At 36.4% G+C, this 72,089-nt stretch overlaps 3 long non-coding RNA genes across 3 annotated transcripts; 1 reads left to right on the plus strand and 2 right to left on the minus strand.

The window, feature by feature from the left end:
• Nucleotides 1-17,655: 17,655 nt before the first annotated feature.
• LOC141626448 (uncharacterized) lies at nucleotides 17,656-18,221 on the minus strand. The gene is made up of 3 exons (XR_012536029.1): nucleotides 18,068-18,221; nucleotides 17,836-17,955; nucleotides 17,656-17,730 (listed from the first exon to the last, which is right to left on the minus strand). It is a non-coding gene; the product is annotated as an uncharacterized LOC141626448 (long non-coding RNA).
• Nucleotides 18,222-18,812: 591 nt separating this feature from the next.
• On the plus strand, nucleotides 18,813-24,056 carry LOC141626449 (uncharacterized). The gene is made up of 3 exons (XR_012536030.1): nucleotides 18,813-18,901; nucleotides 19,485-19,568; nucleotides 23,973-24,056. It is a non-coding gene; the product is annotated as an uncharacterized LOC141626449 (long non-coding RNA).
• Nucleotides 24,057-45,445: 21,389 nt separating this feature from the next.
• LOC141626452 (uncharacterized) lies at nucleotides 45,446-46,453 on the minus strand. The gene is made up of 2 exons (XR_012536033.1): nucleotides 46,161-46,453; nucleotides 45,446-45,701 (listed from the first exon to the last, which is right to left on the minus strand). It is a non-coding gene; the product is annotated as an uncharacterized LOC141626452 (long non-coding RNA).
• Nucleotides 46,454-72,089: the final 25,636 nt, after the last annotated feature.

Consider the following 72,089-nt stretch of genomic DNA (forward strand, 5'->3'; position numbering starts at 1 on the left):
TCTCGCACTCCTAGACATCACACTACTACAAGCACGGCCATGACCTTTTAACAAAATCAACCACATCAAAGATCCATCCTTTATGCTACACCAACACTCTACTTCCAATTATACTACAACATGCACATCCATGAAACTCTCTTTTATCGCATCCTACTCCTCTTAAGACAAATGTTACGTCCTCATAACTCACTAATACTTGATCCTTAGACATATCTTCTCATTATCCTCATCACCACCACATATCAAAGATAACCTCCTATAACCTCATACCTATAACCATTCCTATTTCCAAGGCTCTCTTACTTAAACAGTTCTCATACCTCAATTCATTCTGCACTCCATCTAACCAATACCACAAAATCCTTAGCATAACCAACACTCCAACTCTTCCACATTACCGCAACACAACATACCTCTTTATATAAAACACCTATCACCAAAAGTCTAACTCACGATCCACACTTGTAACGTACAGTTACACCAGATCCTCAAATTATTTTCTTTCATTACTGCAAAACTCATACATAACTTAACATGACACTAATTCCCAACACTCTACACTTACTGTCTCAACAAAAGATTATAAACCACTTGCAGCTCTCAGATCAGTACAACACATGTTCCACTATTCACTTGCCATTAATATGTCTACCAATGCCTCATCTTAAAAGAAGATTAAATTTACTGTAACAACCTCTCACAACTGTGTCCCATCAATAGAATATCGCTATACCATGCCGGTAATAGAAACATATACAACTCTCTTCCATATAATACTCTACCCTCACACCCAAGCTGAAACTGGTAAGAAACATCAATAAACAAAACAACAATCTATATGTACAACCCAAAACTCATAGGAAGCAACATCAAACAAAACAACAATCTATGTATAACTGGTATGTACTTTCAAAACTCGAATCGTAATCATCCCGCCTACTCCACCACAACCGGTGACGGCATCACAACACCGCCTCCAACAGCAGCACTGCTGCGCGAAAATACCCGTATCACAACACGAAGTACCATGCCCGGATCACCACCCGAGGCACAACAACCACATCGATAGACATCGCCACTTACATTATTCTCATACACACTGACTCAGGACAACTTCTGGGACAAGAAAACTTACTCAAAACCACTTTACTAGATCACAACACAACATATTGTATGGAATAAATAGATAAGCACCTCATGAACATCATCCCTACCATTTCACGGAATACACATGTATTATCAATACACCTACAATTATAACTAGCCATGCTAGATCAATCAAATTATTAGCTTTTTGAATATCATTCAATTAGGTTACCGTACTCAACATATAGAACATTCAGATAACTTTATAACTATCACACCCTACCACTTCTCGTGAGGTCAGAACCTCACACAAATATTTATACACATCCTAGACCCGTAATCACATCCAACTAGTCAATCCTGATCACGTAAGTTACCACCTGGTAAAGGTTACCTCTCGCCAAAGCTTAACTCGTATGCCCCTCATAACACATTCTCCCATTCGCATAACCATCACCTCCTGCCAAACATAACCATACCATTAACACTTACCTACTAGCAACCGCCTCCTATAACCACATCTTATACTTCCTCACAACCATAAACATCAATCGGGTCTCTGCAAAACCAACCTCTTTAGAATGACCATCTTTCCTATTTATCACCACCCTTAACCACTAGCGGCAACACCTCAACACTACCACCTTTCGGACATCAAACCTCTTACACCCATCTCTAAACATTACGATTTCTTTCCTATCTTTGGCTAACATCCCAAATAACGAACATTAAACTCATCAACATAATTACCTCAACATTATTCGCAATACTATCTTAATTGTATTGTCATCCAACCCTCCACCAAATATCTCGTATCGTGCAAATACTCCACCAACTTCTTACTCCCTTAATTCCTCGAAACTCATGATTAATCATGTTGTCTTGAAACTCCTATATAACCATTAATTAACATCCTCACGATAATATCACACATCTCGATGATTCATTACTTCTTTATCACATAACTCCGGTCAACATTTTTCCCAGCTTACTTTTTACCCTTCTTTTCTCTTTACACTCAACAATACCAATTAATAGTTCAACTCCTTGTTACTTCTATCTACCTCTTTAGTGCCCCGGTTACCATCTCATTGCTCCAAAACTCGAATCCCATTATTTCATATCAGTATCATCTCACTCTTTCTTACCATGGATCTTCTCTTATCATGCTATCACTCACACTTATCACCAATCAGTCCAGACCATCTCATGCTATCACTCACACTCATCACCAATCATTTTTTTTTGAATTCCAAAACTCATTTCATACCGTTACTTGCCCAAGGAAATCACACATTAGTTTCACCTCTTGATACTACAAATTCCCAAACTCACTCACTATCTGTAAATCCACGTCGCGACATGTCTCCATTAAGTCCACTATATACCACTATTCTCAATCCCTCTAAAACGTCCTTTCATTGCATATATTCTTAACCAACACAATTCCTAACCATCTCCCTCCATAATTATTTACACATCTCAAGTTGCTACTATCCATATCCTTCCTTTCAATCTTTTCATTATCACATTCCTTAGACTCACATCATCCCTTGCCAACCTTCACTTACTTTTACATTACTCAACACACAATCATATCACTCATCTCATCTCACCAAAACATGCTCCATGCCTCAATAAGCCTTACCAATCTTCCTTTTCTTTCCCACTACCTATCACAACCACATATAACTCGTGTCCTCCCCACCGAACTTGTACTCACCACAGGTGCCACTCCTTACATCATAAGATTGGGTAACTTATGCACCAGGACCAACACATACGTAAAACAATGCATGAAGAAGCCAAAGAACACCTTTGAATTAAACATAATATGCAACGAAGTCAAAAGATAAGCATATGGCCCAAAACAGGGATCACTAGATCGAGTACAGGCCACTCGATTGAGTGAGTGACTTACTCGATCGAGTAGGTGAAGGTCAGAAGCACGTAAAACAAATTACTAGGGCTACTCGATCGAGTAAGGGTTACTCAATCGAGTAACAAGAGGTGCACTCGATCGAGTGAGGGCCACTCGATCGAGTACCCTAAGCATTTCTCAGGACTGTTCAATTTCGTAAAACGGTCATAACTCACTCGTTTCTTGGTCGTTTTGGGCGTGTGACCTATCGTTAGAATCGTAACAGAACAAGCTATCACCTCTAATTGGAATCACATTTAAAATCATTTATGCATCTCAAGTTATAACAGTTTAAAGACAACTTTGTTGTAATCAGACGACATAACTATTCGATTTTTACTACCAAACAACTTAAACAACAACAAGGTAAACAAAACAACTCAATACTCATAAAACCAGTATCCCTAACCATATGTTACTATTTACAAAGCCAAACAACAACTTCCATCATGCACATATATTATTCAACTTGTCAATCATGTATTACCTACATGCTTTTATTCTATAACTTTTCGTACAACAATGACATAATATATAACATCAAACTCTCATTCATGTGTTACTAACATATCAACATTACAACCAACAAAATCCACTTCAGTCATATAAACATGCTTAAATCATGAAATCATATTCTTATGCAACATTATCCATCATCTATCATACACTTTATCTAAAGTTTGCATATAGTATATACCTTTATTATATTACTTTACGGAAATAAAATCATGCAAAACCATATTACATGGCCTAATCTCATGTTACTAAAATTGCCACATTATAAATATTTCGTCCTGCAACATCATTATTCATCACATATTATCATATATGAACTACTTCTTTTTTCCACCACATCATTCATCATTCTCATATACTTTTCCAACAATTCCAAACAACATTGTAAACCAACTATCATGCAACATGCCTATTAACAACACTTTATCATTTACCACATTCCTCATTCCACCACAATCATTTTGCAACATTGTTATACAACACATCATTCAACATACGCAATAGATCATTAGCAAACACATAGTGGTCCCATGACACCCCATAGTGACCAGTTCAAAATTGTAGGGCGAGTTTGCGACTTTAGGACGTCTCCCAAGTCTTTGCATTAGCTCCTACAACTTCTACCCGGGTTCATTTTAGTTTGACTCCCTATGTTCATTAGGTTCATTGGTTACAGGTTTCAAGACCGTCTCTCTGATACCACTTTGTGACACCCCCATACTCCAAGTGCCTTACCAGGACCACTTAAGGTATGAGAACGTCACCATCTCGGTTACCCGGGGCAGTGATACTCAAATAGACAATAACAAAATGTATTTAAATGATAATAAAGTTTAAGTGATACAAGCCAAACTCCAAAACTGTTAAAGGGAAAAATACAAGGTTCTCAAAACTGTCAACTAATAAACAACTACAAAAAGTTCGACACAGCGGAAGACTTCCAAAACTGCTACGTGATGACTCATCCCAGCTATCCCATGCGCATCGTCTCATACCTGCTCAATAACTGATCACCAACCCCGAATGGATCACCACAGTTTTTAAAACATTTAAACGGGATCAGTACTAATTACATAAAACAAATACCATAAAGGAACAATATCACAAACAACACAAACAGCTCAACAAACCCTAGTCTCCATCTCAAATCTCCACACAACTGACTACACACTAAAGTATGTAGCCCTGCCAGAGTACCCATCGCAACAAGTACTCCACGCCGCCAGTGGGAGAACACAGCCGTACCCACCAAATCCCCGCTTATCTCCATCGAGCGATATACCAAAGTTTCCTTAAAGTGCACATCCCTCCTGTAGCGGGTTCCACAGGAGGCGAACCAAGGACGTGAAGTCACTCCCGCAAGTGACTCCACTCAGCCAGGGACGCGCCCCGAATATCACAGACAGTTATACAATCAACAATCAACAAGATAACCAACAACCGTCACAATCACCAGCAATATAATTAATCAACGATCACAATACAACCACCACACATATAATTCAACTAATACTGAGTAGGGAAAACCCTACCTGGAAAAGCAACCACCATAGACGATCTAGCAGCTAATCAGAATTCTCCTCTACGAATCCTCCTCTTATAACATGTATACATTCAATTACTACCACATACATACAAATCACCCAATTAGGGTTTTAAAGAAACTCAACCAAATGCTATAAAAATTATACAAGGAACTTACCCTTGACACGATGATCACAATAGCGTAAAGAACAAGATGATCCGACCCTCCTAGCCATGGGGATTTGCTAATGATGCGATGAATCAACTTACGTAACTTCTTTCTCTCAATTTAGGTTTTTAGAATGATAAAGAGGTTTAAGAAAAGTGACGAAACTCATTATATATTAATCTCGCATCATTAACAAAACCCTTCAAAACTCAGCCTGTAAACTCACTTACTCGATCGAGTAAGGCACTTACTCGATCGAATGCCCCCTACTTGATCGAGTACCCAACTTACTCGATCGAGTGCCCTACAGGCAGACTACTGTTTTTCGTCAAAAAATATTTACTTGACAGAGTAAGTCCCACTCGATACAGCACCCAAAGACATAGACAACCGTAGTGTTCCTCATTTCCCAACCACATATTTCTTTTTCCCCGCATCGTCAGACCCATATTTCAACTCTAAAGATTCCCAAATGACTTTTGCGGATTTATTAGGTGGAAAAAAAATCAAGCAGGGTATTAGTCATGTGGTTTAACAAATGACATTTAGCAGTTTTGTTGTCTTTCTCGAATTTTTTCACAACATCTTCATTAGACTTAAAAACGGTAGTAGCAGGAGGTGTTGTCTCAACATCAGTAGCAACAATAAGTTTTGGTGGATCATTAAACAAAACATAGTCGACATGTAACTGCTAAAAAAACATTAACAATTTCTGGGACCAGCTTTTGTAATTATTTCCATCTAACGGTTCGAGTTTAGACAGATCAGGAACAATTTTCGACAAGGCAGACATTGTTACAACAACAAATAGTTTTCAAATTGTTATCTCAGATAGTGCGGTAATAATGAAAGAAGAAGATCAGAAATAAGAACCGATTTGCAGCGACGAGGTATGAAGGCCTCTGCCTTAAAAACTGTTTCGGCTCGACCGTGGTGGTGATCAACAAGCGCCGGTAGTTACCCAAGATTTGACACTGCAGCACCCAGACTCGTCCACTAAAGGCTGGAAGCTTTGGAACGATTATAAGAACAGTACCCAGAAACGTTTTTAGAAGAGAAGGAACTATAATACCACGTTTTTCAAAGTCCTGTTACTCTGCCGAATAGGACTTCGTGTGTTTCTGGTCAGGCTACTGTCTAGGAATACTCGGCTGAGTATGGTAATACTCGACCGAGTAAAGGATACTCGGCCGAGTATTCTCAATACTCGACCGAGTATCCGGTCTGACGGGAATTATTTCCACTGTTTGATTAACGATGATTGGAGTTATAAACTACGATTAACAGTTTCACTTTTGACTTTTACCAAAACCTAAAACATTTACACGTACTCTAATCATCTCTAATCTCTCCCAAGATCGTTGATTGTTCATGAGTCATTGTTCTTTTCTCTCTTGCGTCGATTGCATCGGTAAGTCACTAGTCTTATACCTTTTGTCAGTTTTGTCTTTTAGGGTTTTACCCCTAGTATTGGAAATTGGGGAAAAGGATGTTTTGCATATTGTGATTGGATTATTGTGATTGTTGTTAGGTGGAGAATTTTTAGAAGAGCAATTCTAGCTTCCTTTGTTGACTCATAAGCGGATATGTGCTAAGGTAGGGTTTCCCTACTCAGTTGATTGCATAATTGATGTAAGATGTGATGTTGTGATTTAATTGATATGATAAGTATTGTTGTTAATTGTATTCTAGAGTATTGAAGTTGTGGTGGATTGACTATGATTGTTAGGTGCGTCCTCGGCTGAGTGGAGCCACATGCAGGAGTGGCTTCACGCCCTTGAATCGCCCCTTTTGGAACCCGCCACCAGAGGGGATGTACACATTAAGGAACATGGGTTGTTGCTCGATGCGATGAGTAGGGCTTAGGTGGGCAAGGCTGACGTCCCACAATGGCGGTGTGGATTATCTATCACGACAGTAATCTGGCAGGACTACACACTTAAGTGTGGTTAGTTATGTGACATGATTGGGAATGAAGAATAGTTCTTATCGATATTGTTGTATTTTGCTTATCTTAATTATGCAGTGAACTGACCCCATTGTTGTTTTGTAAATTTGTGGTGATCCATTCGGGGATGGTGAGCAGATTGTGATAGGTGATGGTTGTCTCTAGATACGGGGACGAGATGGGATGTCATCACTTCGAGTCTAACTTCCGCTGTTACGAGTTTAGCCTGTTTTAGTTTCAGTTGTATTGTGATTCATATACACTTTCGTTTGGTTTTGTTTTGAGACAATGTAATTGTTTAACCTTATACTTTAATAAATATTTTAGAATGGTTAGTTTTGATATACTAGCCTCGGGCAACCGAGATGGTAACAGTTTCTCATACTAGGGTGGTCCTTGGTAAGGCACCTTGGTATGTAGGGGTGTTACAAAGTGGTACCAGAGCGATGATTCTGGAACCTAAAACCAATGAACCTAATGAACATAGGGAATCTAAATAAAATGAACCCGGGTAGGAGTTGTTTGGAGCTACCGCAAAGACTTGGGAGACGTCCCGAAGTCGCATTGAAGCCCTTATAATTTCGAGCCGGTCAACATGGGGGGTGTCTTGGGAATCGTTGTGTGTTTGAAGTAATGTGTGTGGTATTAATAGTTATGATTCTTGTGAAGTTGTTAGGTGAAATGAGAAAGTGAATTGCGTATCTTGAACATGGTAGTACCTGAACATGATGTATGATTTATTACTTGGCTTTGGAAGGGTAGTAAAGTGTTGGGAGTATCGTATTGCATGTTTAAGTATATTTCCCGTAATAAGATAGCACATTTTTGGCATGACTTGGCCGAGCAGGACGGGTACTCGACCGAGTAGGGGATACTCGGCCGAGTAAGAAAGTACTCGACCGAGTGTTCCTTTGCGTGTATGAGGCAGTAGCTACTGGTTGTGATTACTCGGCGGACTAAGAGGGGTACTCCACCGAGTGAGGCATACTCGACCGAGTAACGTGTATACACGACCGAGTATGTTTTATGTGCTTTTGAGGTTAGCTACTGGAGTAGAATACTCGACCGAGTAGTCCTTACTCGACCGAGTGTTTCACAATACTCGGCCGAATTCTTCTTTGGTGGAGGCTTTTGTTTATTTTGAGCCGTAGACTATGTGCTTACGTTTCCTTGGTTATATCAGCTTAAAATGCCGCCAAAGAGGTCAGCATCTTACATTCAAGCTACCAAGATAACTGTGGATGAGATTGCCCGTATGATTGAGCAGCAAGATGAGCTCATGGAGGCACTCAAAAATGTGGGTAAGGGCGGTGAGAAACTGATGGACGCATCTAAACTAAGTACCACCATTTCTCGCTACCACCCCTCTACTTAGAGGGCACTGGTGAGAAAAGCTGCTCGATAATTGGCACCGCGAGATGGAGAGTCTTCTAGAGGTCGTGAAGTGTTCGGCGGAGATGGCGGTAGAACAGGTTGCATTCTACCTAAGGGGTGACGCTGGGGTCTGGTTGAAGAATGTGAAGGAGGATACTAGAGCATACTACAAAGACCAAGGATACGATGCTATGCCATGGGTAGGCTTCAAGAGCGCTATGAGGGAGCATTTTGTGCCGGAGCACATCCGTCACAAGCTGAGAGCTGAGTTCGATTCTTTCACCATGGCTGATGATATGACCGTCATGGAGTACTATCACTAGTTCCTAGAGTTATCACGCTACGCATAGGATATGAAATTAGGTCAACGAGGTTTAGCTCTTCGTTTTGAAAAGGGGTTGGCGCCGAAGATCATGGATAGACTACCAGCTGGGGTACTCACCGATCTGAAAGAGGTATATGCACGATCTGGGCATGCTGAGAGGTTAGTGAACTAGGCCAAGAGGCTAAGGAGAGGAATGCTAAGAAGCGAAAGGCGGAGAGTGAGAGTGGCAAACAGTCGGGCCACAAGAAGGGAAATCACGGCCAGGCTAGGGATTTTTCTGAAGTGTCTGGGTATGCAGGGGGATCTCGGGCTTAGGGAAGAGGAGGTGGTTGGAGTACTAGTGATAACTCCAACCTTACCTGCTTCAACTGTGGTGGAGTGGGTCATAAGAGGCATGAGTGCACCAGTGCCAGAGGAGGAGGAGGCTTTCCGGGGACTTATCAGAGAAATGTTTCTCAGGCTTCGAGCCAAAGCTTTGCTAGTAAAAGGCCATCTGGGTCGTGGGGTAATCATGGAGGGCAGAACAATAACAATGGCGGTTACAACCGCAACAATAGAGGGTCCTATCAGCGTCCGAACAACAGTGTGACGCAGAATTCAGCAGCCAAGCCGAGTACTTTGAATACCACGGTCCAGGGTGGAGGTCAGAAAAGGAGTGGGAAACTCATTATGATGGGCAAGCAGGAGGCACAGAACGATGATCATGTTGTTGCCGGTACCTTTATTGTTCATAATACGCCATCTTTTGTCCTATTTGATTCAGGGGCAACCCACTCTTTTGTGTCTAGGAGGCATGCCTTAGCAATGGGTTTGGGAGAATATGAACTTGTAAAAGATAATGTGTTTATACCTTATGGGGAGGCGGTATCTTGTTCTAAGTTTCATAGAGTTTCCTATGGATGGATTTAAGGTCATCGTCGGGATGGACTGGTTCGGCAAGTATGATGCTAGGATAGATTGCATACAAAAGAGAGTATCTATAAAGGGGCCTAAGGGAGTCAAGGTATCATATAGAGGGTTCGTAGTAAGACCAAAGTGTAAGTTTATCGCAGTAATGACTCTAAAGTCATGTTTAAGAAAGAAGTGTCCCTTGATTCTTTGCCAAGTGAGAGATATGCGTGTGGAGGAGCCGTCAGCGTCTGATATACCTGTGGTTGAGGTGTTTAGTGATGTTTTTCCAGATGAGATACCGGGGTTACCACCTAAGAGAGATATCGACTTCAATGTTGAGCTCAAACCAGGGACGGGACCTATATCTAAAGCACCGTACCGTATGGGGCCTAAAGAGCTCGAAGAGTTGAAGAAGCAGCTGAATGACCTGTTAGACAAAGGGTATATTCGGCCTAGTCTGTCACCGTGGGGAGCACTAGTGTTGTTGGTGAAAAAGAAAGACGAGAGTATGAGGCTATGCATCGACTATAGGGAGCTGAATCATGTCACGGTGAAGAACATGTATCCTTTGCCAAGGATTGATGATCTTTTTTACTAGCTGAGTGGCGCAGGGGTGTTTTCTAAGATTGATTTGAGGTTGGGTTATCATCAGTTGAAGATAGCAGATAAGGATATTCCCAAGACAGCTTTTCGGTCGCAATATGGTCACTATGAGTATGTAGTGATGCTTTTTAGGTTGACGAATTCACCAACAATTTTCATGGATCTTATGAAGCGTATCTTCAGCCCGTTCTTGGATAGATTTTTGGTCATCTTCATTGTTGATATCTTGGTCTACTCTAAGACAAAGGAAGAGCACGAGGAGCATCTAAGGTTAGTTCTGTAGACTTTGCGAGATAATCAGTTATATGCCAAGCTATCTAAGTGCGAGTTTTGGTTAGAGAAAGTGGCTTTTCTGGGTCATGTGATATCTAAGGAGGGTGTGTCGGTGGATCCTAGCAAGATTGAGGCAGTGACTAAGTGGGAATCACCGAAGAGTGTTGCTGAGATTCAAAGTTTCTTGGGTTTAGCTGGCTACTATAGAAGGTTCGTGAAAGACTTTTCTAAGGTCACGAGACCTATGACAACGTTGATGCGGAAAGAGACCAAATTTCGCTGAGATGAGAGTTGTGAGACGGCGTTCCAAACCTTAAAAGAGCATTTGACTACAGCTTCTATTCTAGCTCTATCTGAGGGAAGTGAGAACTTTGAAGTATATACCTATGCTTCAAAGAATGGTTTGGGTTGTGTTTTGATGGAGAATGGGAAAGTTATAGCTTATGCGTCGAGGCAGCTAAATTCGTATGAGGAGAACTATCGTACTCATGATTTGGAGCTGGGTGCAGTTGTTTTTGCTCTAAAGATTTAAAGGCACTATCTTTATGGGGCAACCTTTAAGGTTTTTTCAGATCATAAGAGTCTAAAGTATATTTACACACAGAAAGAGTTGAACATGCAACAAAGACGGTGGATGGAGTTGATTGGGGAGTATGACATAGAGATCATCTATCACGAGGGTAAGGCCAATGTCGTGGCAGATTCTTTGAGTAGGAAGAGTGTCCATTCGTTATGTACAGCTATGTCTTTGCTGAAGATGAGAGCTGAGATGTCCAAGATGGGGATTCATATGATTGGAAAAGGGGATGCCATCGGGGACTTGACTATCGAACCAGACTTGTATGATGATATAAAGAGGAAACAAGAGCTTGATCCCAAGATTCAAGAGTGGAAGTTAAGGGAAGAGAGTGGCACCGTTTCGAGGTTTTCTATACACACATATGGGAGTGTTCCTTTTGATGGGAGATGGTGTGTTCCTAGTGATGCGAATTTGAAAAGGCTAATCATGACAGAGGCTCATTGCACTCTTTATTCAGTTCACCCGGGGGTGACAAGCTTCATAAGGACTTAAAGAAAACGTTTTGGTGGCCTAATATGAAGAAGGATGTGGCCGAGTTCGTGGCTAAGTGTCTAACTTGCCTAAGAGTAAAGGGTGAGCAACGTAGACTACAAGGTAAGATTCAGTCACTTGAGGTGCCAGAGTGGAAATGGAAGTCGATCTCTATGGACTTTATCGTGGGGTTACTGAGGACTCAGAAAGGTAACAATATGATTTGGGTGATCATCGACCGTTTAACAAAGTCGGCCCACTTCATTCCGATGAAGGATACTTGGACCAAGATAAAGCTAGCTTTGGGTTATAGGAAGCATGTGGTTCGGTTACATGGTGTGCCAAAGGACATAGTGTCAGATCGAGATGCGAGGTTTATATCATGGTTTTGGCAAGAGTTGCAGGATTTGATGGGTACGACCTTGAAGATGAGTACAACTTTTCATCCTGCCACAGATGATCAGACTGAGAGAACTATCAAGACCTTGGAAGATATGTTGAGGGCTTGTGCCATGGATTTTGGTGGGAGTTGGGAAGATAGGCTGGAATTGATTGAGTTTTCATACAACAACAGCTATCACACCACCATTGGGATGGCACCGTTTGAGGTTTGTATGGCAGGAAGTGCAGGAGTCCGGTTTGTTAGGACGATAGTGCAGAGACAATGGTTTTAGGACCATAGATGGTGCAGGATATGATTGAGCAGGTTCGCATGATTCGTCAAAAGATGAAAGCAGCTCGATATCGCCAAAAGAGTTATGCAGATTTGCACCACAGGGACATTGAGTTCGCAGTAGGTGACAAGGTCCTTTTGAAAATGTCACCTATGCGAGGGGTGATGAGGTTCGGCAAGAAAGGAAAGTTGAGCCAGAAGTTTATTGGCCCGTATGAGATCCTAGAATGCATAGGTGAAGTAGCCTACCGACTAGCTTTACCACCATCGTTGGACCGAGTCCACAACGTGTTTCATATTTTGCAACTCCGGAAGTATGTGAGTGATCCATCACATGTGCTTGAGGTTGAGAATATAGAGCTAGATGAGTCCCTAACTTATGCGGAAGTTCCCAAAGATATCTTAGACCAGAAAGTGCGCAAGACAAGGAACGGTGAGACCGTGTTACTAAAAATACTTTGGTCTAATCACAATGTGGAAGAGGCCACATGGGAACGGGAGGAGTCGATAAGAGAGCGTTTTCCTCACCTTTTCGATCAAGTATGTTTGGTTACGGGGATGTAACCGTTGTCTTTTAAGAAGGGTAGGAGATGGTCGCATGCTTGTTTTTGGGTTAGTTGGGGTTAACATAGCTGTGTTTTTGTCATCTTTCGAGTCTGAGTCGAGCGTTTTGTCATATGTAGTTGGAGTTGTTGGTTGTTATTGTTGTTGTTGTTGTTGTTGTTGTTGTTGTTGTTGTTGTTGTTGTTGTTGTTGTTGTTGTTGTTGTTGTTGTTGTTGTTGTTGTTGTTGTTGTTGTTGTTGTTGTTGTTGTTGTTGTTGTTGTTGTTGTTGTTGTTAAGTAGTTAGTGTTGTGTTGGTTTGTTTTGTTTTGTTTTGAGTACGGTATGAACTTCGGGGACAAAGTACTTTTTAAGGAGGGAAGACTGTAATACCACGTTTTGCGTCTTGTGTTTTTGGTCAGGCTACTGTCCAGGAATACTCGGCCGAGAATGGTAATACTCGACCGAGTATTCTCAATACTCGACCGAGTATCCGGTCTGACGAGAATTATTTTCGCGGTTTGATTAAAGATGATTGGAGTTATAAATTACGATTAACGGTTTCACTTTTCACTTTTCACTTTTCACTTTTACCAAAACCTAAAACATTTCTACGTACTCTAATCATCTATAATCTCTCCCAAGATCGTTGATTGTTCGTGTGTCCTTGCTCTTTTCTCTCTTGCGTCGATTGCATCGGTAAGTCACTAGTCTTATACCTTTTGTCAGTTTTGTCTTTTAGGGTTTTACCCTAGTATTGGAAATTGGAGAAAAGGGATGTTTTGCATGTTGTGATTGGATTATTGTGATTGTTCTTGTATCACCTTCACATACCAAGGTGCCTTACCAAGACCACCCTAGCATGGGAGACTGCTACTATCTCGATTTCCCGAGGTTAGTACAGCAAAGTTACCATTCCAAAACATTTAATTAAGTATAAAGTTAAAGTTAACGATTACAAGTTCCAAAACCAAATCCAAATCCAAATCCAAAACAAAGGTTCACTAGTGCTCAAACAACTGAAACTAAAATAGTACATCTGATAACAGCGGAAGCTATACTCGAAGTGATGACTCCCCATCTCGTCCCCAAAGCTAAAGACCATCATCACCTCACAATCTGCTCACCATCCCCTAATGGATCACCACAAATTTTACAAAACAATAATGGGGTCAGTTCACTGCATAATCAAAATAAGACAAGCACGATAAAGATAAACAACTGATCACAATCCACCTCCAACTCCCATCACATCATGTAAGTGACTACACAAAAAAGTGTGTAGCCCTGCCAGTGGTGGACTGCAGCCATACCCGCTTAAGCCCCACTCATCAACGAGCGATAACCCTATTCATTAATGTTCACATCCCATACTGTGGCGGGTTCCACAGATGGCAAAACTATGGCGTGAAGCCACTCCCGCAAGTGACTCCACTCAGTCGAGGACGAACCTCGCGAACATCACAATCTCAACACCAACACCAACCCCAATCCAACAACAACAACAATCAATCATGATATCAATCTTACAAATAATTACAACACAATCTCAATTCAATTAAACAGTAAACCGATTAGGGAAACCCTACCTTCTTGCAATCTGTTATGCCGCAGCCAATCATACAAATGCACAATGAGTAACACATCATCACCTACAACAATGATAATCAACAATCAACAACACATACGATGACCAAAACCCTAAACCCCCAAATTAACCTAAACTAGGATTTGCTAACTTATAAGAACAACAATAGATCGACAAGGATAAGACACTTACTACGGAGATTGACATGGAATAAGATGCTAGAACCCACAATCGACGACCTTTGCCTTGGAATTAATGAAGATGATTAGAGGAGAATGAAATGTAGTTTAGATTTTGGAAGAAATGATTTTAGAAACTGACAAACGACTTATATATAATCTCTAATCATTTTAATCAAAACCGCGGAAATAACGCTTAACAGACCGGACACTCGGCCGAGCACCTGATGTACTCGACCGAGTACGACCTACTCGACCGAGTACCAGCATGCTCGGTCTAGTGCTATCATTCCAGAACCCAAACTCCCAACACCAGAACACATACTTGGCCGAGTAAGCCCTACTCGACCGAGTACCCTAAGATCCGAAACCTGTGGTATTACAGTCTTCCCTCCTTAAATCAAACTTCGTCCGCGAAGTTCACACTCATACCTACGTAGCATACATATAAACTGTTGGAAATCATATTTTAAATATCACATATTTTAGTTTAAAGTTTTAGTCATAAAAACTTAAGGATCTTATGCATGCAAAACATATAAATAAGTGTAGAGGAAAACCGATTCCTTACATTGAATATTTTGGTTTATGGGCACAAGTGAGGTCTCCTACCTCACTTGTTCTTGAGCTTTAAATATGTTAGGATGATCCTCCAAAGACTTCAAGTATAGAAGCCACTCCTCTTGATTGCACCCAAGATTATCCCTTATCTCTACTAAATAATATGTGCTAGATATTTGTTTAGTAGTTTACCTTAAAATTGATTACTAATACTCATATATTACACTAATAATATTAGTAATGTGATTTGAACAATTGAATCAAGATTTCTAAAGTTTTCAGAGAAAGATGAAGGAGTAGAGAGAAGGGTGCATGTTAATGACTTGAACATGCATAAAGAGAATAAAACTAGAGAACAAAAACCAAAAGTCCCCTTAGAATGTATGAGGGTCACGGTTATAGGGAGTATAAGGACCAATATATGGTCCTTCCCTTTTTCCCTTTGTTCTTATCTAAATGTGTAGGTATGCTAGCTAGTTAGACTAGGTATCATTACAAGTATTTTATCTCATAAAATAAATCAACCATAATCCACTACTACTACCTACATTTCGGTCCACATATAAAATGGACTACCATTTTATTTTTGTCAATTTGTCACTTATCACACAATATGTCACATGTAATATGATACATGTTATTAATTAATTTAATGCATATTTATCACATAAATATCATTTTCTAAATTAATTAAATTACATACAACAAATTGACTAGTAATACTTGATCACATAAATAAAATGGGTCATTTAATTATAATTCACAACATCTTGTAATTATAATTAACCATTCATTCCCATCTCTATTGTTTCACAAACAATAAACAATTTTAGTAATAAAATATTTCAATTACTAAAATAAATCTTATTTAATCCCATTATAATAAGATATCAATATTCTCTCTCTCTCAAATTGAATTGTTCAATTTTAAGGAATTGATTAACTTGTATCGTCATACAATAAATCAACTTTACAGATTAGGGCATCATCCTTTAGGTGTGACCTTAAGGGATCAACTGACCACCACCGTCCCACGACAGTAACTCAAACTCTAGCAAGCCAATCGTTACCGATTAATGTTGATCAGTTGACTATAAAATGAATCATCCCTTACGTATACTTAAAAATGAGATTTAAACATGTGATCATCATGATCGACAATTGTGATCACATTATTGTCGGGGACACTCCAACAATCTCCCACTTGTCCTCGACAAGTGTGCGTCACCAATTCTCTTGTCCTATTACTATCTCTCACTAAATGCAAGGTGTCTTTCAGGTCGTACTTGCAAGTGATCATATCGAGAATGGTTTCCTCGATCTGGAGAATGACTTATTTGACCGGAATTATCTACCATAGATACCTTCCGAGCGTGGCCACATATTTCCAGTTCATTACTCCTCGACACTACAAAAAGAATTAAAGCAAAGACGATTTTGGCGATCAAATCGATCGCCAAAATCAATTTGGCGACTGAAATCAGTCGCCAAATGTCAGTCGCGGACCTTAGTCGCCTTTTCTAGCTTTGGCGACTAAAGTCGATCGCCAAATTTGGCGACTGACAAATCAGTCGCCAAATGACTAAAATGGCGACTGATAGGGTAGTCGCCAAATTGGCGACTGATTCTAGGTAGTCGCCAAATTGGCGACTGAAATGCAGTCGCCAAATGCCAATTCAGTCGCCTTTTTTGGGTGACATAGCCAGTTTGGCTGAGGTAATTTGGCGACTGATTTGGGATTTGGCTACTGCAATTCAGTCGCCATTTTGGCGACTACCTAGAATCAGTCGCCAATTTGGCGACTGAATTTTAGTCGCCAAATCCCAATTCAGTCGCCAAAGCTACTGTATGTTTTAGTGGTTTTTTTCGTTTTCATTGCTAGCCAAATATTTACAACCTGCATACAAACCGATGTTCCACAACACCATACATTCCAAATTTCAACACACACAACACCATACATTTCAACCCAACACCTCCCATTTTCTCAAACTTCATTTCATATATTGAAAATGAAAGTTTTACAAGCTAAGCTATTCTAAATGTTCAAGTAAAAAGTGTTCAAGTTTTACAAGCTTACATGCTAAAATCATCTTACTTGGAAGCCAACACCGGCTCCACTCCCCCCATGTGGACCATGCGGATCATTTGGATCGTAGTTGGATCTAGGTCCGGGGTTACAACCTTGCCACCAATTCTCAAACATTTCCATTCTTTCATTCATTTGCCGGAATTCTTCATCACGTTTGGCAAGTTCTTCATCACGTTTGGCATCACGTTCATCACGCTCTCTTATTTGACTTTGAAGTTGACTAATAATTCCCGGTTGATACGTGTTGCTGGGAATTGTTGAAGTCGATCTTCTACGCGTTTTCTCATAGAAAGCCGGTGTTGAACTTCCGGTACCATACACGTGCCCTTTATTGAAGCCATCCACCAACTCATACCATATGTCATTATCCGGTTTTTCTGGATTGGCGGCTTTTTCTCGTTCAAATGCTTCCTACAATATTAAACAAATGGTTGTAAGTTAATATGGTAACCACCTTATATACGACATTTTAAAAGAGAATAAATTAACAAAAATTAAGTGTTACGGAAAACTTACATATAATTGCTTGTCTTTTGGCTTAGTCCAAGTTCTAACCCCTTTGTGGTCAACCCTGGAATGCGTGTCCAGAAACAGTTCCGGTACCGTCGCAATCGGCTGTGACTTCTTCTTTCCTCTCTGAATGAAAAAAAAAAACATACATGTTAGAAAATAAACAAAAAATCTAACATAAAATAAACATGTTGCATTGAAAACAAAAAAAAAAGTGTGAAATAATAGACAAACTTACACCCAACATACGATTCCAGAACGATCGTGAACCCGCGTAATGAGTAGGCTCGTTCACGGCGTCTTCCTTTCCTCCTCTTTTGTTGAGGGATGCTTGCTTAGACTTCTTCTGAAAAGCTTCACTTTTGGTATGCTTTATTAAGCCTTCATACTTGTCACCTGCAATTACACATATGAAATCATAACTAATAAGTTACTGATATTATTTATAATATAAGAGAGTATATGCTAATTAATACAAATAACAAAACAAGTTAATTAAATACCTTTCATGTGGTCTACTACAAGAAAACCTGAAACAGGCGACCGAAATTTGGCGACTGAAAGAAGTAGTCGCCAAATTGGCGACTGCTTATCAAATTGGCGACTGAAATTAGTCGCCAATCTGGCGACTGACTTTTTCAAAAAGGGAATCAAACGTGGCGACCGAAATTTTGGATTTGGCGACTGAATTATGGGTAGTCGCCAATTTGGCGATCAAATTCGATCGCCAAATTGACAATCGATCGCCAAATTTTTAGTAGAAACCAGTTGTCATTTTTAAAAGGGAATCTACGTGGCGACCGATTTTTTACATTTGGCGACTGAAATTAGGGTAGTCGCCAAATTTGGCGACTGAAATTCAGTCGCCAAATTTAAAAATTCAGTCGCCAATTTTTTTAATACATTCAGCACCTCTCTCCTACTTTACTCTTTGCGAAACAAAAAAAAAAAAAAAAAAGGGGGGACCAGCGATTTGGCGAAGCGACGACACCAACCAACAACACCACACAACCACCCTTCCACCGCCATTTCCACCGCCATTTCCACCGCCACATCCACCCTCTTTAATTAGGTTAGTTGTTTTTGTTTAATTTCAGTTTATTTAGTTTAATTTGTTAGATTAATTTATAGTTAGTTTGATTAATTTGTTGTTAGTTGGTTAGATTTATTTGTAGTTAGTATGTTTGATTAATTTGTAGTTAGATTTAGTTTAATTTGTGTTTGAATTAAAAGGGAATGATTAAGGGGGTTTTTGTGGGGTGGGCCGTGGTGGGGTGGGTGGCGGTTCGGCCGTGGGTGGGCCGTGGTGGGGTGGTTGGCTGTTCGGCAGTGGGTGGGCCCACCGGTGGCGGTTCGGGTCGTGGGGTGGTGTTTGGTGTTGGTAGGTAAGTAAAACCGTCTCATTATCATTAGTATTAAGCTAAGTGGAACCGTCTTAATTAATATTATTATTAATATTAAGCTAAGTGAAACCGTCTTTTGCATTAATGGAATTAGCTAAGTGGAACCGTCTTTTGGATTAAGAGAAATTAGCTATTAGCTAAGTAGAACCTTCTTTAGGACTTGATTTTGATAAATTTAGTTTGATAATTCATGTTATTGATGAATTGAGGTAGAATAACCTTGTTATTTTTGTTTTTCTTTTCTCTTTTCAGGGTTGTCACCGCGCTGCTAGGCACCACCGTACGCGGTAGCTGTTGCTTCTTGTTTTCTTTTCATTTTTGCTTTTACTTGATTAGGTAACCTCCTCTTACCAGTTACCTTTTAAATTTACTAATTTTAGTTCAAATTATGTTACGGACTTTAGGATAGATGCCTTTATTATGTGGTTGAATTGGGCTATTGATTGACTTAATTAATTTATTACTTGATTGTGTTGTTGTTTGATTTGATGTTGACTTAGTACCCGTTCAAGAATTACTCATTAGGAGTAATTCTTGAATAGTCCCCATTTTGGGACTGTCTTTGTACGCTTCAAGTCATTTAGGTAGTAAACACGTACTTGTGATTTATTAATGAGGAATGAGTTTGGTGGCGATCCCTTTAATGTTCTTCGAATACATGTATATGTGTATTTGGAGAACTGAAGGGAATTGCTGCCGAATTTTTTCCTCATTAATAAATTACAAGTGTGTTTGCTAGTGACTTGAAACGTACATTGACGGGTTTAGGTTGGAGTGATAAGGACCCCATTCGAAGATGGATTACTTATTGACAATATTTATATATTGTTTTCATATGTTTATTGTATAATGTGGAGTATAATGTTTAAATTTTGTATGTAATATTATTGTTATTTTTTAAAAATGTTTAAATTACTTTGGGGTCTTCTTTAGATTAAAATGAAGAGATTGGAATGTTCATGGATGTATGAAGGAAGATTAGACCATTCCAATAAGAAAAGACGTCCTACCGCTAGATTTATAAAGGGTGTTAGCGAGTTTATTGAATTTGCTAAACAACAAGATGAATATGACTTGGTAGACAAAAAACTTAGGTGCCCTTGTGCCAAATAAAAACCTGAAATACCAGCTTGACATTGTAGTAGAAGAACATCTAATTATAAACGGGTTTAAGCCAAATTATTACAATTGGATTTCACATGGAGAAGCATATTCTCCAATTCATGAACAAACTCACACCCAACAAATACAAAATGATGAGAACCCATATAGAGAGATGGTTGTTGATGCTATGGATTCCACTATTTTTAATAGTGATGACCATACAACTATTTCTGAAGAACAACCGCCACACCCACAAGCAAAAGCCTTTCTTGACATGTTAAAAGCCTCAGAAAAACCCTTGTATGAAGGAAGCAGAATGACATTGTTACAAGCCGCTTCTAGGCTAATTACCTTGAAATGTGAGTTCAATATGTCATTTGTTGCTGTTGATGGCATTGCCTCGTTACTTGAGGAATCTTTCCCCGATGATAATATCATGACCCGAAGTTTCTATACTACCAAAAAAGTAGTTAAAGGTCTTCAGTTACCGCATGAAAAGATTGATGCATGTCCTGAAGGGTGTATGCTATTTTGGAAAGATGATGCTTTGCTTGACAAATGTAAAGATTGTGGGGCGGATAGATATGAGACAAGTGAAGGAGATACAGTTTTGGCGTTGAAAAAAGGCAACGGTAGTAAGAGGGCCAAAAAGAGTAAGAAACCAATAGCATGTAACCAATTGTTTTACTTTCCTCTCGCACCAAGACTTCAAAGAATCTATGCCACCAAAAACATTGCCGAACAAATGAGATGGCACAAAGAAAACCCACGTGCTCCGAGGAAGATGAGTCATCCTAGTGATGGGGAAGAATGGAAACGATTTGATCAGATGTATCCTGATTTTGCCAAGGAACCCCGCAATGTACGACTTGGCTTGTGTACGGATGGATTTGATCCTTTCGGTAATTTTGGAAGGAAGTATTCTTGTTGGCCTGTTATGGTCACACCATACAATTTACCGCCTTGGTTATGTATGAAAAGACCATTTATCTTCTTGTCACTTATTGTTTCCGGACCAAAATGCCCGAAACGTAATTTGGATGTTTATTTACAACCATTGGTGGAGGAGTTGAAATATTTGTGGGAAGTTGGGGTGGAAACTTATGATGTGTCTAAAAAATAAAATTTTCAACTTAAAGCTTCCCTTTTGTGGACAATAAATGATTTTCCCGCCTATGGTATGCTATCTGGGTGGTCTACACAAGGACAAAAAGCATGTCCTTGTTGCATGGAGGAAAGTAAAGCATTTTGGCTTCCCAATAGCAAGAAAATAAGCTGGTTTGATTGTCATAGATGCTTCTTACGAGAGGGAAATCCACATAGGAAGAACAAGAAAGCTTTCACAAAAGGTAAAGAGGTGCTTGATGTCCCTCCGAAACGAGTGCCTGGGGATGAGATATGAAAGACGGTATGTGATTTACCATCCCCTATTGATGGTACCGAGGAAGAATTTAAAGAATTGAAAAAGCAGAAAAACGGTTGGTTTAAAAGAAGCATTCTTTGGGACCTTCCTTATTGGAAGACAATGTTGATAAGACATAATTTGGATGTAATGCACATAGAAAAGAATTTCTTTGAGCAACTAATTGACATGATCATGGATGTAGAAGGTGAAAATGTGATAGCATTGCTTCTAGAAAAGATTTGCAGAAATTTTGTCATCGTCCCAAATTACACATTCGCGGCGACGGGTCTAAGCCAACATCCATTTTCACTCTCGACAAAGCTAAGAGAAAAGTATTGTGTGAGTGGTTACAAAATTTGAAGTTTCCTGATGGGTATGCATCAGATTTTAGTCGATGTGTTGATCTTAAGAAGCTGAAGTTGCAAGGCTTGAAAAGTCATGATTGTCATGTATTCATGGAGCGATTATTACCCGTTGCTTTGAAACACCTCGTGCCGACAAACGTTTGGAATGCAGTTGTTGAGATTAGTCAATTCTTCCGAGATTTATGTGCCTCTTCAATATGTGTTGATGACATGATTCGTCTAGAAGAGCAAATACCACAGATATTGTGTAAGCTTGAAATGATCTTTCCTCCTGCATTTTTTAACTCCATGGAGCATCTACCGGTTCATTTGCCATATGAAGCCAAAGTTGGGGGACCCGTCCAATATAGGTGGATGTATCCATTTGAAAGGTAATTAAGATAATCTAGCTACTTTTAAATTAAAATTAATAATAATAACTAATCTATTTATTATATGTTAACTTTATTATTAATAAAACTCATCATTAACTTTTATAGGTTTCTTAATCATTTGAAGAAAAAAAATTGGTAATAAAGCTAGGGTGGAAGGTTCTATATGCAATGCTTATTTAACGGAAGAGATTGCAAACTTTTGTTCTCTTTACTTTGAAAAACATATAGAAACCAAAGCAAAAAACTTGAATGTTGAGAAACCGGATGAAGTAGAAGGAAGTTTACCCGAATTTTTTCAAACTCAAGATGATGAAGGGTGTTCATCAAAGGGCCAAACAAGATATTTGGATGATAAGGAGTATAATCGTGCCCACCTTTACGTGCTATCTAATTGTGACCTCTTGGAGCCATACGAAACACGGTTTGTTAATGATTTCATTCAGAGGAATCCTAATATAAGTAAGGATGATGTTTGGGACAAACATGAGGACCAATTTCCATCATGGTTTCAGAAACATGTAATTGAGTTGAATATTCAAGATGATTTGATAAGAAGTTTGGCTTTTGGTCCTTCAAAAATGGTAAGAACGTGGAATCGATACTCGGTTAATGGGTTTAATTTTCAAACATTCAACCACGGTAAAGGTAAGGCTAGGTGCAATTGGGGGGTTACTATTTCTTCTCTTGATGACAACGAATACTATGGTATAGTTGAAGATATCTTTGAAATTAGTTATAGTGGACGTGACCGAGCTTATAAAACTGTCTTATTCAAGGTTGACTGGAAGGATAATTCGTATTTGGAATGAGAGTACATGAACAATACAAGCTTGTAGAAGTGAATCGTACTAGAACATACTCTAAGTATGATCCATTTATACTTGCACATCAGGCTCATCAAGTGTATTTTGCTACTTATCCAAGCACAACAAATGATAGAAATCAAAATGCGTGGTGTGCAATCTTTAAGACAAAGGCACGGTCACAAGTTGATACAACTTTTTTCCAAGAAGAAAACGTTTCAAATGAAACGCTTTTGTCTCCACCCGATGAAATCAACTATGAGCATGAGAATAAAGATGGTGAAGACATGGAAGAGGAAGAATATTATGATGTGGAAGAGAGACTGCCGGGGGAGGATGAGGTGGAGGAGGAGGAGGAGGAGGAGGAGAGAAGGGAAGAAGAGGAGGAGAGGAGGGGGGAAGATGAGGTGAGGAGGAGAAGGGAGGAGGAGAAAAGGAGGAAGGACGAGGGGTTTGGAGATGAAGATGATTATGATGATGATGATGATGATGATGATGATGATGATGATGATGACGATGATGAGGATGAGGAAGAGGATGAGGATGAGGATGAGGACGAGGGGTTTGAAGATGAAGATGATTAAATTGGTATAATTTTGTATTCCTCAAGAGTAAATTATTAAAATTTAGAAGTCTGTATAATTTTCATTTATCATTATTTGTGTTAATTTTTATTTGTATTACTGCAGATGGCTGGAGCAGGTCGAGGTAGGAAGCGTGGAGGCGGCTCAGGAGGAGGACAGAGTACGCGTCCGGAGCAGGAGGAGGAGTTTTTTGCAGGAGGATCCGATGTAGACAGACGGTGACGGTGAGGAGACTGACGCTACCGACGAGCCAGCACGGGTGTCGATACGGCACACTTCGGATCATCGGATGATTATTGAGCCGACGGGATTATGGTAAGTTTTATTCTTTATTAGTCTACTATTTTTATTTCTTTTTTTTTTTTGTAATTTTACATGTTCAAAATAAATGCAGGTTTATGGACGATTGCGTGATATGAGGTGTCACGAAAAGCACGAAGACTAATTTCGTGGGTCCAATTCCTACATCGTGGACACAAGCTTCTCATGCACAAAGAGAGGCGTGGTTCAATAACTTTCGGGTATATATTTTCCGTAATTCTTTGTTTTAGAAACCAAATAATTAATTTTGATAAATTTTTTAAGAACCAAGGTTATACTTTTATTTTATACTAATATGAAATTTTGTCGCTTTTTTTTTGTAGTTATCATTTGCTTGGTCGCCGTCTTAAGAACAGAATGTCCGTAACAGGTACAATGACGTCGGTACTCGACGATATCGGGACGTGATTTGGAAGGTAGTTAGGCGCCAAAGGAACCAGACCACATGAAAGGTATTTAATTAACTTGTTTTGTTATTTGTATTAATTAGCATATACTCTCTTATATTATAAATAATATCAGTAACTTATTAGTTATGATTTCATATGTGTAATTGCAGGTGACAAGTATGAAGGCTTAATAAAGCATACCAAAAGTGAAGCTTTTCAGAAGAAGTCTAAGCAAGCATCCCTCAACAAAAGAGGAGGAAAGGAAGACGCCGTGAACGAGCCTACTCATTACGCGGGTTCACGATCGTTCTGGAATCGTATGTTGGGTGTAAGTTTGTCTATTATTTCACACTTTTTTTTTGTTTTCAATGCAACATGTTTATTTTATGTTAGATTTTTTGTTGTTTTTCTAACATGTATGTTTTTTTTTTTTCATTCGGAGAGGAAAGAAGAAGTCACAAATGATGTTGCGACGGTGCGGAACTCAAGTTTCGGACACGCATTCCAGGGTTGACCACAAAGGGGTTAGAACTTGGACTAAGCCAAAAGACAAGCAATTATATGTAAGTTTTCCGTAACACTTAATTTTTGTTAATTTATTCTCTTTTAAAATGTCGTATATAAGGTGGTTACCATATTAACTTACAACCATTTGTTTAATATTGTAGGAAGCATTTGAACGAGAAAAAGCCGCCAATCCAGAAAAACCGGATAATGACATATGGTATGAGTTGGTGGATGGCTTCAATAAAGGGCACGTGTATGGTACCGGAAGTTCAACACCGGCTTTCTATGAGAAAACGCGTAGAAGATCGACTTCAACAATTCCCAAAGAACACGTATCAACCGGGAATTATTAGTCAACTTCAAAGTCAAATAAGAGAGCGTGATGAACGTGATGCCAAACGTGATGAAGAACTTGCCAAACGTGATGAAGAATTCCGGCAAATGAATGAAAGAATGGAAATGTTTGAGAATTGGTGGCAAGGTTGTAACTAGGACCTAGATCCAACTACGATCCAAATGATCCGCATGGTCCACATGGGGGGAGTGGAGCCGGTGTTGGCTTCCAAGTAAGATGATTTTAGCATGTAAGCTTGTAAAACTTGAACACTTTAGACTTGAACATTTAGAATAGCTTAGCTTGTAAAACTTTCATTTTCAATATATGAAATGAAGTTTGAGAAAATGGGAGGTGTTGGGTTGAAATGTATGGTGTTGTGTGCGTTGAAATTTGGGATGTATGGTGTTGTGGAACATCGGTTTGTATGCAGGTTGTAAATATTTGGCTAGCAATGAAAACGAAAAAAACCACTAAAACATACAGTAGCTTTGGCGACTGAATTGGGATTTGGCGACTGAAATTCAGTCGCCAAATTGGCGACTGATTCTAGGTAGTCGCCAAAATGGGGACTGAATTGCAGTCGCCAAATCCCAAATCAGTCGCCAAATTACCTCAGCCAAACTGGCTACGTCACCCAAAAAAGGCGACTGAATTGGCATTTAGCGACTGCATTTCAGTCGCCAATTTGGCGACTACTTCTTTCAGTCGCCAAATTTCGGTCGCCTGTTTCAGGTTTTCTTGTAGTGTCGAGTGGCCCTGAGATATTGTTTTAACCCTGACAAGGGGGTGGACAATTCCTATCGCACTATTCCCTTCGACTAGCCACAACCATCATAACCCAAAATATGTCCATTTGACCCCATTTACGAAGGTCGTAGTAACATAAATCAAAGTTAATCTGAAACCGTGCCACCTTAGGCGAACAGTCTTTAGTCAAAATAATCGACTCATTAGAATACTATAGTAGCTCTCGCCACGACCAGGCTTTATAAATTTGCCAGAACTCTATAAGCGGTCACTGCCCGACAGAGTGTTCCTAACAGTCTGCCTATGTGATCGACTAGTCATCTCACATGACTCTATGGCACTTGAACTAGCCATCAATCGCATCACACTCTAGTCAATTCGAGACGTCACCTCATACAAGTGATTGTGGGCGAATACTATGTTAATCCGGGTTCACTTTAACGGGGTTCAACATTGTCACACAACCCGTTTGGATGTAACAAAGTACAAGAAAAGAGTTGTTTTAAAGTAAAAACTCGAACGACAAATGCGATTATCACACATGAATAGTCAATGCCTGATTACTATTTCATATTCTATAATCTAATTTGATCTTGTATGTAGTTGTTCATTTCAATTCAATTGAAATGACATGACTCATCATGTTAAGACTATGAGAAGGCTTTGGTTAGTAGGTTTTATCAACTTCTTGTACCTTACTCAACCTTACTACATAATCGTTGTCCTTTGTAATGTATACATTTGCATTACAAAACTTTCTGAGTACGTGTCTAGATCCAATCTAGACATAGGCCCTCTAGCCTTAGAATAGCTCCCACTATTTTCACAGTGTGCGAGACTCATCCTTCTTGCACATCTCATGATTGCAAGTGTACTCAATTTCCGTTGTAAATATTTCTCATTGTTCTTTATTGCCTAGAACGATTCCAGCAAATCTATTTCTTAAATAACATAGCCACAATGGTTCCTTAACCATCTTTAGGTGTTTTGAATACGGTTTTTGTCCGAAACCTTATACAATATCAACAGTCATTAGTGTAAGCCCTTACACAAATTTGTGAATTGCAAAAACACGTAACTTTGCATATTTAATGCTTCTTCAAGCACTTAAGAATAATCAATATGGCTATTTGTTAACTATTACTTAAATTCGATTTTGAAACAATTCATCATACTCAAAGTATATGAAGTGTTATACATTATTACTCATTTAATTGATCCGGCAGCGGAAGCAAATGGAATCAATCAAATATGTTCAACTCGATTTAACTAATCATGAATCTTATCAACATAAGACTTCTTATTTGACGCTAATATCATGTGGATTTATCTCCATAAATCTGGATATTAAAGATGTATTATATTTCTCCAAGTCTTAAATCATTCTCAATGATCAATATGTTATCCACATATAAGACTAATTAAAATTTCCGTAACTCCCACTAAACTTTATGTATAAACACAACTTCTCAACCTATCGAGAAAAGTTTTATAACATGATCAAGATGTTGACTCCAACTCATTTATGTCCTACTTAAGACAATCTCTTAAGTTGCACATTATTTTAGGATTGCAAGAATCTACAAAAAAACTCATGACATGTATTGAATACATTCCTTCTAATTGAAGTGGGTTTTAGATTCACTCGTTATATGTATATCATCATAATGAAACACAATCCCTAAGAAGATCCGAATAGTGCAAAACACAATGCAACTAATCAAGCTTTGATATCTCTCTTAGGTATCCAACAATTCCACTCGGAATTTATTTCGGATTTTCATGGCTCTAAGCCTTGTATTGAGTTGTGACTTAAACACTCTCATTTAAGTCATATGTTCATTACTTTCCAGAAATAATCAACTTGAATCAAACAATTTCTTTGTAAGTTGCAAGCTCTTTACTTTCTAAAAGTAACACTAATTCATCATCTTCAACAAGTGATGACTTTAACCTCCTAGGTTTTGAAGAAACAACGTCTTACACAAAACGTCTCATGCAGCCAAGAAAGACCAGTTTCTTGCGACATAACATTCTTTGTGGCTCTTGAATAATTTCTCCCACTCTGTCTTCTAGAAATAAACTTGTATTCTAGAAAGACAGCTTCACGAGCCACAAACCCGTTGTACTCGTGATCATAGTAAGGAAAAATGAGCATTTGTTTCTTTTAAAAACTTACAAACATGGTACCCCACCATTTCATATCTCATATGATTCGTTTTAGATTTAGTGGAAAAATAATTTTGACAAAATGATAAAATCCCCAAAAGGATCAATTAACTCAAAGTAACTTGATTGAAGTCCAAACCATATCGAATAGCATTTGATTTCTTTATCCAACCACATATTATCACATAATGCGTGCTAAGAGAGATTAATTTGTGATACTATATCACATTTCCTTTGGCTTATATCAAAGTCTTCACTTTGATAATCCCATCACGACTAAATCGTGATTCTTTGAACTCTTTGAACTTCTTCAAAGATTTTTCTATTTACCTTATTAAGTGAACACATTAGTGTCAACTTAAATCGTTGGTAAAAGAAAATGATCAACCTATTTTGGATCAATGATTTACAACCTCGGTCTCCTTTTCAACCAAAAGGCACGAGACATCTTGCTTTTACAAGATACACATATACCATAAGATTAACAATCTAATGGTTCCAAAAGTACTCGATAACTCTTAGCGTTCATCATTCCAGAATTTAAGATTTAATCTTGGGTTACCAATTTGAGTCTTGCATCATCTACATGATATATCATTCTAGTTTGGTTTAGAATATAATCACCTTGATAATGGGCTAGCTATACATCAAATGATGGTGTATAGGGTCACAAAAGTGAAACCTCATTTGTATCTTAACAAGTTTATATTCTTATTTAGAGTTTATGCACTTAATAGTCACAATTAAGTACAACTTTAAACTCAAAAACTAGATTGATTACACAATGACTCTATCTCTCGATATTATTTGATGCTATTCGTCATATTATAATCATCTTATTTATCGAATACAATGATGAAAACCTCCACTGGTTTCTAATATTGACGAAGTAGTACTAGCAAAATTTATGTTAATCAAATAAACATTTAAAGAAGAAGGTCCCATTAGATGTCCCACAACTAACTTTTTGATTCTTCAATAATTTGGGGTAGTTTCCTTTCTAGCGTCCAACAATTAAGACAATGGAAACTTTATCGGTCGGGATTGATAGGTTTTAGTATCGTTATTCTCAATAACATTACTTTTAACATTACCTTGTATCAATTCCATAACACTGTCTCAGTACCGTGCCCGGATCACCACCCATAACATTACCATGTATCAACACCCATAACACTGTCTCAGTACATCTTCCACATCGATAGTCATCGTAACTTATACAATCCCATAACACTGTCTCAGTACAACTTCCTTGACCAGAAGACTTTCTTAAAACCGCTCTACTAGATCACAACGCAACATATTACACGGAATCACAGATACTAACCTTATGGATATTATCCATACCATTACTCATGAGGTCAGAACCTCACACAAACATTTACACATATCATGGACCCATAATCTAATCTAACTAGCCAATCTTGATCACATGAGTTACCTTCTGATAAGGTTACCTCTCGCCCGTGCTTAACTCGTATGCCCCTCCTATCACATTCTCCCATTCGCATAACTACCACTTCCTGACAAATGTAACCATACCATTAATACTCAACTACTAGCACCGCCTCCTATAACCACATTTCATACCCCCTCACAACCATACATATCAATCCGGCCTCTACAAAAATCAACCTCTTTAGAATGGCTATCTTTCCTATTTATCATCACCCGTAACCACTAGTGACAACACCACAACACCACCATTATTCTGTATATCAAACCTCTTACACTCACCTATGCATATAACGGTTCCTATTTTTGGATAACATCCCACATGACGGACATCAAATCCATCAACAAAAATTACATGACCCTTCATTCCAATTCTATCCTTAATTGCATCGTCACCCAACTCACCACCAAAATCTCATATCGTGCAAATACTTTACCAACTTTTACTTTCCTTAATTCTTCGAAGCTCATGGCTAACATGTTGTCCTAAAACTCCTATATAACCATTAACTCACACCCTCTCATGATGCTCTCGTACATCTCCATGATTACTTACTTTTATGCTCCTTAACTCCGGTCAACATTCTCTCAGCTTACTTCCATCACTCTTCCCCCTTTTCACTTAATAATACCAATTAATAATTCATCTCCTTCCTCCTTCTACCTAAATATTTAGTAATCCGTTTACCTTCTCGTTGCTCCACAACTCAAATTCCATTAATTCATATCAATATCTTCTCATTCTTTCTTATCACTGGCCCTCTCTCATCATGCTACTCACTCACACTTGTCACCATTAAATCCACACAACCAACGATTACTCTTCAATTAGTTGTATCTTCCTTTCATATCCCTAGAAAACCAAAAATTCACCTCATACCGGTAATTGCCCAAAGAATTACACACGCGGCTCGCCTATTGATAATCCAAATTCCCAAACTCGGCCAGTACATACACATCGCGGCATAACTCGATCTCACTATGCACCATTCGTTTCCATCCCCCTATAATGGCCTTCCATTACATATATCATTAATCAACACAATCCTAACCGTTTCCCTCCCTAAATCCTTAAACTTCCTAATTTGCCACTATTCGCATCCCTCGTTTCAATCTTTGCATTCTCACGTTTTTTTAGACTTATAGCACCCTTGCCCATATCCACTTACTTTTATATTACTCAACACGCGACTATATCACTCACCACATCTCACAAAGCATGTTCCCTGCCTCGATAAACCCATCAATCTTCCCTTTCCTTTTCCACTATCCCTCACAACCACATATAACTCATGTCCTCCCTACCCAACACATATCCCTCATAAGCCGGCGTTCTCCATATCATAGCACCTTGTAACTTACAGATCAAGACCGTCACATATGTAAAAGAATGCTTTAAGACCCAAATCATACTTGTGAACATAACCTACGGCTTAAAATATATGTAAGAACGTAGCCGTCGACTCAAAACAATCGCCCAAAGAGATACTCGGTCGAGTGCAAGATGTACTCGGCCGAGTACAGGACACTCGGTCGAGTAATGAGACTACTCGACCGAGTTCACGACTCCAGAAGCTGAACAGAATTATTACGGGAAGATTACTCGGCTGAATATAGGTTACTCGGTCGAGTATAAAAGATACTCGGCCGAGTACCGGCATAGTTCTCATCAACTTCCAGTTTTCGTAAAACAGTCATATCTCACTTGTTACTTGGTCATTTTGCGCGTGTGACCTATCGATAGAATTTTAAGAAGACAAGCTATCACCTCAAATTAAATTTACAACAATATCATTTCTGGAACTCGACTTATGACCAAATAAAGACAGACCTTTCCGAAATCAAACTCCATACAATTCACTTTATCTTGCCAAACAACTTAAACAACAACAAAGCGAACACAGACATCTCAATACTTTTAAAAACAGTATACTAGATGAGCTTTTATCATACCAACATTTTATGCACATGATTCTATTACCAAACAAAAAAAAACATACTTTTCTACTAACATGCCATACTATCATCTCCACTTTTCGCAACACATAAAGCCACTTAACCATCTCATTTCGAACCACAACATGCATATCATACTATAAGACATAAACACAAACACAAGCATACACCGATTCCCACGGCACACCCCGTAGTGACCGGCTTGAATTTTATGGGAAACTTTGCGGTTTTGAGACGTCTCTCGAACCTTTGCGGTAGCTCCAAACAATTCTTACAAGGGTTTATTTTAATTAGACACCCTAAGTTCATTTGTTCATTGGTTCCAGGTTCCGGAATCGTCTTTCTGATACCACTTTGTAACACCCTCACATACCAAGGTGCCTTACCAAGACCATTATAGCATGGGAGACTGCTACCATCTCGGTTTTCCGAGGCTAGTACAACAAAGTTACCGTTCCAAAACATTTAATTATGTATAAAGTTAAAGTTAACGATTACAAGTTCCAAAACCAAATCCCAATCCAAAACAAAGGTTCACTAGTGCTCAAACAACTGAAACTAAAACAGTAAATCTCATGACAGTGGAAGCTAGACTCGAAATGATGACTCCCCATCTCGTCCCCAAAGCTAAAGACCATCATCATCTGTCACAATCTGCTCATCATCCCCGAATGGATCACCACAAATTTTAAAAAACAACAACGGGGTCGGTTCACTGCATAATCAAAATGGGACAAGTACGATACAGATAAATAGCTGATCACAATCCACCTCCAACTCCCATCATATCATGTAACTGACTACACACTAAAGTGTGTAGCACTGCTAGTGGGGGACCGCAGCCGCACCCACCTAAACCCCCCATCAACGAGCGATAACCATGTTCATTAATGTGCACATCCCCTCCTGTGGCGGGTTCCACAGTGGGCAAAACTTGGGCCTGAAGCTACTCCCGCAAGTGACTCCACTCAGCCGAGGATGCACCTCGTGAACTTCACCATCTCAACACCAACACCAACTCCAATCCAATAACAGCAGTCAATCATGATATCAATCGTACAAACAATTACAACACAATCTCAATTCAATTAAACAGTAAACCGAGTAGGGAAACCCTACCTTCTCGCAATCTGTTATGCCGCAGCCAATCATACAAATACACAACAAGTAACACATCATCACCCACAACAACGATAATCAACAATTAACAACACATACGATGACCAAAACCCTAAACCCCCAAATTAACCTAAACTAGAGTTTGCTTATTTATAAGAACAACAATGGATCGACAAGGATATGACACTTACTACGGTGATTGACATGGAATAAGATGCTAGAACCCACAATTGACGACCTTTGCCTTGGAATTAATGAAGATGATTAGAGGAGAATGAAACGTATTTTAGGTTTTGGAAGAAATGATTTTAGAAACTGACAAACGACTTATATATAATCTCTAATCATTTTAATCAAAACCGCGAAAATAACCCGTAACAGACCGGGCACTCGGCCGAGTACCTGATGTACTCGACCGAGTACGACCTAATCGACCGAGTACCAGCATGCTTGGTCGAGTGCTAACACTCTTGAACCCAAACTCACAACACTATAACACATACTTGGTCGAGTAAGTCCTACTCGACCGAGTCCCCTAAGATCTGAAACCTGTGGTATTACAGTTGTTAGGTGGAGAATTTGTAGAACAACAATTCTAGCTTCCTTTGTTGACTCGTAATTGGATCTGTGCTAAGGTAGGGTTTTCCTACTCAGTTTATTGCATAATTGATTTAAGATGTGATGTTGTGATTTAATTGATATGATAAGTATTGTTGTTGATTGTATTCAGGAGTATTGGAGTTGTGGTGGATTGACTATGGTTGTGAGGTGCGTCCTCGGCTAAGTGGAGTCACTTGTGGGAGTGACTTCACGCCCTTGACTCGCCCCTTGCAGAACCCGCCACAAGAGGGGATGTGCATATTAAGGAACATGGGTTGTTGCTCATTGCGATGAGCGGGGCTTGGGTGGGCAAGGCTGCGGTTCCCCACTGGCGGTGTGGATTATTTGTTGTGGCAGTAATCTGGAAGGACTACACACTTAAGTGTGTAGTCACTTATATGACATGATTGGGAATGGAGAAGAGTTGTTATCGGTATTGTTGTATTTTGCTTATCTTAATTATGCAGTGGACTGACCCCGTTATTGTTTTGTAAATCTGTGGTGATCCATTCGGGGATGGTGAGCAGATTGTGATAGGTAATGGTTATCTTTAGCTACGGGGACGAGATGGGATGTCATCACTTCGAGTCTAGCTTCCGCTGTTACGAGTTTAGCCTGTTTTTGGTTTCAGTTGTATTGAGATTCATATACACTTTCTTTTGGTTTTGTTTTAAGACAATATTATCGTTTAACCTTATAATTTAATAAATATTTTGGAATGGTTACTTTTGATATACTAGCCTCTGGCAACCGAGATGGTAACAGGTTCTCATGCTAGGGTGGTTCATGGTAAGGCACCTTGGTATGTAGGGGTGTTACAGGAACATTGAGAGATGAGAGTAAATGTGTGTGTTTTGGAGTGTAACTGAGGCTCTATTTATAGAAAATAGGAGATGTTAGAGGAGCCAAAAACATGGCCGTAAAACGCAGCCAACAAACCAAAAAAGTGGACCAAGGTCCGCACCGCAGGTGCTCTACCCAAACCCGAGCCGGGCCGATGCGCGCGCGCATGTGTTTGGACATAAACCAACAAGATCAAGTTTCACAACAAAAGCCCCTTTGGTGCACTCATTTAACCAAGCAAGTGGAGGGACCAATATAAAGAAGAATTTGTTTTTGTTTTCCACCGATGTGGGACAAAGCACAAAAACAAAAGCTTGTTATTGCCTTTTCTAAGGCATCATTTCCAACAAAAGCTTGTTACTACGACGCATGTAATTGGAGCTTGTTATTGGAGAGTAAATATTGAACTATTTTGTCGAAAATTTTGCACTTTAAAGTTGTCTTGTTTACTTTTTGACATAACACATTTACCATTTCCAACTATGTATAATTGTACATCATACGCAAACAATCGTCTTATATTGTGCTTATTACTAAACCAATAAGAAGTCCATTAACCTTCATAGCAAACTCAAGTTGCGTGCGAGTGAACATAACCTACAAAAAAAACAACAAAACAAATCATTAATACTGATACGTTATACACACGATTCTTCTTAGAAAAAAAAAAAAACATTTTTTCCTACGTGTTTTCTTCTTTGTCTGCAAATCAGTATGCAACGTGTAAGACGATCTCACCGTAAAAACGCTCCCTCGTATAAAAAAAACATTCATTAAATAAAGTAATAAATGAAAAATTTTACACAAAATGATGGTCTCACGTATAAGACGGTCTTATTCTATAATTTATGCATGAATATAGCATCAGATTAACCTTAAGTTTCCTTAACTTCTGTTTTGCAAACCATATATCATGATATGGTAACAAAAATCTTTTATATATATATATATATATATATATATATATATATATATATATATATATAACTGGGTTGAAACGCTGTGGATGTGCCACGTGTCCCTTACAGCCTTAATGACAAGCATTTATGACGGCTAATCATTTAATATGAACATAATAAATGCAGCATAAATCTCAGTAAATATTAATTATAATTTAATAAATTTTATTATAAATTTACATTAACTAATTACGTTGATTTGATTCTAAATTTATTAAAAAAATATTTTGATAAAAATTCTAAATTGTAAATAAAAACATTCATTGCGAAAAAAGCTTTCAATCGAGTATAATTTCAATATATTTATTAACATATTTTGATATGTAGAGATGATTAAAGTGAGTATCTTACAATGTTTTACATTTACGTAAAAAAATATTTTGAGAAAGTTATAAAACTTAGACTATTAATTTTATTAAGAAAAATATATTTTGAAGAGTCATTGTATTTATTAAAAACAAAACTTGAAAAAAACTATTAAGATATAAGTTTTTATAGTGTGGGAACGAAAAAATTATATTGCGACAAAATGAATACATATGAGATTTTGAGAAGTTTAAATACTGTGATAACGAGTATGTATGTACACAGTGATCACGAGTGAGTTTGAATAATTAAAAGAAAAGTAATGATTATAAAGTAATATAATATTATATAGGGTATTTCTACGCGGTACCCCGTGTTTGCATTTTGGTACCCCTATATTTTTGAAAATATAAGTGGTAAAATTTAGTAAAATGTTCTAAAAATTCCCAATCTACTAAAAATCACGTTTTTAATATGTTAGATTTTGTAAAGAAAATATGTTTACACTTGAGTAGACGATGTTTATGTTAATGACATGACAAATTATTGCCAAAAAATCAATAAAAATGTATAAATTAAACATTTTAAAGAGGCGGATAGGAGCATTTTGGATATTTTAAGATGTTTTTATCATGTTTAGGGGTACCACGGGTATTTTTTAAAAGCGAGGGGTATCACGTAGAATTCGAATAAATACAAGGGTATTATGTAGAAAAACCCTGTTATATAAAAAACATGAAAAAGTAGAATACACATTACATTTTTCTTTAATATCTTTAGTTAAATATGTATACGTCAAGAATAAAACATTAGTTATGCCTAACTAGATATTACTTTTATTTAAATATTTTATATGTTATCTTATAACAATGATATTTGATATTTGAGAAAATTCAACCTATTTTATTTACGGTAAACTCTTAAACATCGTTATATATAATTGTTAAAAAAAACAAAACGTGCAAATTTATTATAGATATGTTTGACACATAGCTCATGTAAGACACAACCAAAATATTTGAATAAGTTTATTTTGGGTCATATATGTTTGATACATAAATATCAAACCTTATACATAGAAAATTAAAAATTGCATAAAATTATATTCACATCATTTTGAACAAATATTTTAACTGATTTGGAACATAACATATCGTGAAATGATATAATTTGATACCTTAATGTTGATTGTTGCATTATTTGAATAAATTTTATTCTAATTAATGTGATATTTGATCAGTTACAATTTTTTTTTTTTGTAAATCGTTGATCATGCGTAATTAACTATAACTTAGTATTAGTTTTAATTAAAATTATATGTATTTTATTTTAAAACACTGAACTTAAACCTAATAAAAAAATTTAAGAAAAAAAATTAATTTATTTTTATTTATAGGTAAAAATATTAAAGGTTATATATGAATTATATTATTTTTCTTCAATTATAATAATAAAATTTTAAAACAGGACGCGCGAAGCGCGGGATACTACCTAGTATCTAACAAAAATAGGAGCATTCCTTAATGTCAGCCTGTTAAGAATTATAATAATAATAATAATAATAATAATAATAATAATAATAATAATAATAATAATAATAATAATAATAATTAAAGGGGAAGCAAGGTGAACGCAGAAGGGACGAAGGGTATAAGGTATTAAAGCAACGTAGACATGACTCTGAATCTCTGATAATACTGAGAGTAATAAGCAAAATGATACAAAATTACTATGTCACGATCAACAACAAAAGGGTCACGAAATATAAATAAAAGGGTACGGAAAACTGGTCTCTTAATAACTTATTGAAAAACCGTCTCTCCCAAATTTTAGTATTAAAATTTTGATCATCCATTTTACTTTTAAATAAAGTTTCGTGTAAAACTGTTTGATATAAAAACTAATAAATTACTATTACTATAAGTAGAGATATAGATAAGTCAATTAACTTGTGTTTTACACTATTACTTTTGTAAACCCGTCTTACACAATATTTGTTCCATCTTGCTTCTTAATTATCCCAAATTTATTATCCCATTTAAACTAACATATATTAAGTGCTCGTTTGGTTGCCCGTTGGAATCTAACTCCATAGGAATACCGAAATCATGGGAATGAAGTTCCCACTTGAAATTCATGTGATTTTAGCAAACCCGTTTGGTTGCCTATACAGGAATTTAATTCCACATGAGAATTACCTATGGGGAGCTAGGTAATTGAACTCCTCCATTGTGGAGGAGTTTCCAACTCCTTGGAAAATTAAATTCCCACATTTTATCAAAAAGTGGGCAACCAAACAAGTCCCTCTTTTCTAATTCATGGGATTTTTCAACTCCCATAAATTTTAAGGGGTGACCAAATAAGCACTTAGAATATTTGATCAACCTCCGATATTATACATTGATATTTACCCCTCCATTCAAGCTAATTTTGTATGTTTGATAAATCATATATATATATATAAATCATATATATATATATATATATATATATATATATATATATATATATAGAGGAGGGATCAAGAGAGTCCACCTACAATCCTTGAGTCCATAAGTCCTTATTAGGACCATTGAAAAGATGGGATGAGGGGTTGAGATTGAAAGGAAAAAAGGGGGGATTAAGGCTAAAAGGAGGGGATTGATTCTAATTAATCACTTCCTCTCACTACCTTCACTAATCAAACCCTAATTTCACTATAAAACCCTTCTTTTTCCACCCACTTCTCTCTCATCTCACAATTATCCTCCCCCTCATCTCTCTAAAAACCAAAAAAATCTCAAATCCTCTCAAAAATCCAACAAAATTCAAAAACCAAATAATTCCAAAAAAATTTCCCCCTCTTCCTCACCTACCCGACCCCACGTCCACCTCCACCGCCACCTACCCACGCCCACCACACAGCCCCTCTACCACTCCGGCGTCATTGCTCCACCCCAAACCAACTCTACGACCGCCACCACCTCACTAGCCACCGCCTTCTTCCTCTCTAACAACCGCCCACAACAACACCTCGACCCGACACCATATTAGCCCACAACAACAACCCACATTACCACAACAACCGTCACCTCATATTTCTAAACCCGACCCACCGCCGCCACCACCACCACCCAAAAAAAAACTGCAGCCCCCCTCTTTCCAGATCCACGACAACCACCCCACGACAACCACCACGACAACCCCGCGACCGACAACCACCACGACAAGCCCACGACCCACAACTCACGACACCTTCTCCCGACAACCATAACACCACCACCAGATCTGCCTCTCTTCCTCCATTAAACCGGATCTCAGGCCACCACTGCCGCTCCTCCACTCACCACTCACGGCCACCACTGCCTCTCCTCCTCTTTTCCTCTTTTTTTTTTCTCTGTGATTTTGAAATAAGAAGTAGTTGGTGGTTTTGGTTCAACATTCACGTGGGAATGTGTAGTGTTTGTTTCTTTTTTTTTTTTATCATTTTCTTTATTTTTTGGAAATGAGAAAGTGTTTGGTGGGTGGGGTTTAACATCACGTGAATGTGTAGTGTTTTTTTTTTTTTTTTTTTTTTTTTTTTTTTATCATTTTCTTTATCGTTTTCAATGATTTTGTGTGGTCAATGGTAACATGCGTTTTCAATGGTTTTTGGTTTGGTCAGTTTTTGTTTTTGTTTGGTCAGTTAACACGTTTTCAATGGTCTTTTATTCTTAGATCTACATTTTCAATGGTTTATGTTTGGTCAGTTAAAAATTTTTAGATCTACTTTTATTCTTAGATCTATAAAATAGATACTCATATTTTTTTTTAATGTTACACCCATATTTCTTTACATTTACACTCATATTTCTTTACATTTACACACGTATCACTTTACATTTACACTCGTATTTACTTACATTTACACTTGTATTTCTTTACATTTACACTCGGTTTTTCTTCACATTTACACTTTACATTTACACTCGTATTTGCAGTCGGTTTTTTTAGATTTAGTTTTAGTACTTACACTTTTAGATCTGATAAATATATAGTAGATTTTTTTACATTTACACTGGTTTTTCTTCACATTTACACTCATATTTCTTTACATTTACACTCATAAATCTTAACATTTACACTTGTATTTGTGTACATTTACACTCATATTTCTTAACATTTACACTCATATTTATTTACATTTACACTCGTATATCTGAACATTTACACTCTTAAATTTATATATATTTGGACTCATATTTTCGTGGATATGAGTTGGTGGTGGAGGACGGCGTTGGTGGTGTTTGTTGGGAGTCGGACTAAAGTTTTAATCGTAAAAGGACCAAAGTTATACTTATAAAGGACCAAAGTCACACTCAAAGGACCAAATTTACACTCTTAAACCTTCAAATTTACACTTAAAATAAAACATTTACACTGAAAACATCACATTTACACTTGTAAAATGTTAAAATTATATAAATTCAAAATTTCCGTCACAAAAAAATCAAATTTACACTCTTAAAATATTACATTTACACTCGGAAAATATCACATTTACACTTGTAATATGTTAAAATTATATAAATTCAAAATTTCCGTCACAAAAAATCAAATGTACACTCTTAAAATGTTACATTTACACTCGAAAACATCACATTTACACTTGTAAAATGTTAAAATTATATAAATTTAAAATTTCCGTCACAAAAATTCAAATTTACACTCTTAAAATGTTACATTTACACTCGTAAAACTTCACATTTACACTTGTAAAGTGTTAAAATTATAAAAATTCAAAATTTCCGTCACAAAAAAAAAAAATTTACACTCTAAAAATGTTACATTTACACTCGTAAAACTTCACATTTACACTTGTAAAGTGTTAAAATTATATAAATCCAAAATTTCCGTCACAAAAAATAAATTTTACACTCTTAAAATGTTACATTTACACTCGTAAAACTTCACATTTACACTTGTAAAGTGTTAAAATTAAATAAATTCAAAATTTCCGTCACAAAAATTCAAATTTACACTTTTAAAATGTTACATTTACACTCGTAAAACTTCACATTTACACTTGTAAAGTGTTAAAATTATATAAATTCAAAATTTCCGTCACAAAAAATAAATTTTACACTCTAAAAATGTTACATTTACACTCGTAAAACTTCACATTTACACTTGTAAAGTGTTAAAATTATATAAATCCAAAATTTCCGTCACAAAAAATAAATTTTACACTCTTAAAATGTTACATTTACACTCGTAAAACTTCACATTTACACTTGTAAAGTGTTAAAATTATATAAATTCAAAATTTCCGTCACAAAAAATAAATTTTACACTCTTAAAATGTTACATTTACACTAGTAAAACATCACATTTACACTTGTAAAGTGTTAAAATTATATTTCCGTCACATTTACACTTGTAAAACTCATACAACATTACATTTACACTTCTGAAATCTAAAACTCAAAACTGATTAATTAGGGGCTAGAGAGAGAAAGAAAAATTAATTAGTGTATAGAAATTTGATTAATGGTAATTGTTTTTGGTAATTTTCAATCTCAACCATCCATCTCAATCCAACCATCCACATTTTTTTCCTTTTCTTTTTAATGGCCTTTAATCAAATTCATCTCAACCTTTCATTTAGTCCATCCAATGGCCCTTAGAGGGACTTAAGGACTTAAATGAGGTAAGGGACTCATTAGATCTTACCTCTATATATATATATATATATATATATATATATATATATATATATATATATACAAGTCCTTCATATCTTTTGAGTCCATAAGTCCCTCCCATATCCCTTAGATCATGCTTGGTGGATGCTTGAGATTGAAAGTAAGAAACACACTTAACACTAATTAATTCACTTCTCTCTCTAGTTTTAATAATACATTTACTAATTCATTATCATACACAATTAACACCACCATTTATCTTATACTTCAAAGTTTATGAAAATTTTGTTAACACTTTTCCAGTTTCAGTTTGTTTTCGTTTTTTTTTTTTTAGACAAGTTTTCGACATTTTAGGATTTTACGAGTGTAATTCTAACAGCAGAAAGTGTAACTTTAATCTACGAAGCGGTTTTGACGGATATTATTTTGAAATTTGTAATTTTAAGGAATGTTTACGAGAATTTTGCGTCTTACGAGTTTAACTTCTATCTTTTTTGACTGATTTTGACGAATAATATTTTAAATTTTTGTAATTTTATCACAACTTATTATAATTTTAGCATTTTTTGAGTGTTATTTTAACGACAAAAAGTGTTATTTTAGTCAAGGAAAGTGTAATTTCAATCCAATGAGAGTGTTATTTTAGTCCAGGAAAGTATTTTTTTAGTCCAAGCAAATGTAATTTCAGTCCAATGAGAGTGTTATTTTAGTCCAGAAAAGTGTAATTTTAGTCCAGAAAAGTATAATTTCAGTCCACTGAGAATGTAATTTTAGTCCATTGAGAGTGTAACATTAGTCCAATGAGAATATGAGAATATGACTAAGTCAATGGAGAGTGTAACATTAGTCCAATAGTAGTAAGTGTATTCTAGCGAAAAAAGTGTAATTTTAGCGAGAAAAAGTATTATTCTAGCGAGAAAAAAGTATAATTTTAATGAGAAAAGGTGTAATTTTAATGAAGAAAAGTGTAATTCTAATGAAAAAGTGTAATTTTAATGAAAAAAAGTGTAATTCTAACAACAAAAAGTGTAATTTTAGTCGAAAAAAGTGTTATTCTAGCAGAAAAAAGTATAATTTTAATAGAAAAAAGTGTAATTTTAACAGAAAAAAGTGTAATTCTAACAGAAAAAAGTGTAATTCTAACAACAAAAAGTGTAATTTTAGCCGAAAAAAGTGTTATTCTAGCAGAAAAAAGTATAATTTTAGGAGAAAAAAGTGTAATTTTAATGGAGACAAGTGTAATTTATTAGATCTAAGACTAAAATAAAACGATCTAATATAACAACAATTGAAGATCTCACAAAATTAAACAACTTATGTGAGATCTTTTTTTTCGATCTATTTCAAAAACCTAGATCTAAAATTTTAAAAATAATAAGAAGGCAACAATAAGGGAAAAAAAAAACCACTGAAAAACAAAATGAAACACAGATCTAAAAAATTGACTTTTACTAAAACAATACTAGGAAAAATGAGATAAACAAAATGAGATCTCGTTTTTACTAAAATGAGATAAACAAAATGAAACAAAACAATAACCAACCTCCACCACAGCCAAAATCCCACTATCAAACATCACTAACAACAACAATAACGACCACATGATCTAAAAAAAAAATATAAACAAATTTTTTTAAAAAATTATGTATAACAAAAGAAATTTAAAATGAGATATATTAGGGAGAAAAAAAAAACAAAACAATACCCAACATCCACCACAACCAATTAATTTTAAAAAACAAATAAAAAAAACACCAACAGATCTGAAAACCACTAACATAAAAACAATTAAAAAAAGAAATCAGAAATAAATAAAAAAAAATCTTAAATTCGGAAAAAAAAACAAATCGCACTGGTCATACACGACCAAATTAAGGAAAAAAAAAATCTAAATTTTTTAAAAAAAAAACGAGATAAGGTGTTGTTGTGAGGATGTCGGATCTGAGAGGAGGAGGTGCGGGTTGTGGTGGTTTGATCTCGTTTATTGTTTTTTGTGGTGGAGGTTGAAAGAGGAGAAAGGTGGGTTAGTGGTTGCGTTCAGTGGTGTCGGTGTCGATGTGGTGTTGTTGTTGTTGTGCAGGGGTGTTGCGGGTTGTCGGGTTGTGCAGGGGTTGTTGTCGGGTTGTGGGTTGTGTGGTTGTGCAGCGTGTTGTTGTTGTCGGGTTGTTGTGGGTGGTTGTGCCGTGGTAATGGTGATGGCAGGTGGGGTGGCAGAGGCAGATATGCGGCAGAGCAGAGGCGTGGGGCGGCCGTCGGTGGTGGAGAGAGGCCGCGGGTCAGAACTCAGATCTGGCTAATTTATTTGGTTTTTTGAGTTTTTTGATTTGTGTGATTTTTTGAATTTTTTTATTTATTTGGTTTTTTTGAAAGATTTGAGTTTTTAGAGAGTTGGGGAATTGAAATTATGTGAGATGAGAGAGGAAATGGTGAATGGAAAAGTAGATATATTAGATTAGTGATTAATTAAGATTTTGTGATTAATTAGGATGGGTAGAGAGGGAGAATGTTTAATTGATATTAATCCCTCTTTTTTGCTTTCAATCTCAACCCTCCAACTTGCTCATCTAATGGCCATAAGGAGGATTTATGGACTCACATGTAAGAGGAGGACTTACATGATCCTAATACTATATATATATATATATATATATATATATATATATATATATAGAGAGAGAGAGAGAGAGAGAGAGAGAACATAGAAATCTCGAGACAATCTCATATTCTCAACATTTTCAAACATATGAGACATTTAATTTTACTAAACTTATAATCTATACTTGATTCTGTGTAACCATATCCGTGTAACTTTGCACAGGTATTAAACTAGTTTGGTAATATAATTGATACGTATCACTTTTCCGAAAAATTTAGACGATGTATAAGCACGGATGTTTCTCATATTTGATTAGTGTATTTGGTAATGTAAATGATGCGTATCAGTTTTAAGACAAAATTAGACGATGAATTCATAGCCGGGTAAAAAATTCAATCCAGTATATTTTTTGAAAATGCAATGCTTGTGGCTGTAACTTTTTGTATTTGGTAATAAGTCGGGTTGCTGAAATATTGGGATTTTAACAAAAGGACGATCCATTCTTATATGCATATATTACTATAATAAGTTCAAGCTCATTAGAACAAACAAATAAAAACTCATTAGTATTATAATACGGGATACCAACTTTTATTAATCACATAGTATTCCAAAGGTAGTGTTACATAGCAATTAGGATCCTCTCCATTTCCTTTCTCTCCATTTTCTCTCACAAACCCATTTAATAATATTATTCTATCTATACTCTATTAACCTTATATTTTTATGCATAAATCGTCAACCGTTCAATGTTGATAGAATACAATCTCGTCCGTCGAAAGGAAATGACCTCTCCATTTCTTTTGAGGAAATGGAGAGGATTTTGACTCGTTACATAGCCTAAGGGGATAAATTAAGAGGCAATTTACTAAACAAGAGCTTATTCAAATCAAATTTTTAATGTATATTATTATATCAATTTACTTTGCACAAATGATGTTAACAATTTGGTGTCTTATCTTTAACAGATAACAGACCTGTTGACAAGGAATAAATTTAGTCTCCATATTTTAAGTTGTACGGACTACGGAGTACTACTCTTTCGAAATAGCATGAAAAATCCTTACTCTTTACTAGATTATTTTAAAAGCGGAAGTCCAAGGTAAACAAGTTTATCTAGGGTAGAGATGTACAATCGACGTTATCAATAATGGGATATCAATAGCGGGATCGTGATTAGAGTGTTGTATACTTGATTCTTAGACCATCCCCAAGCAGTGGTCACGCTAACTAGGTCACGACCCGATTTTACTCTTAATCTCACCTTATTAACCTTGATTCATTTTCATCCTCCCAAGCAGAAGGTCGCAACCTAGGTCATCAACCCAATTATTATCCACTTTAAAACAATCCCAATTATTTTCCACATTTTCTACCCCACTTTTCTCTCTCTTACTTTTACAATTATTTATCCTAACATTTTATAAATATATTATTTATTTGTAAATATCTTAATAAAAAAACTACACCAATATTTTACGACTATATTAATCTTTAGATGTACTTTACGAAAAAAATATTAAATAACGTTATAATTTTGAAAAGTGATTAGACGATTTCTCATTGGTTGAAGAATTATAATGTGTGACAAAAGGTGGATAATTTGTGACCAAAAATAAGAAATGGTCAATTTGTGACCAAGGTTGATAAAAAAAGATGTCAAATTGACCTTGTATGTGTCAATTTCTCATTAGTTGAAGAATTATAAAAAATTAAAAAAAGTACTCTACACTAATCTAATCTACCCTACTCTTCAGTCTACTCCGTTCAACAACTAATTTTATCTGTGCTCCACTGCTCCCTCTTCAATTCACACGGCTTCTCCTTCAATTTCTTCATTTACTTCTCCAAATTTCAATACCCATACCTGTGGAAAATTCCAAACACATGACTACTCGAACTTGTGGGAAATCCAACACAAAACGACACTAGTAGCAGCAGTTATATGGAAAAATTTAAACAACACAAAACTGAGTAGCAGCAGCAAACATATTGAACACCATCGATTTGAATAGACGGTGTTCATACCAGCAATTATATTTTTTAAACAACACAAAACCGAGTAGCAGCATTGAACATCTCGAGCAATTAAACAACACAAAATAAGCAATTTGAGTTTTTAATCAACAAAATAAATCCGAGTAATCAACAAAACAAAATTAATCAACAAAACCAAATCAATCAACAAAGTAATCAACCGATTAATCAACAAAACCATATTAATCAACCGATTAATCAACAAAACAAAACCAGCAATTATATGAGTCGGCATATTAATATACAAAATAAGATTTGAATAAAAAAAATTAATAGATGGTGTTCATACCGGCTTCATGCAACCATGGCAACAAACAATCCGTACTGAAGAGCTTTTCCGGTTGTGTATAGATCGATTTATTAGATGGAGAAGGAGATGGAGATGATAGGCTGTGAATAGAGGGAGAGGATGGAGAAGGAGATCGGTTGTGTATAGAGGGAGAAGGAGATCGGCTGTGTATTAGATGGAGAAGGAGATCGGAGATTGGCTGTGTATAGAGTGAGAGAATGGAGAAGGAGGATGGAGAAGAAGAACGGGCGGAACGGCCGTGTATAGAGAGAAAGAGTGGATATAGATTTTTTTACAACTCTAGGTATCAACAATTTGAGTTTTTTACTTGGTATTTAATAATTGGTTACTCGATTTTTATTAATTGGTTACTTGGATTTAGATGAGTTACTCGTTTTTTATTATTAATGAAATCGTCTAATCATTTTTCAAAATTATAACGTTATTTAATATTTTTTTCCGTAAAGTACATCTAAAGATTAATATAGTCGTAAAATATTGGTGTAATTTTTTTATTAAGATATTTACAATAATAAATAAATAATATATTTATAAAATGTTAGGATAAATAATTGTAAAAGTAAGAGAGAGAGAGAGAGAGAGAGAGAGAGAGAGAGAGAAAAGTGGGGTAGAGAATGTGGAAAATGATTGGGAATGTTGTAAAGTGGATAATAATTGAGTTAATGACCTAGGTCGCGACCTTCTGCTTGGGAGGGTGAAAATGAGTCAAGGTTAATAAGGTGAGATTAAGAGTAAAATCGGATAGTGACCTAGTTAGCGTGATCACTGCTTGGGGATGGTCTTAATGTGGGAGAAATGAGAATGGGAAGAACAAGGGAATTTGGGTTAGGTTAAGGGTAAACAAGCATATATATGGAGAGATAAGATGCAGAAGGCATAAAAAAGAATAAAAATTCATTTTGTTGATAAAAATAAATAAATGACTTTTTTTAATAGAAAAGGACCATTTTATGGTCTAAAACCGTCTTCATCTATAATCTGTGCACAACGTATTATTCATCACTAACATGTAGAATTTTTACAGTTAAAAAGCCGTATTAAAAGTAAAATTTCTTCACTTAGGAGTTTTAAAATTAATTTTGATATAAAAACGTGGAGTAGTAGTGGTAGAATACATGCTCAGAATCCCTCTGGCATTGGCTCTCAATGTGCATTGTGTATTTGTGTGGTACGTAAGATTTTACAGGATAATCAAGATTGTTTATTTTATTCTTTTATTCTGTATTTTATACTCAGAGGTAATTCGCTTATTGATGTACATTTTATATGTTGTTTTACGTCTTATCATTTTTAATTAGTTTATGGCATTAGTTTATATTGAGTTAAAGAATTTAATAAAATCAACTATGGCGTTTTTTATAAGCCTAATTCGCCTAATTAACTCATGACTATGATGTACAAATAGAATTTATTAGCTAGAATTTGATTTAGTGTCACTTCTTTAAAACAAAATGATTACTAAGAGATTAAGAAGCTTATTTATCAAGTACACACGTTTTTATGCTTTAACAAGTACACACGTTTCTTATGCCCTATTTGACCTTATTTATGAATACGAAAGTTTTGCTCAAAGTTAACATGTGTAGAAGTGTAGTGTAAATTAATGATTACTAGATTTCATGCTCGTGCGTTGCACGGATACTACAACATTTTGTAATAATAGATAAGTAGCCTATTTATTCTATTAGTAAGGTTGAGCTTTGGTCGAATTGGATTGAACTAAAGATGGAATATGAAATTTACGGAGCCAATCAAAACCTTGGCTTAAAGGTACAAAGTTGGTCCTACATATTTAGTTACTTTTAAAATTGGATAAGTTAAATAAAGTAGTACCTCCGTCCCGTTCATTTGGTTACCTTCTTTATTCGTTGCATGTAAGGGGTACTATAATCACGGCAAACAAATAATTGAGACGATGAGAGTATACGGATGATCATATTTTCAACATGATTCGTGATTATCGATTAAATGAAATAAATTATATTGATGCATGATTGTTAAGAACTAAACTGACCGTAATTCTAGATAAGTTTATAACTTGAACAATTTGATTAAGAAATTTATGCTCTCATACGTTACCAATTATATTAGTTACTCATTTGATTTATTCAGACTCCTATTTTAACCAAGGATGAAATTTTAATAATATAACCCTATAACTATCTTTTTTTTTTAATCTTCTGTTAACATCTGTTTAAAAATACTTTTTAGCAAAAGATAAATATATGATTATACAAATATATTCAATTAGAGATTGAATTCTATCAATATATTTTCCAACACATACAATTATGGTGCTAAAAGTAGTTATTAAAAAAAGTCATTTTATAATAGACTTATATAAGACAGCCAAACCTCACTTATAACAGAATTCCCAACTCGTTATGCGCAGGATGAAGGATGGCATAAGCGAAAGCAAGGAATGTGCATAGGGAATTTACTATATGAATAAACGGTGATAAAGGACAAAATATTGTAGAAATCAATAAAAACTAAAACAACAATTATAAGGGAGGAAGGGCAGGGTTGTGTATATAATGTAGGAGAGCGGATCCTTTGTTTTATTTTGTATTCCATCTCGTGTCTCACTATACTCTTCTTGTGACATATCATTAATTTGAGAGAAATTAAATTTACATTTTTTTGTACACATCTTATATATTTTTTGAATTCAACAAACAAATTAAATTTAAATTTTGGTATTTCTTAAATGTCTCACTTTGTTGAATGTACGTGTTATAGAGGAAATTCACGTGTAAAGTTACTAATCCATTGGAATATGCCCAATCCCTCTGTGAATTTAAAAAAAAAAGTAAAAAAAAAAACATATGGACCAAATATATTAGGGTACATTGTATTTCGTAGCCATCAAACTTTTATATTTATAAATAAATGGGAAAATAGATATTTGATGAAATAAACTGTTATGCAAAGTAGCCATCAAAATAGTTTGATTCCTATCTCTCCAAAAGCCTTTACTAATAACATTGTTTACCCTTTTTTGTAAGCTATAAGGAAACTTTTCGGGGGTGTATAATCCAGAAATTGTAATAGGAGTAATATAGGTACTCAAAAAGTTCCAAGAAAATAATTTTGCTTGAATATATATGAGTAATTCCACATAATATAAGGCGGTACATCGTAAATGTTGCATACAGTGGCGGAGCCAAGATTTGAACTTAGGGGGGCGAAAAATTATTAGGGAGGGGGGGGGGGGGGGGGGAACGACTAATTTCATAAGGTACATTCGGAAAAAAATCGAAAATTTAACTAAAAATTTCGAAAATTTCATCCGCCAAGGGGGCAACCGTCTCTGCTAGCCCCCTACCTCCACCACTGGTTGCATAATGTCTTGCGTATAAATCATCAAAAGTCATAGGTTATGGCTCATACGTATGGTAGTTATTATGGCATACAAACTTAAAGTGAAATTTATGAAGAACAAACATAAAAGTAGATACCACCTAATGATAATACTTGTTTAAATAGAGCCCTAATAAGATGTACGCAGAGTAATATGTTAGCCTCTAATCTATACCAATATATATAAACAGATAATCATGCAATTGAAAGGCCATACGAAAGAAAATACTCTAAAAGCTCCTAATGTAACAAAATAATAAGAGAACAAACAATATATGAACAAAAGTATCGTTGATGTAGCATCCTTATATATGTCGAAGATGGTGAAAATCAATGTATATATTTATAGATCATCCTTTTGTAGAGATTTAGTTAGGTTAGGATAGGAGACCGTATAATATTTTCTGTATTTTTATTTTATTTTAACAGTTCTATATTATCTCATATTAATTTAATTTTTTTTATTTATTTAGGTGTTTTGAAAAATTTGGAGACTACCACGTGCTCCGAAAAAAGCTTCTTTTATATATATAGATAGATTGATTGATTCACTATATTCTACTTAATTAGTTTTTCTTTGTAACAGTTTTTCTAATAAACTTTAAATTTATTAGTAGTCGAGACTTGAGAGTATATTAAAAATCATATCAATCTATCTATCTATCTATCTATATTATTAAAGGAAGCTTTTTCCGAGTGTTTATAGAGTCTAAACGCCTAAGCTTAATAAATAAAGCTAAATAAATCTAATAAGAGAATTATACACAACTAAACATTATCTATTTGTGTAGGATACAAATTCTATTTGTATATATAAACACTTATTACGTTCTAAGCCCCAATAGACGACTCCCTTCCCTCGATATCAAATTATTATTGTTAATTGTCTTTTTTTGTCGATTTTTAGTTTCACATTATGATATATAGTAGACGTTGAATGGTGTTTTTACTAACTGATTTCTTTTGTTCGTTTGATAGGATGAAGATGTTAATAACTATGGTTTACCAAGGTGCAATCGTCAACAGTATTGTCAACGAAAAATGCTTACTTTTCGTTTTTGTACTAGACGGTATACTACAAGAATTACCGATGATGTTATAATGATCTAACTTTGTGAGTATGTTTAAATTAGTGACTTTGGTTTGGTCCATTTTTGCTGGAGGTTTAATTGATACGTTTATTTGCACCCAAAGATGAATAAAGCACGCATAAGTATTGATACTTTTATACAAGTAGTCAAGTATTGATACTCTTACTTCCACTTCCTATTTTATTTTGTACGAATAATATAACTTTCGATAGCACAAAGTCTTATTGATAAATATAAATGGATATAGCTAAGTATGAGGATATGAATACACGTTATAATTTTGTTAATTCACTGGTTTTAGCACATGATTAGATGAGAGAGCGCTTTTTCACAAATACTTCCCAATATGTGATTCTTTAATCGATCTTCAAAGTTCTATATAAGAAATAGACCTTCTATAAGTATTCCCTCCGTCTCAACAATTTCTTTACATTTATTTTTGAACATTATTCATAACTCCAAATTTTTTTTAATATTCTCAACAATCTATAAGAGAAAATATAATCATGAATGTGTCTCGGTAAATGTGAATAAACATAAAGAATCTTTTAAGACGGAGGGAGTATTATTTTATAACAATATATATTGTATGTATGTAATTACCGATAAGTTCTATAAGGTATTATTTTATAACTATATCGACACGTTAAAAGTATTAAGAATTTTAACGGTGTTTCATACGAGCATTATGCATGGAATATAACACAACTCTTCTTCTTCACGCACGTGCGCACAACTTGTATATCTCTTTTAATATTGGTCACTCATCTTTATTATTTATTTATGTATTTATGTATATTGTTTTCATTATTTTGACCAACTTTAATTCGCGACATGAAGAATGGTAGGACGTGACAATGTGAGATTATCTTTCGTAAAAGAATATGTATGACTATGGTGAATGTAAACTCATAAAAGAGTACGAAAAAAGAGGTCTTTTAATTTTTTAATCTCTTAGTAAGAGACCATCTCTCTAAAATTTTTGTATAATAATATAAATGTAAAGAAATGATTGAAACAAGGGAATAACTAATAAAAGATCAAATTTTAGAACCAGAAGGATTCTCCCTACAACTCATATTATATGTTGAATTTTAGAGATCCTTAGCCCTTTAGAGACTGCAACCTTCGTAAAAGACACGTAACACATGACTTACATAACACTCCCTCCGATCCAGACAAATGGTAACACTTATCTAAAATGGACGATCCACACCAATGGTAACATACCTTATTTGGCCTAAAAAATGACTAAGTTACCCTTATACCCTACTACCTATTTACATGTTTGCCATCAAATGGCCCACTCACCCACTCAATATTTAATTACACAATATATTATTCTTGTGGCCCCATTCAAAACTTTCAACTTTACCCCTGACTTTTCCACCTTTTCTTAAATAACCCATTTTTCCTTATGTTACCATTTATCTCGATCGGAGAGACTATATGATTTTACATGGTATATAACTATATATACATAATTTTCATTTTATCGTTATAGAATTTTATAGTTGATAGGATTAGGGAGTTAATATGATAGAAATTAGTAAATCCGCCTTCTACACACTTCTTATTTTATCTCCTTATTAACCTTTACGTGGATAGTTTAAACCAACCAACCATTAAACAAAAACCACTTTATAGTTAACTACCATATTAACTACTAATTATCTTAGAATCTAAAGATAGACTATAATCGACATCAAAAAAGTTAAGTTCACTTCAACAAAGTTAAGCTCATATAAGTTCAATTCAGCTTTTATATGTTCAGTTTAGGAAAATTAAGTGTAAAAGAATAGGGTCTTGGAGTATTATTACATTATAATGATATGCTATTACAAATTGGGGCGGGCATCGCCGGGCATTAAATCTAGTCTAATATTAATAAAGGAAGTTTTTTCGAGCGATTATAGAGTATCCAAGTTTTTAAAACTTCCTAAATTATCTATTACCGATATTATACTAGAGATAATAACAAGATATATAATTAGATAAAAATTGTAGAAGCACTTAAATACGTATTCTATTAATAATTTCCTAATGTTACATGATAGTCATTATCAGCCGCATAGAAAGTATATACTAATATACATACTTAAGTTCTCTTATTATCTTTTATTGTAATGTTAGATGATGATTGATATATATATATATATATATATATATATATATATATATATATATATATAGAGAGAGAGAGAGAGAGAGAGAACTCCTAAATATTTGAGGATTGAGGATTTGTGAATACAATATCACAAGTTCTTCAATAAAATATCACGAAAAATTAGACCTTTGTCAAAAAAAAAAATTTTTTTTTTAAAAAAAAAAAAAAATTTTGCACAGGTGTTTTTTTCGTGATATTTTATCGAATAACCTGTGATATTGTATTGAAGAACCTCTGATATTGTAACGCAATCCTCAATCCTCAAAAAGATAGTGTATCCTCACATGATCCAATTCCTTATATATATATATATATATATATATATATATATATATATATATATATATATATATATATATATATATATAAACAGTTTGACCATTAAACACTGAACGTCTACCATCCCTAAAACTTGAGCATGATCCTAATTTTTAATGTAATGCATCACGTTTATTTCCGTCATACAGAATATGTTATACTATGAGATCTAATTTTTGTAATTGTTTTGATTTTTCAGGAAATAATAAGATAATCATTTTGAACATCGAAATTGAATCAATTCGACATCGTCAGACGCCAACAATAAGGTTAGTATACATATGTACTTTATGTATTCGTTATTAATCTCATAATTTAATTTGTTGTTTGACTATATGATTGTATTGTGTACAACAAGTCCGATTTATTGATGGTGTTCATGATAATTACGCCACAAAGGTTAGATTTCTTTCGAGAAAACAATTGTATTAATTTGATGTTTTTAATGTATTAATGAATGCTATTTTTCAAATTGTATTTATTTACACTTGCTTTACTTTGTAAGGGGGAAATAAAACAAGTGTAAGACCAAGAAAGTAGAATTTTAGTTCTTTCACATATATTTCTTATTTGACGGTGTCCTAACGCTTTGTTTATTTTGCTATGACAGTAGTTCAGGGAAGAAAAACAATGGATTTAGGCTAATGCTTTTTGGGTAAGCCTGACTGTTGGATATAATATAAATTAGAATGAATACTCGTGAGTTTGTGGAGAGATTCGTAGCTTTGGTCAGGAGATGTTGTGAGGATAAACCTGAGACGAGGCCGCTGTCTGTGTTGGATGTAGTGAGAGAGTTGGAAGACGTATTCCAAATGGTTCCTGAGAGTATAACGAACCATGTCAGATATGACATCGATTAGCTCTTCTTCAATAAACTTATCAGTGGCTTACCCCCAAACGTCGTCTTATATATCCGCCAACGGTTTAAACACTGTTATTACCCGACAATTGCACGCTGATAATCGTTTAATTCCTCTCCTCTTCCTACTTTGTAATTATATTTGGCTTTGTTTACGTAAGCTTTGGAGTTGTTGACGGTATGCTAATTTTGTTTATCAGATCCATTCTCTATTACTCCATCAATAAAAAGTGAGAATTGTTGCAATGTTAATATCACAAAGCCTATTATTAATTCTAGATTTTGCGTAAGTTACTAACTTAAATTGTTTTGATAACAATTTCTTTTAGTAGTAAGACATATCGAGAATAAAAAAAAAATTAATCGTTTAGTTAGGACTCTCATAAACAATCAATTTTATTATTCAGAATATTAAATTGAGTTGAAATCACTGAGCAATCTTTACTATTTTGCCCTTTCAATCATTTGTTTACTCTTTATTACGGAGTATTATATTTGTGAGGTTGATATTGATATCAATCAAAGGAAAACAAATGGCTAAAATGGAGAGAGTATAGTTTTTGGTAGATAGTAAAAATAGCAAACCGTCAAAGAATAATTATGTAAAGTCTAATGTTGATCGTTTATTTTATACCAATATTACGTACATGTCTTTGGGCAAATTTGTTTATTTCTAGAGCTGTTTATCATAGAAATTCGGGGTTTCAAATTTCGATGAGAAAAATTTAAAGTTAAAAAGTCTTACTTCCAACCGAAAAGGATGAGTAGTCTTTCCTAGTGTTTCAGTTTTTTCAATTGATCTTTTCAATTTTGAATTAGATATTTAATATCAAACATTCATATCTAAGTTACATTAACATGTATTTAACTATTGTAATACGTGTTTTTTTTATTACTACATTATACACAATAGAGCATTAAAAATAGGCCCGTGCATCGCATGAGCATTAAATGTGACACCCCCATATACCAAGGTGCCTTACCAGGACCACCCTAGCATGAGAGACCGTCACCATCTCGGTTGCCCGAGGTTAGTATATCAAAGTTACCAATCCAAAACATAATTATTAAAGTATAAATAATTTAATGGTTACATAATCCAAAATCCAATACCAAAGTACATGTTACTAATATTCAACAACTAAAACTACTGAATGATAAAACTCTTGACAGTAGAAGCTAGACTCGAGTGATGACTCCCCATAACGGCCCCGTAGCTAATGAACATCATCACCTGTCATAATCTGCTCACGATCCCCGAATGGATCACCACAGATTTTGTAAGACAACAACAGGGTTATTTACTGTATAATCAAAATAAGACAAGTACAAAAGACAAACTGCTGATCATCATCCACCTCCAACTTCCGATCTCACATAGTAACTGACTACACACTAAAGTGTGTAGCCCATTACCCATCGCAACGGATAATCCTCACCGCCAGTGGAGGACCGCAGCCAATCCCCACCTAAGCCCCGCTTATCAACGAGCGATAACCCTGTTCATTAATGTGCACAACCCCTTCTATGGCGGGTTCCACAGAGGGCAAAACTAGGGCGTGAAGCCACTCCCGCAAGTGACTCCACTCAGCCGAGGACGCACCTCGTGAACATCATCATCAACCATCACAACACCAACACCAACTCCAATACACCACAACAATTAGCAGATAATCAATCGTACAACAGTACAAACATAATCTTATAATAATTAAACAGTAAACCGAGTAGGGAAACCCTACCTTTTCGCAATCCAAGCACACACAAGCAATCAATAGCAATTCCCCATGACACCGTCACCTACGCACAATAATCACATATTTCCAATTACCACGTGCCAAAACCCTTTTTCCCCAAATCACAAATTAGGGCAAAACCCTAAAAGACAAATTAATGAACTCATGAAATCAGAATCTTACGGACACAATTGACGCAAGGAAAGATGAACTAGACTCACGAATGATTCACGCACTTTAGAGAGATTTGGAGAGGATTAGAGTTACGTTGTTTGCTTAAGTTTTGTTAAAATGATTAGAAACTGTAAATCTACGATTATATAACTCTAACCTTTCTAAATCAAACCGCGGAAATAAACCTCATCAGACCGGATATTCGGTCGAGTATAGAGTATACTCGGCCGAATATCCTCTACTCGGTCGAGTATTCTTGGGCAGTAAACTGTCCAGAAACACACGACACACTTTCTAGGCCGAGTAAGCCATATTCGGCCGAGTAACCAACTTAAAAAACCATAGTATTACAGTCTTCCCTCCTTAAAATTAACTTCGTCCCCGAAGTTCCAACCCAACCTATAAAACATGGACACCTAACACTAACTCCACCAACCACGCTTACTTCCACAACATGTCTTAGGATATCGTCTCAACTACAGCATAGTTTCTCCATACTAACTCCTAAGTACTATCGAATACCCACAACATTAGTGTTGCCAACTCTGTCTTGCTTTCATAACGCTCACTAGAAAACTCAATACCAAGACAATCCACAAAACAAGATCAACCACCAAAACGGAATGTTATATTCTACCACCCTTAAAACAAACTTCGTCCTCGAAGTTTTACTCATACATATAAACATCATCACCCAATCCGTTAACACTATCGAAGTTTACTCACACTCTTAAACATCATATTACTACAAACACTGCCATTACTTGTAATAAAATCGACCATCACACAAATCCATCCTTATTCTACACCAACACTCAAACTTCCAATTGCAACCTGTATGACCGGCAAATTCTCTTGTCACATCCTACTCCTCTTAAGATAAATGTTACGTCCTTGTAACTCACTAATACTAGGTCCTTTGCTATACCTCCCATAATCCTCATTACCACCGCATGTCAATAATACCCCACTATAAACTCAACACCTACCACCATTCCTATATCCAGAGCTCTCTTTCTCTAACAGTTCTTGTGCCTCCAATTATTCTGCACTCCATCTAACCTATATCATAAAATCCTCAGTATAACCACTACTCCATCTCTTCAACATTTCCGCCAAATGATATACTTCTTTATACATGCACTTATTTCCACAATAATAACTCACGCTCCACGATTGTTATACACACTCACACTAGATCCTCAAGTTCTCCTGTATATACCGTAAAACTCATACATGGCTTAACTCAATACTAGTTCCGAACACCTATACTCACTGTCCCAATAAATATCATGAACCACTTGCCGCTTCCAGCTCAGAATACACCCATTCCACAAAACTCTTGCCACAACTATGTCCCAATAACAGAATATCACTATACCATGACAACCACGGAAACATACGTAACTCTCTTCCTTATCATACTCTACCCTCACTTCCAAGCCCAAACTGGTAAAAAACATCAATAAACAAAACAACACTCTATATGACCAGACCGACACTGACAGCAAACAACAGTAAACAAACAACAATCTATATAACTGATATATACTTTCGAAAGTTCGTCTCATCAGTAATTAAACAACAATCTATCTAACCGTGCCCGGATCGCCACCCGAGGCACAACAACCATATCGATAGTCATCGCAACTTTTACAATCCCATAACACTGACTCAGTACAACTTTCTTGACCAAAAGACTTTCTTAAAACCGCTTTACTAGATCACAACGCAACAAATTACACGGAATAACAGATAATAACCTTATGAATATAGTCCATACTATTACTCATGAGGCCGGAACCTCACACTATCACTTACAGATATCATACATACGCATACAAGTATAACATGTGACACGGAACACTCATATAATGACTCATAACTATTTCACCATACCATTACTCGTGAGGTCAGACCCTCACACAAAGATCTACGCATATCATGGACCCATAAACAAATCTAACTAGCCAATCCTGATCACGTAAGTACCACTTGATAACGAATATCTCTCATCCGAACTTAACTCAGATGTCTTTCATAACATATCCTCCCATCCACACAATTATCACCACCCGGCGAGCGTACCCATATCATCAGTACCCAACTACAAACGAACATCTCCTATATCCACATCTTACAATCCCTCACATCCATACGTACCAATCAGTCCTCCACAAAGTCAACCTTTTTAGAACGACTAACTTCCCTATTTAACATCATCCTTAACCACTAGTGACAATACTACGACACCACCATCCTTCATGCGACTACTCTCTTACTATGACTTCTTAATATGACAATCCGTTTCCTCTCTTTGGTTATCATCCCAAATAACGAACATCAATTCCATCAGCAAAATTTACCTCAACCTTATTTCCAATTATATCCTTTATTGCATTGTAACCTAACTCTCCACCAAAATCTTATATCGTGCAACCACCCTGCCAGCTTCTTACTGCCTTAATACCTCAAAACTCACGGCTAACATGTAGTCATGAACTCCTATATAACTATTAACGCACACCCTTGCATGATGCTATCGTGCATTTTCATGATTCCTTACTTTCATGTCCCATTACTTTGATGAACGTTCTCCCAACTTACTTCCATCCAATAATATCAATTAATAATTCATCTCCTTTCTTCTTCTACCAAACTCCTTAGTAATCCGATTACCTTTTTGTTGCTCCAAAACGCAAATTCCATTAATTCATATAAATATCTTCTCATTCTTTCTTATCACTGATTGTAATACTACGGTTTTCTATGCCTACGGGTACTCTATCGAGTAGGGATTACTCTGTCGAGAAAGTATGTTTTTACGCAAAACAGTAGTCTGCCTGATGGGTACTCGATCGAGTATGTGGGACACTCGATCGAGTAAGGGTCACTCGATCGATTAAGTCACTTACTCGATCGAGTAAGTTGGTCTTATAGGTTATTTTAGCAGGGTTTTGTTTATAACGCGTGATTAGTATAAAAGGTTCCCGTCATTCTTCTTAATCACTTTTTTACCTTTCTAAAACCCTTCAAAAGAAAAGAAGTTACGTAGTTCTCTTCCATCGTGTTATTAGCAAATCCCAAGGGCTAGGATCATCGGATTGTCTTGTTCTTTACGCCGTTGAGATCGTCCTGTCAAGGGTAAGCTTCTTGTATAATTTTTATAATGTTTTGTTGAGGTTTCTTAAAGCCCTAATTGGGTAAGATTGGGGGTTTTGGGTGTATTGTATCGATTAGGTGATAATTGTATGTATATGTGAATATAGGGGGAGGATTCGTTGAGGAACATTACTGATTAGCTGTTGTGACGGTCTTGTGGTTGCTATTCCAGGTAGGGTTTCCCTACTTGGTTATTGTTTACAAGTGTTGTGGTGGTTGATCATTGTTGTTGGTTTATATAATATCGGAATCGGTAAATAGTAATTGTTGTGGTATAATGTGGTTGTTGTATAATTGTCTGTGTTTGCGAGGTGCGTCCTCGGCTGAGTGGAGTCACTAGCAGGAGTGGCTTGACGCCCTTGATTCGCCCTCTATGGAACCCGCCACAGAAGGGATTTTCACATTTAGGAACTTGGGTTATCGCTCGGATGAGATAAGCGGGGCTTAGGTGGGAACGACTGCGGTCCGCCACTGGCGGTGTGGAATACTTGTTGCGATGAGTATTCTGGCAGGACTACACACTTTAGTGTGTGGTCAGGTGTGTGGTGATATGATGGAGATTGGTTGGTTGAATTGGATTGTTGTATTGCTTTTGTTGTATTGTTTTATGTAAACAGTAACTGACCCCGGTTTAAATGTTTTGAAAAATGTGGTGATCCATTCGGGGATAGTGAGCAGTTATTGAGCAGGTATGAGACGATGCGCATAGGATAGCTGGGTTGAGTTGCCACGAGATGTCTAGGAGTCTTCCGTTGTTTCATAAACATTCATTTACATTATTTTGGATTAGTACTTTTTGAACAGTGGTATTTACTTTATCAGTTTTCGGATTTGGACTTGTATCACTTTAAATTCATTTATTAAAGTACGTTTCTTTATTGTCTATTTGATATGCATTGCCTCGGGTAACCGAGATGGTAGCATTCCCATGCCTTAAGTGGTCCTGGTAAGGCACTTGGAGTATGGGGGTGTTACAAAGTGGTATCAGAGCGACAATTTTGGAACCTGTAACTAATGAACACAATGAACTTAAAGAGTCAAAATAAATTAAACCCGGGTAGGAGTTGTTAGGAGCTAATACAAAGACTTGGGATAAGTCCTATAGTCGCGATCTCGCCCTACAACTTTGAACCGGTCACTATAGGGTGTGTCTTGGGATCGTTATGTGTTTATCTATGTAAGTTGCATGTCTATATAAAAATGTGTTGTGTGAATTAGTGGATGAATGTATGTGGAGGATGGAGAATATTGTGGTGAAAGGTGATAAGTAATATGAGTATATGTGCTAATGTGAATGGTGAAATGGCATGATAAATGATTTCTAATGTGGCTTATTAGAAACATGTGAAATAGGGCGTTGTTTGTTGTATGCGTATGTATGTCGATATATATATATATATATATATATATAGAAGAGATTAAGTGAGTCCACCCAATTTCATTGAGTCCCTAAGTCCTCTTTAGGGCCATTAAAAAGATGAGATGAGGGGTTGAGATTAGAAGGGAAAAGGGAGGGATAGTGCTAAAATTAGGGGATCAATCCTAATTAATCACTTTCCCTCACTACCTTCACTAATCAAACCCTAATTTCACTATAAAACCCTTCTTTTTCCACCCACTTCTCTCTCATCTCACAATTATCCTCCCCTTCATCTCTCTAAAAACCAAAAAAATCTCAAATCCTCTCAAAAATCCAACAAAATTCAAAAACCAAATAATTCAAAAAAAAATTTCCCCCTCTTCCTCACCTACCCGACCCCACGACCACCTCCACCGCCACCTACCCACGCCCACCACACAACCCCACTACCACTCCGGCGACATTGCTCCATCCCAAACCAACTCTACGATCGCCACCACCTCACTAGCCACCGCCTTCTTCCTCTCCAACAACCGCCCACAACAACACCTCGACCCGACACCATCTTAGCCCACAACAACACCCCACATTACCACAACAACCGTCACCTCATATTTCTAAACCCGACCCACCGTCGCCACCACCATGACCCAAAAAAAAACTGCAGCCCCCCTCTTTCCAGATCCACGACAACCACCACGACAACCCCGCGACCGACAACCACCACGACAACCCCACGACCCACAACTCACGACACCTTCTCCCGACGACCACAACACCACCACCAGATCTGCCTCTCTTCCTCCATTAAACCGGATCTCAGGCCACCACTGTCGCTCCTCCACTCACCACTCACGGCCACCATTGCCGCTCCTCCTCTTTTCCTCTTTTTTTTTTCTCTGTGATTTTGAAATAAGAAGTAGTTGGTGGTTTTGGTTCAACATTCATGTGGGAATGTGTAGTGTTTATTTTTTTTTTTTTTTTTTTTATCATTTTCTTTATTTTTGGAAATGAGAAAGTGTTTGGTGGGTGGGGTTCAACATTCACGTGAATGTGTAGTGTTTTTTTTTTATCATTTTCTTTATTTTTGGAAATGAGAATTGGTTGGTGGGTGGGGTTCAACATTCACGTGAATGTGTCCTGATCTTGTTTGTTTTTAATTTTTTTTTTGATGATTTCGAATATCGTCTATATATTTAAAATCATATTATCTTGATTTTTATTGTTAGATCTAATAAATATATTTATTATACTCATATTTCTTTACATTTACACTCGTATTTCTTTACATTAACACTTATATTTCTTTACATTTACACTTATATTTCTTTACATGTACACTTGTATTTCTTTACATTTACACTTATATTTCTTTACATTTACACTCGTATTTCTATACATTTACACTCATATTTCTTTACATTTACACGCATTTTTCAGATTTACACTCACATTTTTTTACATTTACACTCACATTTCTTTACATTGACACTCATATTTCTTTACATTTACACTCATATTTTTTACATTTACACTTGTATTTCCTCACATTTACACTCGTTTTTATTTAAATTTACACTTGTATATCCTCACATTTACACTCGTATTTCTCTTAAATTTACACTTGTATCTCCTCACATTTACACTCGTATTTCTTTAAATTTACACTCATATTTCTTAACATTTACAGTCATATATCTTAACATTTACACTCGTATTTCTTTACATTTACACTTGTATTTCTTTACATTTACACTCATTAAAATTATATAAATTTGTACTCATATATTTTTGTGGATATGAGTTGGTGGGAGAGGACGATGATGGTGGCGTTTTTTTGTAGTCGGACTAAAGTTTTACTCGTAAAGGACAAAGTTACACTTATAAAGGACCAAATTCACACTCAAAGGACTAAAGTTACACTCTAAAACCTTCAAATTGACTAAAAAATTAAATTTACACTCTTAAAATGTTACATTTACACTCTTAAAACATCAAATTTACACATGTAAAATGTTAAAATTATATAAATTCAAAATTTTCGTCACAAAAAATCAAATTTACACTCTTAAAATGTTACATTTACAATCGTAAAACATCACATTTACACTTGTAAAATGTTAAAATTATATAAATTCAAAATTTCCGTCACAAAAAATCAAATTTACACTCTTAAAATGTTACATTTACACTCGTAAAACATCACATTTACACTTGTAAAATGTAAATATTATATAAATTCAAAATTTCCGTCACAAAAAATAAAATTTACACTCTTAAAATATTACATTTACACTCGTAAAACATCAAATTTACACTTGTAAAATGTTAAAATTATATAAATTCAAAATTTCCGTCACAAAAAATCAAATTACACTCTTAAAATGTTACATTTAAACTCGTAAAACATCACATTTACACTTGTAAAATGTTAAAATTATATAAATTCAAAATTTCCGTCACAAAAAATCAAATTTACACTCTTAAAATGTTACATTTACACTCGTAAAACATAACATTTACACTTGTAAAATGTTAAAATTATATAAATTCAAAATTTCCGTCACAAAAAATCAAATTTACACTCCTAAAATATTACATTTACACTCGTAAAATATCACATTTACACTTGTAAAATGTTAAAATTATATAAATTCAAAATTTCCGTCACAAAAAATCAAATTTACACTCTTAAAATGTTACATTTACACTCGTAAAACATCACATTTACACTTGTAAAATGTTAAAATTATATAAATTCAAAATTTCCGTCACAAAAAATCAAATTTACACTCTTAAAATGTTACATTTACACTCGTAAAACACCACATTTACACTTGTAAAATGTTAAAATTATATAAATTCAAAATTTCCGTCACAAAAAATCAAATTTACACTCTTGAAATGTTACATTTACACTCGTAAAACACCACATTTACACTTGTAAAATGTTAAAATTATATAAATTCAAAATTTCCGTCACAAAAAATCAAATTTACACTCTTAAAATGTTACATTTACACTCGTAAAACATCACATTTACACTTGTAAAATGTAAAAATTATATAAATTCAAAATTTCCGTCACCAAAAATAAATTTTACACTCTTAAAATGTTACATTTACACTCGTAAAACATCACATTTACACTTGTAAAACTCATACAACATTACATTTACACTTCTGAAATCTGAAACTCAAAACTGATTAATTAGGGGCTAGAGAGAGAAAGAAAAATTAATTAGTGTATAGAAATTTGATTAGTGGTAATTTTTTTTTGGTAATTTTCAATCTCAACCACCCATCTCAATCCAACCATCCACATTTTTTTCCTTTTCTTTTTAATGGCCTTTAATCAAATTCATCTCAACCATCCATTGAGTCCATCCAATGGCCCTTAGAGGGACTTATGGACTCAATGGCACATGTTGGACTCATTAGATCTTATCTCTCTCTCTCTCTCTATATATATATATATATATATATATATATATATATATATATATATATATATATATATATATATATATATATATATATATATATATATATATATATATATAGTTGGTTGGAAAGTGTTGAGTTGAGCATACGGTTAGTGTACGAGTCAGCATGACTCGATCGAGTGAGGGGCACTCGATTGAGTAGGTGAGTGAGTCGATCAAGTGGATGTGACTCGATCGAGTGGGGTGGATATCGTTTCTGGACAATGCACTATTTGTGGGCACTCGATTCAGTAAGTAGGGGGACTCGATCGAGTAGGGTTAACTCGATCGAGTAAGTATGTGGCTCGATCGAGTGAGGTTTTGATGCATTCTGGTCAGATTCTGGAGTCGAGCCACTCGATCGAGTAAGTGGGCAACTCGATCGAGTGGCCTCAACTCAATCGAGTAGGTTGTGTTGCTCGATCGAGTAGGTTCTGCACAGGTTATATACGTGTTTGAGTTGTGGGATATGTGTTTTTGTTTACCTTTTCTCTTATATAGTTCAAAGATGCCGCCAAAGAGAAATGCGTTGTATGCTAGGTGTGGACAAGGCCCTCGGGAACTGCGTCCGCGGGATCCACACTAGGCATAATCGACTCGAGGTTCTTTCGAATCGAATTAAGACATATTAGAGTCGCCACCAAGTTTTTTGGGAACTTGGAACCGTTCAAGTCAACTTTACACCTTTCATCGAAAAGCATAAAGCCAATCGACTACGAGTGATTAAAGATAAAGACTTGTACCCTATATCACTCGATTTGAATGACTCTCGTAATCCAATGGTATTTAGACGGATCCACAAACCATAGATCTTGAGTAAGGGGTGAGGGTACGTGTTAGGAAGCCCATAAGGACACCTAACCCCGCCCGTCGATAACGGCCTCTACTAAGTCAAGTGTCGGATTTCAAACAAGGTCATAGCTACTACGATGTATGAAATGCAAACATTGTTTTAACCCTAACATGTGAAGTTTCTATGTCGATTTAGATGCAACTAAACTAACTTTATCAAAGTTGTAATTTAGCATGTGGGTTGATTGATCTAAGCAACATACAAAACAAAGCAAACAAGGCTTAAGGGGGAATGGGGGAGCCGTTGGGATCTACCTATTACAAACCAGGCATTTCATGCCGACACAACAATAAATTAAAGATACAACTCGATCTAAATACAATTGCTACATACAAAACCGTACACGATAACACACAGGGCCAACCGGCCTAGAAAAACGTGCACAAGAGGGGTGGCCCACGGCTAACATGACCCATGGCCTTGGGTCACTCCTCGTGATGTGTGCTTTCACTTAATCTCATCGAATTAGACATAGGGCTACGCACCAAAGCATGCATTAGCATAAACCGGGCCATGTTGCTTTAAACAACATGCGATTTACTACGCTCTTACATGCATTGGGACACAACCATCTAACCAAACAAAACTAAGGTTTTTGAAAGAGGTTTTGACTCGATAAAGGGAAACTAACTTGAAAATTACAACTCGATGAACAAACGATAAATTACAAGTTATAAAGCGATAAAGAACAAGCGATTCATAAAACGGACGAAACCAAAAGGACCAAAAGACACGGCCAAATCACGGCCAAACCAAACACGGCTACCCTAGGTCCTAGGTCAGGTTCATTAGTTAGATCAAATGATTGCGAAACGAACTCGAAACAAATTAGAAAACAAGTTGAAAACGACGTTGATCGGTTGAGATGATGTCGCGCAAAGGGGCATGCTACACGGCCTAAAAGGGGTCAAGTTAGGTCAAATTCGCTAATTAATTTAACTCATCGAGTGTTAATAAGAAGGTGCTAATCACGCACTCTTATACTAGCGAGAAATTAGGTGAAAGAGAGAGAGAGATGCATTCAATTAAGTTACAGAATTGTTAGTTGATTTTTAAAGCTACGTCGATGTACCCTAATGTGTCTAATTAGGTTATTAAATTGATCTAATGTCATCTAAATAAGTCATATGTTAACAATCAGAGGTCATACTAACATGCAACGGGTCCTAAGGTGGGTCGAATTGCACGAGAGAAGAGGAGATGTCAAAAGCGAAGAACGAAGTTAAAATCGTTTTATTAATGCCCTACCTTGAACACGAGGATATGTAAATGAGACGGGGGTGTACGACCGACTGATGTAGCGGTTTCTTTTCCCATCTCAAGTCAACGCGGGTGTTCATGGTGGTACTTTAACTCATACTCGGACTAAACTAGTTTCATAGTTAATTTAAACGATAAATAAAAAGCGATAAACAAACAAAACAAACTATAAAAGAACAAACATAAAAACGAAATAAAAAAAAGGAGAAAGAGGAGGATTTGATGCACCCTCAACCTACATGTATCGTTGACACCATCTTGGGTCGTAATCGATGGTAGATTTTATCTCGAGAGGCCGTCGTCGACGAAGAAACAAAGCAAACACGCGTTTTTGGCAAATCTGGACAGCAACTTTCAAACACTGATTTCTCCCTCGTTTCACGATGAAAATTCGATTTAAAAGATGTTTTGAAAACTAGAAAGAGAGGAGAACAGAGATCTTAAAGCAATCCCCGCTCGTTTTGAGTTATTGGGCACGAAAAACGAGCACAAACAGAACTGGACTGACAAGAACAAACCGCGAAAACAGAGTGTATAACACTCTGTTTTTCGAGGGATTTCGTGTACTCCCAAGGGCAATTTGGCTCGTAAATCTTTGTCTAATGTGTAGATGGATGTTATGTGGTTAATTAGGAACAAGAAAATCGAGTTTTGATGGAGGTTTGAGGGAGGAACGAATTGTTTTTCGAGGAAGACACACAAACAGTTTCAGTTTGTATGTCGGTTTTGTGGAGGGATTTTGAGAGGCAATTAGGGTTTGTTTCTGAGGTTTAAAGCTTGTGAGTGATGGTAGGATGTGGGGAGAACTTAGCGGAATGAATGTATGGTGAAGGGGTGGTATTTATAAGGAGTTAAAGTAGGGTAAATGAGAGGGAGAGGCAGTCGGGCCTGCTCACGCATAGCTGCTGTCCAGCAGCTTTTGTGAGGGTTTGAGAGGGGTTTTCTTGGTGATTAAGGTAAGGTAATATGGGTAGGATATTAGGGTATGGGTTAGGGTTAATGGGCACGGGTTTTGGTGGTATTTGGAGCGGGTTTTGGGCTCGGGATTGAGCTGCAAAACAGGGGGGGCTGCTCGTGTATATGCGGGCTGTTTGGGGGGTGTTTGGGATGGAATTTGGGCCGTGGTTATGGGGGTTCGAACTGGTTTGGATGGGTAGAGGCTTAGGTTTGTTAGTGTACTCGATATTCGTGCCAACTCGTAAAGAAAACGGGCCCAAAAACCGAGCTAAAATCGAGCTCAAAAACATGCTTTTAAAACGAGTTTTCTTCGCTTTTAAAATCGATTTTTCAAATCAATTAACACATTAAAATAAATGATTTTTCAAATCAAATATATTCGTAAAATGATTTTTCAAAGAAAATATTTATTTTATTTTCAATAAAATAAACTCAAGAAAATAAATTCAAAATAAAATGAAATAAATTGAAATCACCTTAAAAAAGACTTTAATTTAAATATCATTTAAATTAAAATACTCCGTCGACAACGCTCATTCTACATCGTAAAACGAACCCAAATAATGACAATGACAACTAATAGAATACATGTGTCCTATCATCATCGGGTGTTTGTCGGGTTCTCTATAAATTCCAATATCGACGGATACGGGTATCTACAGAGCCCCCACTTTGACTGAGGCTTGGACAAGGCGAAAGTCAAAGTATACCCCAGTCCCTCTCGACACGAGGATTCTTCGGTCGTTTATAGTCCATTAGACTTGCGTATATAAGCTCGCCAGCCATAAGAAGAGATCATACCTGAAACTTCGTTGGGGATTGACTCTTGCTTCTGTTGTGTCAAATTATCATCGTTGGTCGTCGACCCATAAAATTGCATATATGGTGAGTTGAGCCTTATCCTTAGGCGCCTACGTATCCGTTTCTGACGGAATCAAACCCGCGTCGTAGTTCGGCAACTGCTGACATATGCCCAAAGTTTATCATCCACTGGCATTTGTCCAAAATTCATCATCTGTTGACATTTGCCCAAAATTTATCATCTGCTGGCGCTTGTCCGAATGGGACGGGACTTTCCGAGGAGGTTGCCGCCGCTTTCATCATTTGCTTTCAGCTACGGAATTCTTCCATTTCGTACTCTTGTATTGAATTGAATTCTTGGTGGATATCATCCTTTACATCTTGATAATGGTCTCTGAAGCCAACGGCTTCAGAGCCCCCAGTTTGTGATGGCTCTAAAGTCGAAGACTTTAGAGCCCCCAGTTGAAGCATATCCTGCTATATTTGAAACACAAAAAATGTACTAGCAATAATCAACACATAAGCACATTTGGATCATCGATCTTAAAATTGGATTTTTTGAAAGATTGGGTCATCGACCCGAAAATTGAATTTGAAAATTTTGAATAATTGGGTCATCGACCCGAATTTTGAATTTGACATCACTTGGAATGTTGGGTCATCGACCCGAAATTTGAGTTTGAAAGACTGGGTCATCGACCCGAAATTTGAACATGTTGAAAATTTTGAATAATTGGGCTATCGACCCAAATTTTGAATTTGAAATGAATCACTTGGATGTTGGGTCGTCGACCCAAAATTTGATTTTGAACTTTGAGATTTGAACCTTGACTTGAAATGTACCACTACTTGGATCATCTATCCCATAATTCGCAAAAAGTTTTTGAAATTTCGGAATTCCGAAAAATTTGGCATTTTGAAATCGAACCTTGACAGGTGAGCACGAAATACGACTCAGACACTCTGTATGACCCGTAAACAAACGTGGGCGTAGCCCGCTACCGTAAAACAAAAAGGAAAATAAAACCGTAAGTGTGCATGGGCTTTAATTCAATTATTGACTTGTTGGTGGGTAGAAATGTAAATTGGCCGTTCTGGCGCCGAAAGATGACAAATGGGAATCACAAGGTCGTCGAACTTGGGACGGGGATATCGTATGGCATGGGCGTGCTCCCGAGGGCACATGGGAATCAAGATCACTTGGCATTGACAAGGTGGATTAAACTCACAGAGCAACAATGTTGGCTTCGCCCAGACACTAAACACAGACTGATTTTATGAGAACACTTAGACATCACACATCACTCTTGTTGGGAACATTCTGTCACTCTTCTCCTCGCCTCCTTTCTTTTCAGCGAGTTTTCATCATTTCTTGCCACCGCCTTCTTTCTTTTCAGCGGGCTTTTACTATTTTTTCTTCCACGCCTTCTTTCTTTTCAGCGGGTTTTTCATATTTTCTGTTCCCAACACAAACCCACATCTATGTGACTCAGCATCTTTGCCTAAACCATTAGATAAAGCTCATTCTGAGACTCGATACTATTCATCCGAACCTATATCCTCATCCTAGCCTACATCGAGTGCTAAGACCTACTCAAACAAAGGTGGCTTCATTTGGACTTGGTTAAGACCCGTAATAAACCGACAAGATGACAACTGGGTTGATGAGTGGATTGAATCCCTTATTCTGAAGGACTGCCTACGTATTCGCGTGGAGCGAAATCAAATCCGACGTAGTTCGATCATGGTGCATAAACATGGCATTTTGATTGTGTGTACACACTCGAAGGTTTCACCTAAGGTATCATGTCATATCCCATTCTAGCTTGTAAATTACTGTTAAATCCCGTGTTTAGGGTTGGTACAAAAGGTTGTGGTTCTTTGGGATGTGGAGCCTGGCAAAAATAGGTTTGCATGGTAAACCGTCATTCTTGAAGGTTTGTTTTGTGGTGCTAAGGCCAAGAGCTATGGCTGTTGATGTGGTTGGAATGGATGTCTCGGGTTTGATGAACCACGAGTGCAAATGGGTTGGAAAACAATGTGGGTTCAAATCTCCATATCTGGACCCTAAAGGCTGGGTGTAACAGCACAAGCGGAATGATTCTCAAAATTCCTGACTATCCCCTTGTAACCGTCTTAGGAAGGACTTAGAGGGTAAAGAGGTCACTACTTACGCTTTTGGGCTTCGCCCATTGAACTTCAACTATGGGTACTTTACTTGACTTCTGGCTTCCGTAACTTCGACATCCAACCAAAAGCATTCTGCAATGACTTCAACATCTTTTTTTTCTTTTTCTTTTTCTTTCATCACTTTTCTTTTTCATTTTTTCATTTTTTTCATTTTTTCATTCTTTTCTTTTGCTTTTTTTTTCGTCCTGTTTTTCCTCATCTTTTCATTCTTTTTCATCTTTTTTTTTTCTTCTCTTCTTGAAAATGGTCTTCTATTCATTCCCTTAGTCACAAACGGATACACCTTAAAAACTGGGCTTCGCCAACTAAATTGGGTTAGAATTATCAATTCCTTCTTAGAACGGGTTGATATCTTCTCTCTTCGAGAGGGGATGATTCTGTGGGAAAAAGGCTTGCCTTCCGTCATCGATATGGAAATCAAGGAGCTAGTCCGGGTTCATCCTAGAATCATCTAAAAGCTTGTCAAAAGCACTGGTTCTGATGGAGGTTTTCTACCGCCAGATATGGAATAGGTAAAGGAATCAAACACGGGATCCTAGTGTACCTTACATTTTGAAACGGGACATATTTCTACCCCAGGGATGCCTTTGAGTGTGTTGTGCATTTTATCATGTTTCGGAATGATTGAGGATTGGAAACAAGATATATTTGGAAACGAACTGCAACTTTTATTGGAATGAGAAGTGCTTAACAGACTCGAAGAAACGATTCCTAGGACATACCCTAGGTCATCGCGAGACAACCGACTCAACTTCAAGAAAATAAAGTCCTAGACTCGACTCGACTAAGAAAAGAAAACAGATCCCGACTCATAATTTTTCAAATCTGGTCTTGAGCTTTCCTTTGTTCAGCTGTCAGCTTAGATGCTCGGTTCTAGTCCTTGATCCCTTTGATGGTCTGCCTCCATCCTGAGGTAGTCCTCTGAGGATCTACGCCAATGATGAAGGTCGGTGAATCGAATTGTCTTTTATTAACTTCGTTAACGAGAGGAGTACATTCTAGAGCAAGACTCCCGACTTGAATTTCATTCTTCGGGTTTGGCAAGAATTCAAAGCAATCCACAAATATTTTCCCGATAAACACCCCTTTCAAGTGACATGGGCGGATAAGATTGGAATAATCGACATTGTCTTCGACAGAAACAAAGTTAGTGTGATCGCCAAATGGATTGGTGATGTTATTGGGTTTTATGGCCGGGATTGGGAGCGTTCCGTTCTCAATCATGTCTTGAATTTCGTGCTTCAGTCGATAGCACCTTTCAGTATCATGGCCTTTCCCTTGATGAAAGGCACAGTAGGCATTTGGTTTATACCATTTACCTTGTTGCTCAGCGGGTGGGTCCGGAGTTGGACCAATAGGCTTCAGCTTTCCTTGGGCTATGAGCCTTTGGAGAGCGTATGTATAAGTGCATCCGATATCGGTGAATGCCCTCGGAGCTTGGCGATGCGGCTTCTTCGATTGCCCTTCTAAGAGATTGATGGCTTCATCAATATGGGCCGTTGCTGGGGCCTTGCCCTTAGACGATGAGGCCCCTTGGTACCCTTTCGGCTTTTCAGCCTCAGCAATTCGGACATCGTCCTCTACCTTTATCCCGATTCTTATCAATTCTTTGAAAGAACCAAAATTCTGGTATTTCAGAGCATTACGGTAAACAGGTCGTAAATTCTTCACGAACTTATCTACCATTTCAACTTCATCAGGCTTCTTAGCTAGTTTCACGCTTTCAGCGCGCCATCTTGCGAGGAATTCATAAAGCCCTCTTTTTCCTTCCTCGTGTCATTACTTCCAAAGTCCTTATGTTGATTTGAATCTCAACATTGTCGGCATAGTGCTTGCGAGAACTCCACCGTAATATCTTCGAAAGTGGGGAAGTTCTTAAGGTCCAGTTTATAGAACCACGCCTTCGGGTGTTCATCCGTGAGATTGAGCGAAAATTTCGGAGAGCATGTCGGCGGGTACTCCCTTCGGTGCTAAGTACCCCTTATAGGCCTTAACATGGTGGACTGGATCTTCGGTGCCTTTGAACTTTGGGATGTCGGTGAGTACCATGTTCGTGGGCAACTTATCTGAATCGGGGCATAGGCCTAGCATTCTCATAGTGAATGTTCTTTCCCGGAGAGTTTCAAATGGTCT

The sequence above is a fragment of the Silene latifolia genome, chromosome Y (assembly GCF_048544455.1).
Source record: "Silene latifolia isolate original U9 population chromosome Y, ASM4854445v1, whole genome shotgun sequence".
Taxonomy (NCBI): Eukaryota; Viridiplantae; Streptophyta; class Magnoliopsida; order Caryophyllales; family Caryophyllaceae; genus Silene; species Silene latifolia.